Below are 72,089 nucleotides of genomic sequence, written 5' to 3'. Positions count from 1 at the left end.
AGTTGCACTTGATATGGTCCTTCCCAGCAGGGTTGCAACATCTGGCAGGGTATATCTTCCTCACCCACACCCACTCGCCAGGTATCAGGTCGTGTCTTCCCTCTACTGGAGGTCTCCAAGCGTCCAGCACCTATTCACCAGCCCCATGCTTTTAACAACCTACAAAACTACAATAGAGAATTAGCAAATTCAACAATCCATTAGCCAAATTCATCCCTCCAGGAAGTTTCGTTGATTGGCCTGTGATGATATCAAACAGGCTCTATTACACAGTTCTGTTTGATCCAGCCCGCATCCCATGGCGTTCCTTCAGTCTGAGGTCTAGTCGATCTTTTAGAGTTCTGTTCCTTCATTCCACTGTTCCAGCAGACTGAGGGTGATCTCAGTCCATTTACCCCGAATAATGCAGCCACAGCCTGTCCCTTGATCATAATACAAGCGGTAGGGCAGTGCCCACCGAGGGCTTATCTCCATCATCAAGTGTTTGGTAGACACAGAGGCAGTGACAGCAACCCATTGGGAAAACAGATTATAAGAGCCAAGGTTTCCCTTTACAATTGTAAAATGTAAACATTTGCTACTGCATGAAAGGTTTCTCAGGAGCAGGCCTTTTGAGCTGTAGCACCTGCACCTGATCTGTAGTTGAGATCCTTTGATAAGCATCACATTGAGATGCCACATAAGTGGCTACTGCTTCAAACACAGTCCCCACCCAGGTTTGGGTAACCGGCACACCATTTGACTCGCACACAGGTGTCCGACAGAGTGCATTTGTCGAGCTACAAAGGGCATTAGGCTGTGAGGGCATGCAGGGCGACCAGTGTGCTGGCAGCACCACACACTTTTCTAACCATGTCCTTTTCTCTGCTTTAGAGGCCTCAGCCTGAATATCCTTTAGCTGTCCCCTTTTCACCAACAGAGGTTTCACAGGGGTCTCAGACTCCTGTTCTACCAGGACTGCGCACCTGACAGCTACATCTGCAAAGTTGTTCCCTTGAGTTACTGGAAACATTTCTTTATTATGTGATTTACACTTTACCACAGCTACTTCAGTCAGCAGCTGCAAAGCTTCTAACAGTTCAGAGACAAACCCCATCATTCTTAACTGGAGTCCCTGCCATGTTGGGGAAATCCCTATTCCTTCTCTGCCATCCAAAATAGTGGCATACACCAAATTTATATATACAGTCTATATAAATTGCTACAATTTTCCATTTAGCATAATTACAAGTTTCAATTAAATCTTTTCATTCGGTCTGCTAGTTCTACACCAGATTATTCACAGTTTATACAGCCAGGCAGGTAGCCTGCACAACACATAAACACGGCCCCTTGGCCACCGCATCAAGGGGTCCTGAATAATAATAACCCACCAGACGATGCCTATCTCCATGCTCCTGCACCAGCACAACGGCTCACAACCCATTTCTTTCACTTACAGACAGATTACATACAGATGATCCGTCTGAGGGAATCCAGTCCAGGGCCAGTGCCTGCAAGAAAGCTTGTTTCAAAACATCAAAAACGGTTTCTGCTGCAGGGGTCAAGGCAATTTTGTCTTTAGACTGCACTACCCCCCTTAAACCAATACGTCACTAGACAAGCTCGTTCTGAGAAGGCATTCACCCTGGTTTTATCATGTAGTTGGTTTTATACTCCTTTTTTTTCCTCTCAAGATCCAATACTTGGAGTAGCCCAGACTTATGGATTCCCTCATTAGGTAAAACAATCACAACATCACATAACTCTATTGAGTTAGTTTACATAAATGCTATTTCATGCAGTAATTCCTTATAAAATGCTGCAGTCTGGGCCTAAAATAGGTCTGGGGTGTCCCCCACCCACATCAGTAGTTGAAACTGTACATATTTTCCCAAGCAGACTGTGACAGCTTATATTTGCTTTAAACACAACCCTTGCACCCCTTCTCCTGTAGCCTCCTGTTACCCGTTAAAAAACTTTATATCACATCTTTATGCTGTTTTAGTCTATAAACAGGACAGCTGTGCTCCTGTGTCCCCCAGTTACTGCACACTGTAAGATTATTTCACTTTTATTTAAATCCTGAGATAAATTTAGGAAGGCTACAGAGGGGTTTACTAGATTAAAACTGTTAGTTCACGCACGGTTCTCGTTTCAGCTTCTGACATGTTCTTTAATTGTGAAATCAAGCCTCTTTCTTCCAATTTCTCCAAAAAACACATTTTTTTTAGTAACTGCACACCAGCTTATTAGTAGTTTTGTCTTTGGGGTTTTATATCTCGGTATAACATTAAAGTCGCACAATAATTTCGACAAACTGGCGGCTCCCTTTTCTCCTCCTTGGGAGTCTTTTTACCTCCAATTTGCAGCGCTCGCACTTCTGCATGCATACTTCGCGAGTTATTAAATCAAATCTGTCTCCGCTGTCCGTAATATCAGGAAAGCATAATTGTACATTCTTGGCAACATCAGGTTTCAACCCACTCAAGTAAATTTGTTTTAATACTGTGGAAGTATCTTCATTCACTTCCTTCTCATCGGCTAACCCCGAGTATACTATCCATAAAGCTATAAACCTTTCTGTAAAATCTGAAACTTCCTCACTTCCTTCTGCTGACATGCTGTTACTTTTCTCTAATCAGTTTTCGGTGGGTAATGCTCTTTCAAAAATCTCCACACTAATTCCAACCCTTCTCCCAGATTCTCTCTTAAGGCGTTCTATTTCTTCTTTTGCTGTTTCTTTTTCTGCATATATAACTTCGTTTCGTTCAGCCATTGCTTTTAGCTTTTCCATCAGGAATTTTTGCGTCTCATCTATGATATTCTGTTGAATTCTCAAATGTTCCTCTAAATATTTTTATCCAAATTTTCATACACTTTTCTACATTCCTGTTCAGCCTAAATTCCGTCTGACAGTCAATATTTCTTTTAAGTTTCACTTTGGATTAATCAAACTTTTTTTTCCTTCACACCAAACCATTTTCACATCTCCCACGCGCCCCGCCGAACCCCCCAGTCGAGACAAACTGACGAACTATCACAATTCGGGAAAACGGACCAGGTTCCAAATCCTGGCTTTAAACACACAGTTGAATCGAGTTACAATTTTCGGCTCTTCTGCGAGTACAGTTCTAGTTACTACCTTCAGCCGTACTGCAGTCATGTACCAGGATGCAACACCTGGATTGTTTCGCACGGGCAGGGCGAGACGCTATTCCTTCAGCAATCCCTTTTTTTCTACCCCACCTTCACAAAACAGGCATCTAAAAACACATGCACCATTAACTCATTTTTCTGTTGTACTTGCTTCAGCACCACAGCAACATGGAGAGGACAAGGGACTTTTTAGAAAAGAGGAGTCCTTACCTCTTTTTAGAAGCGGCCGCCTAACTTTTCCTCTCCATGTCCGTGTGGTTTAATTTAGATGGATACTTCTCCATCATTTGGGTCACGTATCCGCCAATCTGCCTCCTCCTTTTTAGAGGACGTTGTAAACCTTTAGGAACAATATAATCTAGCAACAAGGTTATGTCACTGTAATTAGGCTTAAGACAATCAAGAACAAGGCTTGCCTTTCTTCGAAATTCTTTACGGTCATCAGGCAATTTAGGAAAAGACGTAACTAATGCAAATAATTCACTAGGAGACCAATGTCATTGTACATATGTTGGAGTTCCTTCTGGACCTGTAAAACTGCACATTGGCATTTCACGAACAAGTGAAAAGGCTTTGGCTCCAGACCGCTTTCTAGTTTCGGTGGAGACTTTTTCTTTTTAGAAGGCATGGCCATGACTTTAGCTGCAGCTTGCTGTTCTTTAGTTTCAAGACTAGTCTTTTTTGAAGCTTCCCATTATTTCTGAGATTCCTCTTTCCATTACATATGATTTCCAATTCACTTTCTTTCCTTTCTTCTCCTTCTCTTCTAAGTTTCCCCTTCTTCAGGAAACTTCTTTTTCCTAATTCAACTTTCCTCTGTCCATTCTGATTCACTTACAAAGATCCTTCATAGTTATGGGCCCCTAATTATCATATATAAATTATGTGCAAGTTCCCTTACACCTATTACCCTAGCTTTACAGTTCATGAACATAAAACATTTTTTTTACTCTAACCCAGGCTATAATTGTTTCTCTGAATTTGTCGTACATGTACTTTTGCTGGACTGCTCGGTCCCATTTTCATCTTTGAATTTTAATTTCCCATTTTTACCGATCGGTGCCTTACTTAGAACCTTATCACATCAACTACTCCGCAGAGCAAAAACCACACATCTGTGTTAAGATAAGTTCTTTATATGAGTCCCAGACTCATCAAACCCGCGTGAGAACACCCCAGTGGCTCGCTTCTCAAACTATTAATTTTTAAGGATCACTTACTGGCGTCAGACAGCTGCCAATTCTCCAGACGCGTCTCTGGAAGGATAAACAATTTATCCTCCGAGGTTCGTCCAATTTTGCTAAAATTGTCAGGGTCCGGATGGAGTTTCAGCAGCCGTTCGCGTTCAGGTTTGTGATCCCGGACGAGCCCCCAAATTGTCATGGAACTATCAAGGAAGTCACAAGAGAGAGTTCTCACCTGAGTAAGGTCTTTATTTCAATATTGCAAGCCCTGCTGCCACTTCGCAAAGTGCAACCAGAGACTCAATTTGTTACAAGCAGTACAGGGTTTTTAAAAGACGTTGCGCTGTAAAAAAGCTCAGCGCTTTGTCCCTTCTAAAAGTTCCCCTTTCCCTAAGAGAAAACAGATTACATCAAAAAGCGTGAGAAGAAGCACTAGATTTATTATTCAAAGCTAATCAGTTACTTTCAGCTAATTCTAACTACCCAGAAAGCATATATTGTTTTGGTACATTGTCTTCTAAAGTTACCTAAACAGTGTACTTTGTTGATGCACTGTTTTCTAAAATTCTGCACGTACTGTAGCACAGCATTTACATCCGTGAAATATATTATCTTAAAGCACCAATATATTTTTTGCAATGCTCTCTACATTTTAAGAATCAATTTACTTATTAGATTTCCACTTCAAGACTTGTTCGGCTGGCGTTCTGGGAGTCGCGTTTTTCAGAATTGTATTGAGATCGTTTTCCACAGAGCACAGATGTCAAAGCACAGCAGCAGCTCTCCACACTGATCCTCTATAGCGCCCTTTCTCCCGCAGCTCCGTCCTCATTGGAAGGAAGCAAGAGTGAAAGGCTGAAGTGAAATACAGATGCAGCCATTCAAAATGAGCGTTAAAAACCCGCGGTACATTAATCGACACACAGCGCACCGCAGGGCACCGTAGGGCACCGCGGTAAGTGATTTGCTGGCCAAAATGACCGACAGGGGCACTCGTGGTGCATTGGTTGGTAGTGAAAAGATTTAATCATTTAATGTCTTTACTGTGCACGTTTCAACCCGCTTAGTTTTGAATATTTATATGGAATTTTACCACTAAAGGGAAATTTTAGTAGCTGAGCATAAAAAGAAGAGGAGCATAATGCATCTGAAGGTCATAAACGATATTAATTTAGGAACATAAACATTACTATATGTACATAAACTGTACTGTGTATGGCTGGTCTTGATAGATTAAAGAAAAAATACACACCAGTCTTCCATTTCTCCCTAAACATTTTAAGCATGAAAGTTTTATGAAACGGTACCCAAATATGTGATTGCTGTATAGAATGAATTTTTATTTTTAAAAATTATTTTACACGAAAATTAAGCTGTTTACATCTTCCGCCTGAGAACAGTCACCCGTTGCTACCCAACGCAGAAACACAGCCACTAACTAGCAAAGAGATGACATTAGCTAGCCAATATGATGAAGAAATAAATGATTATTTTGTTTATTTCTTTTGCACATTTATTTGAACATTTCCATCGATTGTACAAGCACTTGGAAACTGTCCAATCCCTAGTTCATCAAGCATTTACCAGTCTGGCGCCGGTCTGTGTCTTCTAGGATATAATGCCAGCGAACTCTTGTTTTTATGTCCACTATAACTACGCTGGGCAAACGTTCCAAGGTCAAATTCTTCCAGCACGGGGGTACCTTTAAAGCGGAGACGACGGCACTGAAATTTTTTGGCGCGCCTTCTCTTTAAAGCCCTGGCCAAATATGAAGACAGTACGTACAGTTATAATTCAAACGGAATTAAAAACTACGCATCCCAGTTACCATGGTGGTGCTTGTGATCATTGCGTTTAACCAACGAAACAGGGCGAAAAATCAGTCACATGACTTTGGGGCAGAGTTTCGAAAGCTTAACCTATCAGCAACAAAGCGAAATTTACACGATAGGCTACCTCAAACTGTCAGTTACACGACTGTGTATGTCGCTTAAGCCACTCCTATTTGGCATTTTAGTTATGGAGGCGAGAAGACGCCCCCCCCCCCTCTCTGGGTGTCTGATTTGCCGCCATCTTTAACTGTTCGGTGTCCGAATCGGAGTAGCTACGCGTACGAAATAAAGTTAATCCCAACTACAAAACATATATTTTTGTGGTAAGAGGGCGGAAAACATCAGTATTTACTGCTATTAATTACTGTACGATTTATAGTTGAAATCTGAGCCTAGATATAAAGTTAGATATAAAGTTAAAATCTCGACAAAGCAATGTAGGAAATATTGAGAAAATAAATCCTTTCTGACATCTAAAATCAGTTTCGATCAAGGTCTCTAAAACGAACAAGAAAAAGAGGATTTTCGGAGGGCAATTACGCTGTGTTTATATAGAATAAGTGATTTATGAGCAATCTAATTTCTTGTTCGTTTAAAACAGTGAAATGTCAGCTGCAAAAGATCGCACCAGAAACAGCACCAGCAAATAAGGATTTTGAAGTTGACTCGAAATCTGATAGGTAACCAGTGCAAGGACTTGAAAACAGGTATAATGCATCCCTGATAGGATTCTTGCTGTCATATTCTGAACATATTGAAGATTGCTCAGTGTGGATTTAATTTCCCCAGTGAACAGGATGTGCATTTATTAATTCTAGAAAAAAAGCCTTTCTTGATTTCTCTAGTTCTTAGTTTCTCTAGTTGCCTTTAAAATAAACTATTATTCCACAATGCAGAGTATTACATGGCCAGTATTTACACATGATATTTGTGATTTAAAGAAATTAACACAAGCAGCTTTTGGAGATTTAAGTGTTGGCTGAGTTATTGCAGGATAAAAGACTAGAGATGTTGGCAAGAAGAAGATAGTTTGGGGAAAGCTGAGGAATACACTTATAACAAGAACACTTCCTAATGGGGTTAGGCATACTTTTGATGAAGATGATGAAGTTAACAGACTATATGTTTACATAGATACTGAAATAAGGATTGTATTTTAGATTATGTGTAGTTGCTGGCATTGAACTGTGTGTTGGATGCACATGAATTGAAGGAATGGGCAAACATAGCTGATGCGGATCCACAGAGCCAGCATATTAAGATGTTTATAATTAGAGGCAATTTGTTTAAATAACTAGGTATGGATACTGATGTGCAAGAGAGGTGGAAAGGCTGTTTCCTTAAGCCAGCACTATAAGATATTTTATTCTCAGTGAGATGCTGCCATTTCATAGTGGGTTTCTAACACTGTGTATAGTTCCATCCACACAGTGCCTTTACTTCCATCCATTTCTAATCTCTTTATCCAGTACAGAGGATTTGGAGCCTATCCCAGTAAGCAACGGACACAAGGCAGAATACACCCTGGACATAGCGCCAGTCCATCACAGGACAGACAGACACAAACACACACACACCAGGGCCAGTTTTCCCATAAACCAATTAACTTACCAGTATGTTTTGGAGTGCGAGAGGGAGTCATATCACACATATGGAGAAAAACCATGTAACCCAGAGAGAACACGTAAACCCCACACACACAGGATGGCAGGAATTGAACCTAGGACCCCAGTGCTGTAAGATAGCAATGCTAACCACTTCGCCACCATTATAAATGGATGGATATCTTAGTTATCTTTCTAGTTCACAGGTTTGCATGCATAATTTAATTTTGAAAGCCACTGAGACATCAGGTACTACTGTTGTATTTATGAAAAAGAAACAAAACAAAAAACATACTAACAACTCTGCCATCCTACTCCTTAGTTAATACATTTTATAATTCATAAACAGTTTACATTGTTAGCAAAATATTTTGAATTATATTTAACCTTATTTTTTCTTTAGTTTTGTATTTAACTTATTATATGATAGTCAGACTTAATGCATATTTGAACAATGAAAATATATTTTTACAAGATGCGGGGGAAAGTGCAACAGCTTATTACAGTGCTAAATTTAATATTATTGATTGCTAATAGTTTATGCTAACACCTAACTTACTTAATTAGATGTATTTAAAACAGTGAACTAAGTGTAACATACTATTTAGAAATATAATCGAAAATAGTTTTGTGGTGTTTGTATGGATGAAACGTTTCTAAAATGTATAACGTAACAAAATTAAAGATGATTAAAATCTGTAACCTTTCCACTTGTAATGTCATTAGACAGAACAATACGTTTCTGGTTTGTTTTAATTAGCTAGTATTAGTTAGTAGTTAGTAGTTTTAATTTAATTAGTATTGCAATTCGCACTGATTCCCTTGCGAAGATATGGACTTAAGAATATTTGTGCCTGGTCAAAAAATGGCATTAAGCACTTAAAATTAATATGGTTAATAATAGTAAACTGTAACATGCTGTAACAAGATCAGTTAAACTGCGAAGAAAATGCTTTCAGAGAAAATGTTTCAGGTGTGAAGAACATAGATCTCCAATGCAATTTCAACCAAACCTGTTCCCACACACCCTGCCCCCACTACCATTAGAATATACACAAAGCACTGAAATCTTTCGAGCTAATGATCAGGTGACCCGAGAGAGAGCGAGAGAAACACCAAGGGGTGCGGAACCAGGGAACTATTTACATGGAAAACGGGCGATCTCCCCAGACTGTCCGCCCGTTTCACTGTTACCTGGATACCTCTTTATTTAGAACTCACTAACACTGATTTTTAGTTTAGAAGGATTCAAGTAGGGTTTTAGATGAAAGGCAGCGACCTTAATCAAGCCCAAATCATAATTGAACCCATTCAGAGCCTACATTACATTTTAGCGTTTCATTCTGAGCAGAAGACCCTCACACCTGAAGAAGGCTTGCGTTTTCTCTCTTCTCTTTTAAGCATGTGTACAATGTGTAATACAATTACAATGTGTAATTACAATGCTGTAATACAATTTGAATCGTATGAGGGTGGGGGGGGAGGGGGAGGTGTCTTTCGCTGGAAATCTTGCCTGCTTCTACTTTACGAGTACAACCCCCTCTCTGCCGGAGTGCTGGCTGTGACGAATTAAACCGGTTTCACAGGTTTCAATCACAGACCATGTGACATGGGAGTCAGGAAACTAACACACAGCGCCACCGGATTTGATAACGCTATAAAAACGCTATAAAATAATGTGACTAGGCACAGAACAAGTTTACAGCACAGTACAATAATAAATGCTGACCATGACTTTAGAAGCATAAATTGCCTTACACTCAATTTAAACACAAGCTGTCTTTAGCCCTCTAAGCTTGTTCATACAGAAATGTAGAGATCCAGGCTCAGAACTGAAGTGGAAATCCAATAAGTAAATTGATTCTTAAAAATGTAGAGAGCTTTGAAAAAAATATATTGGTGCTTTTAGATAATATATTTCAAGGATGTAATTGCTGTGCTACAGTGCGTGCAGAATTTTAGAAAACAGTTCGTCAACAAAGTACACTGTTTAGGTTAGTTTAGAAGACAATGTACCAAAACAATATATGCTGTCTGGGTCATTAGAATTAGCTGAAAGTAACTGATAAGCTTTGAATAACAAATCTAGTTTTTCTTCTCTCGCTCTATGATGTAATCTGTTTTCTCTTAGAGAAAGGGGAAGTTTTAGAAGGGACCAAGTGCTGAACTTTTTTACAGCGCAACGTCTTATAAAAACCCTGTACTGCTTGTAACACATTGAGTCTCTGGTTGCACTTTGCGAAGTGGCAGCAGGGCTCCCAATATTGCAATATTGAAATAAAGACCTTACTCAGGTGAGAACTCTCTCTTGTGGCTTCCTTGATAGTTATATTTCCATGACAATTTGGGGGCTCGTCCGGGATCACAAACCTGAACGCGAACGGCTGCTGAAACTCCATCCGGACCCGGACAATTTTAGCAAATTGGACGAACCTCGGAGGATAAACTGTTTATCCTTCCAGAGACGCGTCTGGAGAATTGGCAGCTGTCTGACGTCAGTAAGTGATCCTTTAAAATTAATAGTTTGAGAAGCGAGCCACAGGGGTGTTCTCACGCGGGTTTGATGAGTCCAGGACTCATATAAAGAACTTATCTTAACACAGACGTGTGGTTTTTGCTCTGCGGAGTAGTTAATGTGATAAGGTTCTAAGTAAGGCACCGATCGGTAAAAATGGGAAATTAAAATTCAAAGACGAAAATGGGACCGAGCAGTCCAGCAAAAGTACATGTACGACAAATTGGGAGAAACAATTATAGCCTGGGTTAGAGTAAAAAAAAAATAATTATGTTCATGAACTGTAAAGCTAGGGTAATAGGTGTAAGGGAACTTGCACATAATTTATATATGATAATTAGGGGCCCATAACTATGAAGGATCTTTGTAAGTGAATCAGAATGGACAGAGGAAAGTTGAATTAGGAAAAAGAAGTTTCCTGAAGAAGGGGAATCTTAGAAGAGAAGGAGAAGAAAGGAAAGAAAATGAATTGGAAAACTTATTTAATGGAAAGAGGAATCACAGAAATAATGGGAAGCTTAAAAAAAGACTAGTCTTGAAACTAAAGAACAGCAAGCTGCAGCTAAAGTCATGGCCATGCGTACTCAAAAGAAAAAGTCTCCACCGAAATTAGAAAGCGGTCCGGAGCCACTTGTTTGTGAAATGCCAATGTGCACTTTTCCAGGTCCAAAAGGAACTCCAGCATATGTACAGTACATTGACATTGGTCTCCTGGTGAATTATTTGCATTAGTTAAGTCTTTTCCTAAATTGCCTGATGATCGTAAAGAATTTAGAAGAAAGGCAAGCGCCTTAGGTAAGCCTAATTACAGTGACATAACCTTGTTGCTAGATCATATTGTTCCTAAAGGTTTACAACGTCCTCTAAAAAGGAGGAGGCAGATTGGCGGATACGTGACCCAAATGATGAAGAAGTATCCATCTAAATTAAACCACACGGACATGGAGAGGAAAAGTTAGGCGGCCGCTTCTAAAAAGAGGTAAGGACTCCTCTTTTCTAAAAAGTCCCTTGTCCTCTCCATGTTGCTGTGGTGGGTTCAGGGTTTTCCTGAAGCTGAAGCGAGTACAACAGAAAAATGAGTTAATGGTGTATGTGTCTTAGATGCCTGTTTTGTGAAGGTGGGGTAGAAAAGGAGGGATTGCTGAAGGAATAGCATCTCGCCCTGCCCGTGCGAAAAAATCCAGGTGTTGCATCCTGGTACACGACTGCAGTACGGCTGAAGGTAGTAACTAGAACTGTACTCGCAGAAGAGCCGAAAATGGTAACTCGATTCAACTGTGTGTTTAAAGCCAGGATTTGGAACCTGGTCCGTGTTCCCGTATTGTGATAGTTTGTCAGTTTGTCTCGACTGGGGGATTCCACGGGGCGCGTGGGAGACGTGAAAATGGTTAGGTGTGAAGGGAAAAAAAAAGTTTGATTAATCCAAAGTGAAATTTAAAAGAAATATTGACTGTCAGACGGAATTTAGGCTGAACAGGAATGTAGAAAAGTGTATGAACCTTTGGATAAAAATATTTAGAGGAATATTTGAGAATTCAACAGAATATCATAGATGAGACGGAAAAATCCCTGATGGAAAAGCTAAAAGCAATGGCTGAACGAAACGAAGTTGTATATGTAGAAAAAGAAAAAGCAAAAGAAGAAATAGAACGCCTTGAGAGAGAATCTGGGAGAAGGGTGGGAATTAGTGTGGAGATTTTTGAAAGAGAATTACCTACCGAAAACTGGTTAGAGAAAAGTAACAGCATGTCAGCAGAAGGAAGTGAGGATGTTTTCAGATTTTACAGAAAGGTTTATAGCTTTGTGGATAGTATACTCGGGGTTAGCCGTTGAAAAGGAAGTGAATGAAGATACTTCCACAGTAATAAAACAAATTTACTTGAGTGGGTTAAAACCTGATGTTGCCAAGAATGTACAACTATGCTTTCCTGATATTACGGACAGCGGAGACAGATTTGATTTAATAACTCGCGAAGCATGCATGCAGAAGTGCGAGCGCTGCAAATGGGAGGTAAAAAGACTCCCAAGGAGGAGAAAAGGGAGCCGCCAGTTTGTCGAAATTATTGTGCGACTTTCATGTTATACAGAGATATAAAACCCCAAAGACAAAACTACTAATAAGCTGGTGTGCAGTTACTAAAAAAAAATGTGTTTTTTGGAGAAATTGGAAGAAAGAGGCTTGATTTCACAATTAAAGACCATGTCAGAAGCTGAAACGAGAGCCGTGTGTGAACTAACAGTTTTAATCTAGTAAACCCATCTGTAGCCTTCCTAAATTTATCTCAGGATTGAAATAATCTTACAGTGTGCAGTAACTGGGGGACACAGGAGCACAGCTGTCCTGTTTTTAGACTAAAACAGCATAAAGATGTGATATAAAGTTTTCTAACGGGTAACAGGAGGCTACAGGAGAAGGGGTGCAAGGGTTGTGTTTAAAGCAAATATAAGCTGTCACAGTCTGCTTGGGAAAAGATGTACAGTTTCAACTACTGATGTGGGTGGGGGACACCCCAGACCTATTTTAGGCCCAGACTGCAGCATTTTATAAGGAATTACTGCATGAAATAGCATTTATGTAAACTAACTCAATAGAGTTATGTGATATTGTGATTGTTTTACCTAATGAGGGAATCCATAAGGCCGGGCTGCTCCAAGTATTGGATCTTGAGAGGAAAAAAAAGGAGTATAAAACCAACTACATGATAAAGCCAGGGTGAATGCCTTCTCAGAACGAGCTTGTCTAGTGACGTATTGGTTTAAGGGGGGTAGTGCAGTCTAAAGACAAAATTGCCTTGACCCCTGCAGCAGAAACCATTTTTGATGTTTTGAAACAAGCTTTCTTGCAGGCACTGGCCCTGGACTGGATTCCCTCAGACGGATCATCTGTATGTAATCTGTATGTAAGTGAAAGAAATGGGTTGTGAGCCGTTGTGCTGGTGCAGGAGCATGGAGATAGGCATCGTCTGGTGGGTTATTATTATTCAGGACCCCTTGATGCGGTGGCCAAGGGGCCGTGTTTATGTGTTGTGCAGGCTACCTGCCTGGCTGTATAAACTGTGAATAATCTGGTGTAGAACTAGCAGACCGAATGAAAAGATTTTATTGAAACTTGTAAATATGCTAAATGGAAAACTGTAGCAATTTATATAGACTGTATATATACATTTGGTGTATGCCACAATTTTGGATGGCAGTGAAGGAATAGGGATTTCCCCAACATGGCAGGGACTCCAGGTAAGAATGCTGGGTTTGTCTCTGAACTGTTAGAAGCTTTGCAGCTACTGACTGAAGTAGCTGTGGTAAAGTGTAAATCACATAATAAAGAAATGTTTCCAGTAACTCGAGGGAACAACTTTGCAGATGTAGCTGTCAGGTGCACAGTCCTGGTAGAACAGGAGTCTGAGACCCCTGTGAGACCTCTGTTGGTGAAAAGGGGACAGCTACAGGATATTCAGGCTGAGGCCTCTAAAGCAGAGAAAAGGACATGGTTAGAAAAGTGTGTGGTGCTGCCAGCACACTGGATGCCCTGCATGCCCTCACAGCCTAATGCCCTTTGTAGCTCGACAAATGCACTCTGTTGGACACCTGGGTGCGAGTCAAATGGTGTGCTGGTTACCCAAACCTGGGTGGTGACCGTGTTTGAAGCAGTAGCCACTTATGTGGTATCTCAATGTGATGCTTATCAAAGGAACTCAACTACAGTTCAGGTGCAGGTGCTACAGCTCATACGGCCTGCTCCTGAGAAACCTTTCATGCAGTAGCAAATGTTTACAATTTACATTTGTAAAGGGAAACCTTGGCTCTTATAATCTGTTTTCCCAGTGGGTTGCTGTCACTGCCTCTGTGTCTACCAAACACTTGATGATGGAGATAAGCCCTCGGTGGGCACTGACCTACCGCTTGTATTATGATCAAGGGACAGGCTGTGGCTGGATTATTCGGGGTGAGATGGACTGAGATCACCCTCAGTCTGCTGGAACAGTGGAATGAGGGAACAGAACTCTAAAAGATCGACTAGACATCAGACTGAAGGAGCGCCATGGGATGCGGGCTGGATCAAACAGAACTGTGTAATAGAGCCTGTTTGATATCATCACAGGCCAATCAACGAAACTTCCTAGAGGGATGAATTTGGCTAATGGATTGTTGAATTTGCTAATTCTCTATTGTAGTATTGTAGGTTGTTAATTGAAGTGGTGCATGGGGCTGGTGAACAGGTGCTGGACACTTGGAGACCTCCAGTAGAGGGAAGACACGACCTGATACCTGGCGAGTGGGTGTGGTGAGGAAGATATACCCTGCCAGATGTTGCAACCCTGCTGGGAAGGACCATATCAAGTGCAACTGACTACCGACTCTGCCATCTGAGTGACAGGATGAGATCGCTGGATCTACGCATTGCGCCGACACCGAACCACTGCACCAGAGACTGAGTGAACATTAATTATTATATTGTCACTGTTTCTGTGTTTGTTGAGCTTCCTGAGGGGGGGCGACAGTGTACCTGTTAAGTGTAAGGAGCTTTACTTTACATAAAATGGGGATATGGAATCAATACTTTATCAGTCAGCCACAAATAATAACCAGAGCTCATGTTGGGATTGTATTGCTATAAAAGATGCTCATGGGAGTAATCCCTTTTGATAGAGGTGATTATTTAGGTTTATTGGCATGGGTAAATAGCCCTGCTTTCAGTCTGAGTGTAACTCAGATGTATTAGAATGGAAATAACTGTATGCTCCTCGCTATAATCACAGTTTTAGGCCATTCTCTATTAGGGTGATAGACAGCTGTTTAGGTGACCCAGCTGTTGACCAATCTTGTAAAAAAAAAACCCTAAGAAAAATGCTGGGCTCCAGCCCACAGGGATTTACCTGTGCTGTAGGAACTAATGCATGAATAAGGAGACTGGATTCTGGTGAAAGACAGGAAAAAGAGGTGGTGTTCGCTCAGGTGGAGGGGGCCGTGCCAGGTGTCCTGAATTCATGCTTCCCACTGTAAAAAGGTCACAAACGAACTGAGCAAATAGCAGGAGTGATGTCTCCACAGGGATAGATGGGGATCACATGCTTGGGACTGATGTGCACAGCCTTTTTCCTTTTTATGTGGAAGCCTGTCACCCAGAAGCCCAGAAAGAGGAGGAATCTAAACGCAAAGCCTCTTTGTATACAAACTGGCTGAATGAAACTGATAATGAGGGGGATATGAGTAATTTGTGGTACAAATTTATAAATCATACTGTAAAGTTAAAGAAATTTAATGCATCTTGTTATGTATGTGCTTTAATGCCTCATTCTACAGCCTCACCCATTTCTCTCCTGGTTAGAATCACTGTTTGGGCCAGGGGGAATGTTTTTCTTTAAGTTACTAACACCGACTATAGGGGCTGTGATACTTGTCTTTCTGTTTTTGTGTTGCTGTACAAAATATATTATTCCAATGCTTTGAAATATGGTAATGAATATGTTTGCGCATCAGTATGTTCTGATAAGAACGCAAGAATCCGAAGTATGGGAGCCTCCTGGGAGTCCATATGAAGAATCTAACTTTTAATCATTTTCAAGAATAAAAAGAAGGGGATTGAAGTGGAAATCTAATAAGTAAATTGATTCTTAAAAATGTAGAGAGCTTTGAAAAAATATATTGGTGCTTTTAGATAATGTATTTCAAGGATGTAAATGCTGTGCTACAGTGCGTGCAGAATTTTAGAAAACAGTTCGTCAACAAAGTACACTGTTTAGGTTAGTTTAGAAGACAATGTACCAAAACAATATATGCTGTCTGGGTCATTAGAATTAGCTGAAAGTAACTGATTAGCTTTGAATAACAAATCTAGTTTTTCTTCTCTCGCTCTATGATGTAATCTGTTTTCTCTTAGAGAAAGGGGAAGTTTTAGAAGGGCTCCCAATATTGCAATATTGAAATAAAGACCTTACTCAGGTGAGAACTCTCTTTTGTGGCTTCCTTGATAGTTATATTTCCATGACAGAACACACAGCTTCATTACCGAATACATATGCAGGACAACTAGAGAAGACGTTTTACAGAGGAAGGATTTTTTAGAAACATCCCATCAGTGACATCACTGAAGTCAACTCCTAGGTACTGTAACTGTCGTGTGGATAGTTTCACAAGAATCAGACAAAGGTTTAAGCATCGCTTGTTCTAGATAAAACTGCAAAAAAAAAACAACAACCCATAATGTACTTCTTTGCGGCTCTGTTTGCCCAAATCATATATTCACAACGTGAAATTTAGAAAATCATATTACGTAACCAAAATCCGCAATATGGAAACAGAACCTGTGTAATTGTTGATAGATGATGTACTCGTAACATTTTTACAAGACGAACTACAACATTTAAAAAATTACTTGTATGTACTTGATATCTCTAATCAATCCACGGCGACATTGTTAAAGCAGAGTCCCAGTAAAAATAAACTAAAACGCCCTGGGCATACCGTTTCGCGCTTCTTATTAGTTGCTCAAAAGTAATTTGACCGTATGAAATGCATAATATAAACCTAGAAACATACACGTGAGCAGTATTTACATACTGTAGTATCGGTGTTAAGACATACCTCTCAAATACTGTAAATCAAGTTAAAAATATCTCAAGACCGATTCTGGTCATAATGAAACCAATGTTTCGTGTATGTTTTCTTTGAAGTACCGAGACCAGCCATATACTGTATGTTTATGTTCCAAAATTAATATCGTTTATGCCCTTCACACGCGTTGCAGTATGCTCCTATTCTTTTTATGCTCAGCTACTAAGATTTCCCTTCAGTGGTAAAATTAGATATGAATATTCAATACTTAAACGGGCACAGTTAAGACATTAAATATACATATACATACTGTATACAGTACAGTTTTCCATACAGTAATATGTTTATGTTCCTAAATCAATCTCTTTTATGAGCATGTGAAAGGCATGGTGAATCGATTCTCAAAAATTACTGTACTTTGCATGATTGGAAACAAATGCGTGATTGCAAAATGCTGTGGTGTTACTTTTACAAAGACGGTCAATGAAAAAAAGAATGTTGACCAGGGCAATACTTTGAGTTTACACTTACAGCTTGTCCAAGGTCATTCATTATTAATACTTTTAGTAATATCTTCGTTAAAGACTTTGATGGCCACAGCTCAAACATGAGAGGTTGAGTTTATTAGCTCCACCTTGCCGAAATTCCGGATACTATTATTTTGCTTGTCATATTATAGGAGAATTTACGGTAACTAGCGGTATTTACCAGTAACTCGCGGTATTTAATGGTAACTTGCGGTAGACTGCGTATAGCGTACCGGAAAATAATGCGGTATCGCCCACACATTTTGAATGGCTGCATCTGTATGTCCCCCAGCTCTGAGCCCATTGGGCCTGCTGGTGTGACCAGAGCTGCAGCGTCGCCATGCTGGTGGGGGTCAGTTCGGCTTTTCTGTTGGAATGAACAGGGGGGTTACATGATGGTGCTGTCTGTGGTCTGGCTGTCCTGCTGGTCTGGATGAGGGGTGCGTAGTGTGGTGAGGTTCTTGTCCCATCCTGCTCTTGATCCAGGTTGGAGGGTTGCACCGATTCTGAGTCTTGTTAGCTGGTATGGATGGGTTTGGGGGTGTTGATACCAGATTGGTCCGGGGGGGGGGGTGCAGGTGTCTCGGGGGCATTCTTGTTTTTCTGTGAGTTCAGGTTGATTCTGTTGGTTTTGCCACGAATCTCCCTCACGCAGGCAAGCGCTCCCGCATTCCTACGAGCTCTCCCCGTACCAAACGTGCACGTGTCAATCAGTCCTCTGCTTAAACCCTCATCTGCCCCCCGGTCATTGCTCACGATTGAGATTCTCTCCCGGAGCTTACGTACTAACTACACCTTTGCCTTACTACGACTTCTCCCCTGGACCTTAACCCCGCTTTTCCGACTACCGCTTTAGCCACTCGATTTTGTACCTTCGCCTGTTTTACGCTTTCTCGGATCCTGACCCCAGCCTGTCTCTTCGTTTACGCCTCTGCCTTCTGAATCCACACCGACGCAACTTCTACACCTTCCCTGACTCCAACCCCTGCCAGTCCCTCGACTACACTTTCGCCTGTCGATTCTGTGCCTACGCCTGTGCTACATGTGGAAGACTGAGTCAAAAGGTCAGGACAGTGACTATGCGTGGGAAAGGTTTTCTGTTCGCACCTAAGACCACTGTCTTAGGTGCAAACTAAAGCCTGTGATTCCTCACACCCATTCAACCAGAGAAAATTGAAACAGATTGTAGGATGTCAAATGGCACCCCCCTGTCCTGTTTGTTTGACTTCTGACACTGCCCCTTTCCCTGTATGTTCCTTTGATATGTTAAAGTATTGCCTACTTTTAATGTATAAAAAAGGAAAGTATAACTTCAGTATAAAGTATGAAGTCCAGTGAGCATGTCTTGAGTGCTAGGGGAAACCCTTTCTCTGTGATATGCTCCCCTTCAGCTGATTGTATTAAAGATCTCTGTTGACAATCTCCCAACCTGAGTGAAGACTGAGTTTTCTTCGACATACGCCTTCCCGGACTCGGACCCCTGCCTGTTTACTCCGACTACGCCTGCGTCTCGCGCCAACCCTACCAAGGGCACCGCATTGGATCCCTATCCTCAGCAGTCAGCCCCTGCATGACAGGTTCTAAATGTGTCTTGGTTACATCCGTTTGTGTGTATAGATGAAAAAGCTATTGAAGAGCACCCCAACACCCCCCACCCATCTCGGTGGAAGTTGCCATGTTCAAAAAATCCTAAAAAGAAAATTAAAGTTTCACACAACAAAGCATGACTTTGAAAAGTCAGGAGGCCTGGCTAAATTTCCCCATTGGCCCTTACCAATCATGGCCTCCTAATAATCCCCCTCTTTGAATTGGCTACATTTCTCTTCTCTTCTCCTCACTGATAGTGGTGAGTGTTCTGGCGCACTATGGCTGCCGTCGCATCATCTAGGTGGATGCTGCACATTGGTGGTGGTGGAGGGGAGTCCCCATTACCTGTAAAGCACTTTGAGTGGAGTGTCCAGAAAAGCGCTATATAAGGGTAAGCAATTATTATTATTATTATTATTATTATTATTATTATTATTATTATTAATGAGCACAACACTTGATTACAGTAAAAAAATCATTAAAAAATAAAGAAATGTTCCACAACTCAAAGCAAGGTTGTATAAGGTTAGGGGACCTGTCTGATGTGTAAAACACCTGGTTGCAGCACTGTGGCTGTTGTGCTTGAAGAGCTATTGACTCGTGAATACCACCCCCCTATCCCCATGTACCGGCTGTCTAATGGTGCCATATTGAAAAAATCATTACAAAATAAATAAAGGGGCCACAGCCACAGCAAGGTTGTATAAGGTTAGGGGGCCTGTCTGGTGTGTAAAACATATGGTTTCAGCAGTGTGGCTGTTGTATTTGAATTGCTATTGAGCCATGAAGAAGACCCACCTATCCCAATGTATTACCTGAAGTGTTACCTTCAGAAAATCATAAAAAATAAATAAAGGGGCCACAGCCACAGCAAGGTTGTATAAGGTTAGGGGGCCTGTCTGGTGTGTAAAACATATGGTTTCAGCAGTGTGGCTGTTGTATTTGAATTGCTATTGAGCCATGAAGAAGACCCACCTATCCCAATGTATTACCTGAAGTGTTACCTTCAGAAAATCATAAAAAATAAAGAAAGGGGTCACAGCCACAGCAAGGTTGTATGAGGTTAGGGGGCCTGTCTGGTGTGTAAAACATATGGTTTAAGCAGTGTGGCTGTTGTATTTGAATTGCTATTGTAGCGGCAATGCTTGTTAATAAGACAGAATTAAGCGTTGGTATGCTGTCCTAAAGGAGGCCCCATCTCACCCTCCATCTCTGTGGTGCAGCCACAGAGAAAGTATTCATGCAGGCTAATTTAAGATGTTTTCTTTTGATAAGGAACAAGCTCCCAGACGGGGATGCACTTAGCTAAGCCTGGCTATCATGATCAATGGTCATCCATTGGCGCCTATCAGTTTTTATAATCAGTTATTATATCTCATCTTGATCAACCAATCAGGGACTGGCAGGGCGTGGTAATACCATGTGGGTCTCCAATGCCCGCCAAACTCTCAACCAATCAGCACACATCTGGGTCTTGGTCAAAAAGGGAGCGCAAGCTCAGATCGGGGCTCTCCTTGGCCATTTTCGTGCATCCTCAGAGACAATCACGTGACAACTGCTGTTGTCTGCAAAAGGACTTGGACTTTGTTCTAAGCGCGAGGCCGAGGATCCCGTACGTACTCAGAATTCTACCAACGTGAATGCTCTGCTTGATCAACGGCAGCCTACAGTTGGACTCTCGTCGACAACCTGAATAGCTTATTCAGAAGCAGCGCTGGACCGGGAACAAACCAGCTTCTTCCCAGGCAAAAGAGTGACTTGTGAGGACTCGCGGTCACACTCTGTGCATAGAGACTTTCTACTAGCCAGCCGGACTGCTGGTAGATCCCCTCGGAGCAACGACTGCCCTGTGCGCCGCAGTCAGATTTCTCTGCCCGTCCTACTCCTAGCTGCACCTTGACTGGTTGGCCGGTAGCCAGAGAACGCCGACACAACGCCCATTGGACAACCGCTGCAACAGAGGCTGCAACAGAGACTGTCAGCTGGTTTGGTGTTCGTGCCAGGAGATTCCAAATCAATACACAGTGGATAAGTAAACCCCATGTTCTACATTGCGTCTCGAGAATTCAATTGTACCTCAACACAAGTTGTTATCAATTTAATTCATGAGTAATGTATTTACTTCCGAGTTTAGAGTAACAGTGGGTAATAACACTGATTAGCGATTTGATAACCGAACGATATATATTGACATATATTCTCTGTTGTGTATCTCTTTGTGTTTGCATCTCTTCGAGATCATATACCTTGTATATTGATAACCCTCACAGTAAGGTCTGCCGCTCGTATCCAGGCAGACTAGTATATCTTTGGTGCACAATTTATATTAATAAATGTATCTCGTGTATTGAACCCGTGTGTGTGCGTTGTTAGTTGTTCTGACGATTGATTTTCTAAAAGCTACAACGAACAACCTCGTGATTAGTGTTACAATTAATAATTGTCTCAGTAAACCCATCAAACCACTACACTATTGAGCCATGAAGAAGACCCACCTGTCCCAGTGTATTACCTGTAGTGTTACTTTCAGAAAATCATAAAAAAATAAAGAAAGAGGCCACAGCCACAGCAAGGTTGTATGAGGTTAGGGGCCCTGTCTGGTGTGTAAAACATATGGTTTCAGCAGTGTGGCTGTTGTATTTGAATTACTATTGAGCCATGAAAAAGACCCACCTATCCCAGTGTATACCTGTAGTGTTATCTTCAGAAAATCATAAAAAATAAAGGTTCCACAACCCAAAACAAAGCTGGGAAAAGTCAGAAGACCTGCTTAGTGTGCAAAACACTTACTTGCAGCATTGTGGGTGCTGTGATTTAAATGCTGTTGGTTTGTGAACAGAATACCCCTATCCCAGTGCATTGTGCCATATTAAATAAAAGCACGAGAAAAAGAGATTCAGAACGCAAAGCTGTGTCAGTGTTCTGTGTAAAAAATCGGTTTGAACATCATGGGAGCTGTTTTTAATAAGCTGCTGAGTAAAGAATATTTTAATCTTCCTGCTGTCAGTAGTATTGTCAATATAGTTGACCCTTACCTGAATGAAAACGGCGTAAAGGAAGGGTTTCATAAATCAAACAAAGCTTTATTTCTGTGCTTACAGTCTGGGTAATTGGAGACTGCACTGTTCTGCTTCCTATGGTCATATACAGGTTATTCGCACGAAGCCGTATTGAACAGTATTTCTCGCGTTGTGAACATCTGTACACAGCGGTCCTCCGGGTTCCAGTAAGTGCGTAATTACGCATCGATGAAAAACCGGAGGTTTAAAAAAAGATAATTAGCCCACTGATAGTTTGATGTAGAGGCTGTGGAAATATCCACAGGTCTTGGTCTTTAAAATGCATTTGGTTTGACGGCGTTCTGTGCTTCCATTGGGAAGATATGGACAAAAGAATATTCGTGCTCGGTCAAAAAAATGTCATAAAAACGAAAAAGTAAAGGCTGAGAAAGCATTCACAATGTATTTTATACACAAAGGAAGTATTCTCGCAACTCTAAGAGGTTTCGTGGTTTATTTTTTTTTAATTGTTGAATCATATTTAAATGTTAAACAACTGAAGAGCATATTGCTGTAGACCAGGATGGCCGAGTGGTTAAGGCGTTGGACTTAAGATCCAATGGACAAATGTCCACGTGGGTTCAATCCCCACTCCTGGTAGTTTTGTAATAAGTTTTAAGTGACAGAACACTTTGATGATTTACACTCTATTTAAATATGAATTTACTAAATTTCAGTTCAGTTCTCTTCACTCCCACTCCCTGGCATAACTGAGCTCTCACTATCGCATACTGAAGGCTTTACATGCATTAGCTGTGATACAGCTCCCAATAAAGACGGAATCAAACAGTTTGTTCTGTCTCTCATGGTGATCCTCTTCTCGATCCAAATTAAATGTTTAATATGATGCCTCGAGAAAAAAAAAGGAGTGAATTTCCGCCTGTAATGATTGATGCCCCATCAAACATTTTGTAACATCCCCGGAAGATTATACAGTAGAATCCTGGTTTGTGGCTTAAATTCAAGGTAAACAAGACTAAGGAAACGAGTTGGAAACTTGATGTCGAACTGGAATTTAAGTACCCGGAATATTTCACTACATTGGGCAATATGTGCCAGAGAGGAGCACCTTAAATCCCTTCGATAGCTCAGTTGGTAGTGTGGCTGACTGTATTAGAAACAGTTAGGAATCCTTAAGTCACTGTTTCGACTCCAGCTCGAAGAAAGGTGCTTTTGTGAACTTTAATCAAATAGTTAAAATAGCGAATCTTTTTCACTCAGACGTTGATCTAAAGCTCAATAAACGATGAAGCAGAGGCTCTTGTTCCGAATTCAGCTAACATCTGGTTGTCTTGTTTTGGCAAATATCTTATCTTTGAATTAAGGGACTACGCTGTCTGATATTAATTCAAAAGTAGATACAAATGTCACTGTTTTCAAAGGATAGGTACTTAATTGGCTTTATGATTTGGTATTGATTTTGTATCATTATATTATTACGTTTGTGCTTTCTGTATTTTTTATCGTATTGTGAACTTATTTTTTAAACAAATGCTTACAAAGGCAAACACAGCACACATCTGTTTATACCAGCGGTGAATTGTACATTTTTATGAAGTACAATCTACTGTATTTTTAGAAAAAAATGGCATACTGTGCACGATATGTTGCAGAAACACAACCTGATATTTTCATAATTATTATTTTAATCATTTGACAAGTATGAGGTCCCGGATCCAAATCTTCAGTTCTGATTTTTTTTAAAGTGATATCTTCTCTTCCTCTCGTGGAAATCACAAGATGTGAGCAAATGTTTTTTGTTCTTTTTTTTTCACGTTGCGATCCAAAGAGCCTCAGACGCACAGTCTGACAGTAACCAAACCAGAATGGATTCTGCTGGGAGCCGGACTGAGCTCATTCTCACTCCCTGTGCTGAAAACAGAATTATCTCTTCCCCGAACATCGTCTACAGCTGCTAGATATTGCTCTGTGTCCTACTGCTCCAGCAATTCCTTTGACCAAAGACAGATCACTTGTGCGCTTTTAAACTTTTTGCCGCTACAGGCTCTTTGATGGCTCATGCTGATCGTCCTGTGGATCCAAAAGAAAATATTAAAGCTGATACTGATTTTTTCGATTGTAATTTGCATCTAGCTGCAACGTCCCTGGAAAAGATAATTTATTAGTTGCGTGCAATTGGAATCTTTTACTTTACGTATGGTAGTGGAAATAGTTTTAAAAATGTTTTCTAAAGAAGATTGTATTGCCAGGACCTGCCTTTAGCGCTCAGTAGCGATGACGCTGTTGATATAGATGGAGAAGAAATGTAAGATTAATTGATGATCTAAGCTAAAATATCCCTAACACGCCTCCTGTAACAGTGTTTGTATTCATAGCAAGTAATATTTTTTTTCAAACCCGAACGTTGCTTTTGCATTAAGTGTTATATAACCATTAGCGGTTTTGGTAGCTTCTGAAGAGCGCACTTTTCCAAACTGAAGCCTATAAGAACATTATTCAAGATGCACCATGGCCCAGAACGTGCATCGGGACAAGGATTAACATCAATTGAAAGTACTCCCAAATAAAAGACTTGACGGAAAAATTGAAAGAGTAGGCAAGTATTAAAACAAAACCATAACTTTTCGACTTCCAGTCACTTTCCTGGTTCAGGCTATGTAAAATAACATAATCAGTGGAGTCATGCCGAGGTTGTGAGTTCAAGCCTCACCTGGAGCAGCCTGGTTTTCTGTCTTGACAGGTAAACAGTGTTTTGTGTTATTTGCTAAATGGAGAGAGGATTCTGTGTTAATTGTGCTCCTCCTGGGAGAGGTCAAGATGAGAAGTTCATGAGGCTGGTGGTAAATATCCTGTCCAGGAATATCGGGGCTGTAGGGGGTCAGATCTATAGATGTAGTAAACACATCAGTGGAGACGGTGTGTCTGCTCTCTGTGAGAGAGCCGGGCAGAAAGAATAATCTGTGGTCTGGGAAGAAGAGACCCTCGTTGGAAGAGCGGCGCTCCTCACAGGAGAGAATGAAAAAAATCTTTTTCAGGGACGCTGATTGTTCTCTTTGGGGGAATTAAAAGCACTTGCAGCCAGTGACCTCGTGGCGCAATGGTAGCGCGTCTGACTCCAGATCAGAAGGTTGCGTGTTCAAATCACGTCGAGGTCAGCTGATGTGTTAGCAAGTGCTGTGCTGTGCCGAACCCGGAAACTACCCCACGCAGTTGAGTTTTATCTGTACACCACTTAGGTAATCTGAATGAAATAACAGAGCAGTACAGAACACCCAGTCAGGAGCTTATGCAGCGAATCATCTTTAACACGACAAGAGAAAAGGCACCCTGCACAAAAAGCCTGATTTAAATCACACAACCCTGGTAGAAGTCGAATCGACAATCTTATAAACCGAAATCAGACGCGTTATCCATTAAACCACTAGCCCGTCACGTAAATGAATTGCACCATGGTGAGTTCTGCGCCGCTACTAGTAATACCCCCACCCCCATCTTAAATTTTAAGTGAGAAACGTATTTTCTACATTTTTGTCAGTTTTAAAACTAGGAGTATACGGCACTCTGCACAGTGTACGAAGTAAATTACTTTCGCAGTAATTAATTAATTTATTATATTTATTAATAAAATAATAATATAAATTTACTTCGTACACTATGCAGAGTGCCGTATACTCCTAGTTGCGGCACACATGATATATACAGTAAAAAGCCTCAGGCAGTGTTAGATGTGTTTTCGACGTTATATATGCGTTTATTAATGTCGTCGATTTTACGGTTGCAATTCGACATTGATTATACGTCGCGGCGACGTATATATACGTATAGCTGTATTTTCGCCGTGAATATACGTATATTCGACGAATCACTGCCCACTGGGAATAGGTTTATTCCATGCTGAAAAGAGAAGAGAGAAATCATAACGTTTCAGCTGTGAAACCTTTTTCAGGTTTGTTTTCTCTCTTCTCTTTTCAGCATGCAATAAACGTACAGTATTACTTGTTCCTTTGCAGATACGAATGCTGACGTAGCTACATACCTGAATATATTAAACGTTTCATCTATATGATCAACATAATGTTCTCCTGAATAACTACTCGAAAGAAGCCGCAGCTCAGGTGTTCGAGAGATTTGAAATCGGATCGGTGGATTTAGAGTCCAGACTGCGAACCGACAGCTGACACATGTCTTTTACAGAACCGTTTTGATTTTCTCTACTTTGTCCCCGTAACGTCATTGTCCTGCTCGCAGCCGAGCCCGACACACGGTACCGTCTGGTTTCTGTCGCTGGGCGGGTCTGTGTGGGTTCTAATGCCCCAGTATTATGACGGGGACACTGGACTGTAAACAGGTGCCGTCCTTTGGCTGAGACGTAAAACCGAGGTCCTGACTCTATAGTCATTAAAAATCCCAGGCCGTCTCTCGAAAGAGTAGGGTAGTAGTGTAATCCCGGCATCCTGGCCAAATTTCCCATTGACCCTTACCAGTCATGGCCTCCTAATAATCCCCATCTCTGAACTGGCTTCATCACTCTGCTCTCCTCCCCACTAATAGCTGATGTGTGGTGAGCGTTCTGGCGCACTATGGCTGCCATTGCATCATCCAGGTGGGGCTGCACATTGGTGGTGGTGGAGGGGAGTCCCCATTACCTGTAAAACGCTTTGAGTGGAGTGTCCAGAAAAGCGCTATATACATTTAATATTATTATTATTATGTAAAATGCAATACAAATATCATGTTTGATAAATGTAAAAACTGATAAAGCTAATGCTTTTTTCAGGGCTATATCTACTTTAAAAAAAAAAGAGAAGTCTGTCGCGATTGTGAAATTTGGAGAACATGCACCAGTGGGTGCCTTCACATCTCTAGCTTCAGTCTCGCCTGTAGCTGCAAGAAGGTTAAAAGCGCACAAGTGATCTGTCTGGCGATAAACCTTTCCTCGATCCTTTGCGGACTTGTAAAACTGTTCATGATCAGAATAAAAAACGCTCACGCTAATACACAAGCACCCGTGTCTCGCCAAAGCTGACAAATAAACAGACGGAAAAGCCGCACTGCACGTGTGAACAGGGGAATGAGCGAGCGAGCGGGGATAGGTCGCCTCCTGAGCTTGAAAGCTTACAGCACCTGGTATTCCCAGGCGGTCTCCCATCCAAGTACTAACCAGGCCCATCCCTGTTTAGCTTCTGAGATCAGACAAGATCAGGCGTGCTCAAGGGGGTGTGGCCGTAAGGGAGAGCAAGGCTCGCTGGCACCCTTCTTAAAAAGAGGACAGCTCCGTCACCTCTTTTACGACGCTGCTTTTTTTCCCTTGCGTTTTTCTCTTCTTCCCACGTTCTCTCTCTTCACTGCCTTCGTCCCCGCTCAATTTCACTTCAGCCTTTCACTCTTGCTTCCTTCCAATGAGGACGGAGCTGCGGGAGAAAGGGCGCTATAGAGGATCGCTGTGGAGAGCTGCTGCTGTGCTTTGACATCTGAGCTCTGTGGAAAATGATCTCAATACAATTCTGAAAAACGCGACTCCCCGAACGCCAGCCGAACAAGTCTCCACAGCCGAAGCGCTGTGTCTCTTTTCAGCTGGCGATAAACCTTTCCTCGATCCTTTGCGGACTTGTAAAACTGTTCATGATCAGAATAAAAAACGCTCACGCTAATACACAAGCACCCGTGTCTCGCCAAAGCTGACAAAGAAACAGACGGACAAGCCGCACTGCACGTGTGAACAGGGGAACGAGCGAGCAAGCGGGGATAGGGCGCCTCCTACGCTTAAAAGCTTACAGCACCTGGTATTCCAAGGACGTCTCTCATCCAAGTACTAACCAGGCCCATCCCTGTTTAGCTTCCGAGATCAAGTGTGCTCAAGGGGGTGTGGCCGTAAGCAAGAGCGGGGGTCGCTGGCACCCTTCTTATAGAGAGGGCAGCTCCGTCACCTCTTTTACGACGCTGCTTTTTTTCCCTTGCGTTTTTCTCTTCTTCCCACGTTCTCTCTCTTCACTGCCTTCGTCCCCGCTCTATTTCACTTCAACCTTTCACTCTTGCTTCCTTCCAATGAGGACGGAGCTGCGGGAGAAAGGGCGCTATAGAGGATCGCTGTGGAGAGCTGCTGCTGTGCTTTGACATCTGAGCTCTGTGGAAAACGATCTCAATACAATTCTGAAAAACGCAACTCCCAGAACGCCGGCCGAACAAGTCTTGAAGTCTAATAAGTAAATTGATTCTTAAAATGTAGAGAGCTTTGCAAAAAATATATTGGTGCTTTAAGATAATATATTTTAAGGATGTAAATGCTGTGCTACAGTACGCGCAGAATTTTAGAAAACAGTGCATCAACAAAGTACACTGTTTAGGTTACTTTAGAAGACAATGTACCAAAACAATATATGCTGTCTGGGTCGTTAGAATTAGCTGAAAGTAACTGATTAGCTTTGAATAACAAATCTAGTGCTTCTTCTCTCGCTTTTTGATGTAATCTGTTTTCTCTTAGGGAAAGGGGAACTTTTAGAAGGGACAAAGCGCTGAGCTTTTTTACAGCGCAACGTCTTTTAAAAACCCTGTACTGCTTGTAACAAATTGAGTCTCTGGTTGCACTTTGCGAAGTGGCAGCAGGGCTTGCAATATTGAAATAAAGACCTTACTCAGGTGAGAACTCTCTCTTGTGGCTTCCTTGATAGTTCCATGACAATTTGGGGGCTCGTCCGGGATCAGAAACCTGAACGCGAACGGCTGCTGAAACTCCATCCGGACCCTGACAATTTTAGCAAAATTGGACGAACCTCGGAGGATAAATTGTTTATCCTTCCAGAGATGCGTCTGGAGAATTGGCAGCTGTCTGACGCCAGTAAGTGATCCTTAAAAATTAATAGTTTGAGAAGCGAGCCACAGGGGTGTTCTCACGCGGGTTTGATGAGTCTGGGACTCATATAAAGAACTTATCTTAACACAGACGTGTGGTTTTTGCTCTGCGGAGTAGTTGATGTGATAAGGTTCTAAGTAAGGCACCGATCGGTAAAAATGGGAAATTAAAATTCAAAGATGAAAATGGGACCGAGCAGTCCAGCAAAAGTACATGTACGACAAATTCAGAGAAACAATTATAGCCTGGGTTAGAGTAAAAAAAATGTTTTATGTTCATGAACTGTAAAGCTAGGGTAATAGGTGTAAGGGAACTTGCACATAATTTATATATGATAATTAGGGGCCCATAACTATGAAGGATCTTTGTAAGTGAATCAGAATGGACAGAGGAAAGTTGAATTAGGAAAAAGAAGTTTCCTGAAGAAGGGGAAACTTAGAAGAGAAGGAGAAGAAAGGAAAGAAAGTGAATTGGAAAACTTATGTAATGGAAAGAGGAATCACAGAAATAATGGGAAGCTTCAAAAAAGACTAGTCTTGAAACTAAAGAACAGCAAGCTGCAGCTAAAGTCATGGCCATGCCTTCTAAAAAGAAAAAGTCTCCACCGAAACTAGAAAGCGGTCCAGAGCCAAAGCTTTTTCACTTGTTCGTGAAATGCCAATGTGCACTTTTACAGGTCCAGAAGGAACTCCAGCATATGTACATTGACATTGGTCTCCTAGTGAATTATTTGCATTAGTTAAGTCTTTTCCTAAATTGCCTGATGACTGTAAAGAATTTCGAAGAAAGGCAAGCCTTGTTCTTGATTGTCTTAAGCCTAATTACAGTGACATAACCTTGTTGCTAGATTATATTGTTCCTAAAGGTTTACAACATCCTCTAAAAAGGAGGAGGCAGATTGGCGGATACGTGACCCAAATGATGAAGAAGTATCCATCTAAATTAAACCACACGGACATGGAGAGGAAAAGTTAGGCGGCCGCTTCTAAAAAGAGGTAAGGACTCCTCTTTTCTAAAAAGTCCCTTGTCCTCTCCATGTTGCTGTGGTGCTGAAGCAAGTACAACAGAAAAATGAGTTAATGGTGTATGTGTTTTTAGATGCCTGTTTTGTGAAGGTGGGGTAGAAAAAAAGGGATTGCTGAAGGAATAGCGTCTCGCCCTGCCCGTGCGAAACAATCCAGGTGTTGCATCCTGGTACACGACTGCAGTACGGCTGAAGGTAGTAACTAGAACTGTACTCGCAGAAGAGCCGAAAATGGTAACTCGATTCAACTGTGTGTTTAAAGCCAGGATTTGGAACCTGGTCCGTGTTCCTGAATTGTGATAGTTCGTCAGTTTGTCTCGACTGGGGGGTTCCGCGGGGCGCGTGGGAGACGTGAAAATGGTTTGGTGTGAAGAAAAAAAAAGGTTTGATTAATCCAAAGTGAAACTTAAAAGAAATATGTCAGACAGAATTTAGGCTGAACAGGAATGTAGAAAAGTGTATGAACATTTGGATAAAAATAAACAATATTTAGAGGAATATTTGAGAATTCAACAGAATATCATAGATGAGACGCAAAAATCCCTGATGGAAAAGCTAAAAGCAATGGCTGAACGAAACGAAGTTATATATGCAGAAAAAGAAACAGCAAAAGAAGAAATAGAACGCCTTAAGAGAGAATCTAGGAGAAGGGTGGGAATTAGTGTGGAGATTTTTGAAAGAGCATTACCCACCGAAAACTGATTAGAGAAAAGTAACAGCATGTCAGCAGAAGGAAGTGAGGATGTTTCAGATTTTACAGAAAGGTTTATAGCTTTATGGATAGTATACTCGGGGTTAGCCGATGAGAAGGAAGTGAATGAAGATACTTCCACAGTAATAAAACAAATTTACTTGAGTGGGTTAAAACCTGATGTTGCCAAGAATGTACAACTATGCTTTCCTGATATTACGGACAGCGGAGACAGATTTGATTTAATAACTCGCGAAGCATGCATGCAGAAGTGCGAGCGCTGCAAATGGGAGGTAAAAAGACTCCCAAGGAGGAAAAAAGGGAGCCGCCAGTTTGTCTAAATTATTGTGCGACTTTAATGTTATACCGAGATATAAAACCCCAAAGACAGATCTAGTAAACCCCTCTGTAGCCTTCCTAAATTTATCTCAGGATTTAAATAAAAGTGAAATAATCTTACAGTGTGCAGTAACTGGGGGACACAGGAGCACAGCTGTCCTGTTTTTAGACTAAAACAGCATAAAGATGTGATATAAAGTTTTCTAACGGGTCACAGGAGGCTACAGGAGAAGGGGTGCAAGGGTTGTGTTTAAAGCAAATATAAGCTGTCACAGTCTGCTTGGGAAAAGATGTACAGTTTCAACTACTGATGTGGGTGGGGGACACCCCAGACCTATTTTAGGCCCAGACTGCAGCATTTTATAAGGAATTACTGCATGAAATAGCATTTATGTAAACTAACTCAATAGAGTTATGTGATATTGTGATTGTTTTACCGAATGAGGGAATCCATAAGGCCGGGCTACTCCAAGTATTGGATCTAAAGAGGAAAAAAAGGAGTATAAAACCAACTACATGATAAAGCCAGGGTGAATGCCTTCTCAGAACGAGCTTGTCCAGTGACGTATTGGTTTAAGGGGGGTAGTGCAGTCTAAAGACAAAATTGCCTTGACCCCTGCAGCAGAAACCGTTTTTGATGTTTTGAAACAATCTTTCTTGCAGACACTGGCCCTGGACTGTATTCCCTCTGTTGTAACAGAAGAAATAAGGTTCTTGATCCCGAGATGAAGTGAAACAGATGAGTTTATTGCATGCAAGGAACAATAAAGCCGAAGTCTTGTTTCCCGCAAGAAACAACAAAACCGAAGTATTGTTCCACGTACTGTTACAAACTTTTGGGTTATATAGTGTTTTCTTCTCCGTTTCTGACGTCACTCGGTCTGATGGTAAAGAGGGGGGTTCATGGTATTTGGCCAGTTTACGATGTTCTGGGCAAATGGTCAGTTTAACATTACACCCAGGGGGGTTCCTAGTTTAACATTACACCCAGGGGGGTTCCTAGCTTGCATCTGCAATCCTTATCAGTTAACCCCCTTTCCTGCCATAAACCCCAGCTTGTGACTTAGAAGTCTAAACCCCCTACAGAAAGGATTAAATTCAAACCCCCGTCTTCACATCTTTCTTCATTCCCCCCTTATAAAATATGGCATACGTCAGTGTAGCCTATTTTTATACATACAATGTCAGGGCAGATCTTTCCTTTCTTGGCGAACAGGTATGTATTGCCATGTCATTGTACGTTCCACGGTTATAGCAAGATGTGATACATGTTTTTGTGAATGTGATGATTACAATTATACATATAAACAATACTACTCCTACAGATAAACACTATAAAAAGGTTCCACCCCAGGCCCCAAACACAGACTTTACCCAAGGCCCAATTCCCCAATTTTCAGTATAATAGTCCTGATATTTCTGTCCCTCATTGTAAATGTGTTGGGCCAGATCTGAGATGTGCTCAGAATTATCAGGAATATATGTGCAGCATTCAGTGCCAATTACTGCACAAGTTCCTCCTTGGGCCGCCAGTACATAATCTAAAGCTAGTCGGGCCTGCATGGCCACTGTTCTGAGGGCTACCATCTCATCATTAACAGCCTTCAGACTAGATGAGGTAGACTTTGCTAATTCTTCTAAAGTCGAGGCCATTTCAATTAACTCTCGACTCAGAAAGTTCATGCCGGCTTGTGGAAATATTATACCTAAATAATATTCCCAATCAGCCAATTTTCTTTGTGGTCTGTGGTTAGGTCCGAAGGGGCTGTGGATTTGAACATGGATATGAGGAACCACATATCCTAAATAACATGAGCCAGACCACTGGGCTGGCAACCATGGGTAGGCTCGTTTTCCACAAATGAAAGATGTTCCGTTTGGCGCTCCCCATGCCTCTGAAAATAAGAAGCTTATACCGAATTGTGGGGTGTGCCGATCCCATCCTGGAATTTGGAAGGTAGAGGTGGATATATTTGCAGCGATGGTAAGGTTGCACCAATTAGTGTGCTGAAAACATACGTTTCCCCTCACGTTCCTTATTGAGAGTCAGGTATGGTGGTGTATGGCTTCTGTTATATTTAGGAGCATAAGAGCCTGTGAAACTCGTGGGCTCTAAGCCTCGCTCCTGTAGATATTGTAATGTTTTGCAGGTTAAAGTCGTGTTATGGCAACCCCCATAGTTTGTCATATTAAAATCTCCTAAATTATCCCTCCAAATGATCATGCCTATGACTTCCTCGAGACGCCAAGGAATGGCTCCCATAGGAAGTCCTCCCTGTACATATTTGGGTAATGCGGCACACACCCAGCAGGCACTTTGGTTGGTTTTCTTAGCTGTCAGATAGGAGAGGCCTAAAAAGGAATTAATTCCATGTTCTCCTTTGTGGGAGAGATGATCATTAATTCCTGCGGAACATAGTCCTACAGCAACAATTATTGTTATAAACAGAAATGATTTCATTCTGAGTCTGTAAATGGGGATGAGGCTCGTCGGCAGTGTGGCGCGTGGATCCAGCGATCTTTTCCTTCCACTCGAACCGCAGACTCGGTTGTCAACAGGATCTGGTAGGGTCCGTCCCACCTGGGCTGGAGAACCTGTGAAGGAAATTTCCTGATCCACACCCACTCTCCTGGGATGAGGTTGTGCCCTCCTTCAGGTGGTGGTCCCCACGCCTCCAGGACCTGCTCGCGGGCTCCTTGGGTGGCCTCTGTCAGTTACTTGCAATAATACAAAGGAATGGTTGATCCATCTGAGGAAACCCCAGTCTCAGCACCTGTAAGAGAACTTGTTTCAAATTATTACAGGTGGCTTTTGCTGCGGGAACCAAGGCAATCTTGTCCTTGTACTGCACTCCCCCCCTTAAGCAGATCTGTTAAGAGTTGTGCTCACCCTGTAAAAAACATTGCACCCAGGCCCTGTTAAAATTTCACAATGCTAGACACAAAAGGACCTTATCATAACTGCTTCTATTAGACACTCTAAAGCTGAAGCAACTCAGACTTGTGGGTTTCCTTGTCAGGGGAAGCACTCAGAATACCATCAACATACTGAGTGATCACAGCCAGTTGAAGCCACGTGATACCCTGTTCTGCATAGTCCAACCCAATAGATCTGGGATAAAACCACCCATTAAAATCTGGTACTCAGCAAGTAAAACTTGCTGTCCCAATACTCCTGTGGCCTCCTGCCATCTTCCCATATACATTGCTCTATAGTACACTGTTGAACAGAGGAGTGAAACAAGCAGGACAGTAGTGCTCCAGTATCCCCTAACAGAGAAACCAACACTCCATTAACAGTACATTTTTATCCACTGGACTGGGACAGACTTAGGGAGGCTACAAGGGATTTACAGGATCTAATCGTTAGGTAAACAGATTTTCTCACAAGACGTTATTCTCCCCAGTCTCGATTCTAAACCTACAGCGTTTCAGCATGTCTGGTTTCGAGACATTCGAATAAAACAAAATTGTTTCCACTATTGCAACTAATTGTATAAATTACAATTTATAATAATTTCTAATAATACAAAAACTGTTTAACTACTTTTACGTCCACCTGTACTGTACTTATACGTTTCAGACGCTCTTATATTTTCCAATCTCCTTAAGTTGATTTTCGTCAAGTCTCTTTAGTTACGTCTCTAGCCAGTCCCGCTGGCTAAACACACTCACACCGTCATTTAGTAGACCAAAACTCACAGTTACACACATACATGCCGGCATACAAATTCATAAAACACACATACACATCGAGAATATATTTTTCTCTTCGTAATACAATGTGCTGTATTCTTGTTTTACTTCTACATGAATCATTTTAATTCCTGAAGCGCACTCCAGGTTCGCTGCATTTCTAATTTCGGGTGCGGTACTTTAGCCCACCGGTCAATATCTTACGGTTTTGGATTTGATCGTATGGGGGAAATCAGGGAAGGTAGGTGCGATTGCAGACCCCCCTCGACGGGGTGCGAGACAGTGTTAGAGTGGCGCTGTCATCAACGGCGCCAGCCCCTGCTACATCAAGTCCTTTCCCACTTCGAGTGAGAGTACAGATCTGCGGGCGCCCTCCCTCTAACAGGGGAGACCCTGATCCGTCTTTATCACACTCATACCAAGTGTTATCCCAATCAGACCCCCCTTCTCCATATGGCCACTGAGGGAATTGATCCCAATTATTTTCGTTTCCTGCCTGTTTGTTCCCCTGTGGGAGAGCAGGATATAACTTAGTCGCTGGCTGCAGCACATTAACCAGTGCAGCGTGACCAGGAGTTAATTCCTAATTCGTTTCTCATTCTCCTGTACTGCCTCTTTTAGCTTTTTTTTTTTCCTATACTCTTTCGTAGCGAGTAAAGTATATTTTCTTCCGGGTTTTATTTTCCCCGTAAACACACTTTTAAGTCACATCCCAATTTCTTTTTTTTTTCTCATGTATCTGCCACCACTGGTGCCGGCCGTGCACCAGGGTGGGAGCTACATGCTTGTGCTTTTGCCAATCAATACTCATATATGCTTTCTTTACAGGCGTCTTCGCCCCAAATTCCCTCTGACAAACTCAGCTTTTTCCATATTTTTCTCCTTCTTTTCCGTCAACTTACACTTTTCCGATATTTAAACGGACCCTTCCACCACTTTCTCAAACCATCAGTTAGCGCACATGTTCGGTCTCTTTAAGATTTACTTTTGTCGTGTGTGAGGTAACAGCTCATTCAGTAGGGGGATGTTTTCACTTGGAAAAACCTGTGCATTCCTGCACTCATTCAGCTAAGGGCGTCTGTTACCTCCAGATCTAAATGCCTCTCCGAGACTTTAGAGAGGACTTACACCGCACTGTTCACAGGTAAGAAACGAGACCTCGAAAACCCCCTTTCTTGATCAGTAATTCACCATCCCCAGAACGCCAGCATCGCTGCTTTTGCCCCGGGGTGGACTTACGCACTGAGCTCAATCAGGGCGATTCTCGGGTCTCAACGTCCCCCAAATCCTGCCACTAAATGCCCCGCTCCCCACTATGAGGTGCGCCCATGCCAGTGTCGCGCGTGTGTATATGTATTTCACAAACAAGGAAAACACCAAAAACATACATACATATATCTCTTCTACTCCTGTTTCCTTTAAAACAAAAAAAAAAACACGCCACGCCAATCTGTGCACGATCAAGGCGTAGCTAATCTCAGGACCCCGGGCGTAATTAAAGCCCACACCAATCCTGGATTATACGTGCATTTAATGCACCACTCAGCTCCAGAACCCCGGGCGCAATTAAGGCCCACACCGATCCCGAGCCACAGAACTCCGGGTGCAATTAAGACCCACACCAGTTCTGACCTTCAGAACTCCGGGTGCAACTAAGACCCACACCAGTCCTGAACTACGTGCATTTAATGCACCACTTGCTCTAGAACCCCGGGCGCAATTAAGGCCCACACCGATTCAGAGCCTCAGAACTCCGGGTGCAATTAAGACCCAAACCAGTTCTGACCTTCAGAACTCCGGGTGCAATTAAGACCCACACCAGTCCTGACTTCACGGTAAGGGTCCAAAACCCGTTCAAAACTCCACGCGCAATTAAGGCATACACCAGCTTCGAACGCCTGTACACAATACCGCGGAACCCCTGCCAGACCAAATTCTGGGCTTACAGCAAACAACCCATTACATACACCGGTGCCTTCCCCGGGCCAGAGGAATTCAGAAACTCACGTTTACTCCGTCATCTCGGGCGATTCTCGCAGGGAGCAGAGATTTCCCAATCGGTCAGAGAGAGTCGGGACTTTTAAATAAAAGAGGAGTCCTTACCTCTTAGTTATGTGCGCGCTGACCGTCTCTCCTGCCGATGGGAAGTTCTGCGCCTTCTGGAGCATCCTGTCGACTACGCCAAATTTGTTGTAACAGAAGAAATAAGGTTCTTGATCCCGAGATGAAGTGAAACAGATGAGTTTATTGCATGCAAGGAACAATAAAGCCGAAGTCTTGTTTCCCGCAAGAAACAACAAAACCGAAGTATTGTTCCACGTACTGTTACAAACTTTTGGGTTATATAGTGTTTTCTTCTCCGTTTCTGACGTCACTCGGTCTGATGGTAAAGAGGGGGGTTCATGGTATTTGGCCAGTTTACGATGTTCTGGGCAAATGGTCAGTTTAACATTACACCCAGGGGGGTTCCTAGTTTAACATTACACCCAGGGGGGTTCCTAGCTTGCATCTGCAATCCTTATCAGTTAACCCCCTTTCCTGCCATAAACCCCAGCTTGTGACTTAGAAGTCTAAACCCCCTACAGAAAGGATTAAATTCAAACCCCCGTCTTCACATCTTTCTTCACCTCAGACTGATCATCTGTATGTAATCTGTCTGTAAGTGAAAGAAATGGGTTGTGAGCCATTGTGCTGGTGCAGGAGCATGGAGATAGGCATCGTCTGGTGGGTTATTATTATTCAGGACCCCTTGATGCGGTGGCCAAGGGGCCGTGTTTATGTGTTGTGCAGGCTACCTGCCTGGCTGTATAAACTGTGAATAATCTGGTGTAGAACTAGCAGACCGAATGAAAATATTTAATTGAAACTTGTAAATATGCTAAATGGAAAATTGTAGCAATTTATATAGACTGTATATATACATTTGGTGTATGCCACAATTTTGGATGGCAGTGAAGGAATAGGGATTTCCCCAACATGGAAGGGACTCCAGTCAAGAATGCTGGGTTTGTCTCTGAACTGTTAGAAGCTTTGCAGCTACTGACTGAAGTAGCTGTGGTAAAGTATAAATCACATAATAAAGAAATGTTTCCAGTAACTCGAGGGAACAACTTTGCAGATGTAGCTGTCAGGTGCACAGTCCTGGTAGAACAGGAGTCTGAGACCCCTGTGAGACCTCTGTTGGTGAAAAGGGGACAGCTACAGGATATTCAGGCTGAGGCCTCTAAAGCAGAGAAAAGGACATGGTTAGAAAAGAGTGTGGTGCTGCCAGCACACTGGACGCTCTGCATGCCCTCACAGCCTAATGCCCTTTGTAGCTCGACTAATGCACTCTGTCGGACACCTGGGTGTGAGTCAAATGGTGTGCCGGTTACCCAAACCTGGGTGGGGACCGTGTTTGAAGCAGTAGCCACTTATGTGGTATCTCAATGTGATGCTTATCAAAGGAACTCAACTACAGTTCAGGTGCAGGTGCTACAGCTCAAAAGGCCTGCTCCTGAGAAACCTTTCATGCAGTAGCAAATGTTTACAACATTGGCTCTTATAATCTGTTTTCCCAGTGAGTTGCTGTCACTGCCTCAGTGTCTACCAAACACTTGATGATGGAGATAAGCCCTTGGTGGGCACTGCCCTACCGCATGTATTATGATCAAGGGACAGGCTGTGGCTGGATTATTCGGGGTGAGATGGACTGAGATCACCCTCAGTCTGCTGGAACAGTGGAATGAAGGAACAGAAAAGATTGACTAGACATCAGACTGAAGGAACACCATGGGATGCGGGCTGGATCAAACAGAACTGTGTAATAGAGCCTGTTTGATATCATCACAGGCCAATCAACGAAACTTCCTGGAGGAATGAATTTGGCTAATGGATTGTTGAATTTGCTAATTCTTTATTGTAGTATTGTAGGTTGTTAATTGAAGTGGTGCACGGGGCTGGTGAACAGGTGCTGGACGCTTGGAGACCTCCAGTAGAGGGAAGACACGACCTGATACCTGGCGAGTGGGTTTGGGTGAGGAAGATATACCCTGCCAGATATTGCAACCCTGCTGGGAAGGACCATATCAAGTGCAACTGACTACCGACTCTGCCATCTGAGTGACAGGATGAGATCGCTGGATCTACGCATTGCGCTGACACCGAACCACTGCACCAGAGACTGAGTGAACATTATTATATTGTTACTGTTTCTGTGTTTGTTGAGCTTCCTGAGGGGGGGTGACAGTGTACCTGTTAAGTGTAAGGAGTTTTACTTTTATAAATGCGGATATGGAATCAATACTTTATCAGTCAGCCACAAATAATAATCAGAGCTCCTGTTGGGATTGTATTGCTATAAAAGATGCTCATGGGAGTAATCCCCCTTGATAGAGGTGATTATTTAGGTTTATTGGCATGGGTAAATAGCCCTGCTTTTAGTCTGAGTGTAACTCAGATGTATTAGAATGGAAATAACTGTATGCTCCTCGCTATAATCACAGTTTTAGGCCATTCTCTATTAGGGTGATAGACAGCTGTTTAGGTGAGCAAAGACTAAACAGTACTTGTATTCTAGACAATTATTAGTAAATTAATGACTTAGCAAAGCACATCTATGATGAAGAAAAATATATATCATAATTAGAATCCAGATGATTGGGGCATTGGTGCGTGGCTACAGTCTGTGCTAGGAACCTGGAGAGGGTCTCTGGTTCAATACATATTTGTGTGTCTGGTATTATTCGTTATAATCATACTGTTAATATCCTGCTTGAAAAACATGTGGACTAAAGCTGCTGCTTCTGTGCTAATTGTACGCCCTGAAGGGATCATGAAGGTCAAAAAATGATTTCATGGGAAAGGTTCTCTTATCTAGTGGCAGAACCTGATGGGTAGAACAATATAGTTTTAAGGGGGGGTTACCCTTGGGACTGATTCCCCTAGATGCACATTATTATTATGATTTGTTTGTTCATAATAAGATGTTTTGCAGGAACGGACCAAAGAGAAATTTTACAACTTCAGCTAGAATTGTTCTGCAAAACGGCACAGCTGAGGCAGTGGAACAATGTGTAGATTTTTCTAATTACTCTTCTGGTGAAAGACTTCAGGAAAAAGAAGTGGTGTTCACTCAGGTGGAGGGGGCCGTACCAAGGCTGCTGACCACTGCGACTGCTGTGAAAGTCACGGAAAGGGTGCCCTGAATTCATGCTTCCCACTGTAAAAAGGTCATAAACGAACTGAGCAAAGCGCAGGAGTGATGTCTCCACAGGGATAGATGGGGATCACATGCTTGGGACTGATGTGCCCAGCCTTTTTCCTTTTTATGTGGAAGCCTGTCACCACCCAGAAAGAGGAAGAATCTAAATGCGAAGCCTCTTTGTATACAAACTGGCTGAATGAAACTGATAATGAGGGGGATATGAGTAATTTGTGGTATAAACTTATAAATCATACTGTAAAGTTAAAGAAATGTAATGCATCTTGTTATGTATGTGCTTTAATGCCTCATTCTACAGCCTCACCCATTTCTCTCCTGGTTAGAATCACTGTTTGGGCCAGGGGGAATGTTTTTCTTTAAGTTACTAACACCGATTATAGTAGCTGTGATACTTGTCTTCCTGTTTTTGTGTTGCTGTACGACATATATTATTCCAATGCTTTGAAATATGGTAATGAATATGTTTGCACATCAGTATGTTCTGATAAGAACGCAAGAATCCGAAGTATGGGAGCCTCCTGGGAGTCCATATTGTAACACCCTCGCCTGGTGGTGAGGAGGAAGCGCCCCTAGGCGCTCGTAGTACCGCTGGGCATGCTGGGAGTGGTAGCCGGGGAGAGTCTGAGGGTCAGCAGGATGACCAGCGGCTGACCCTACCTGTGTAAATAATGTCCTAGTAATTCTTGTGCTCTGTGTAGTCCTGTAAAAGTATAGTGTGTTGTTAGGTAATTACCACCCTAAATATGTGTACGTGTTCCGTCAGTCTCCTCATGTGTGTGTAAATCTTGTGTTTGGTTTTGTGTGGTTGTAAACGAATAAAGCTAATGCTTGTTTGTTAATCGCGTCTCCACTTGTCCTTGTTCTGAAAAGAACCTGCAAACGCTACATTGGTGTCAGAAGTGGGCAGAATGGACAACTCGTGGCAGACACTACCTGATTCTGTTAAGCGCCGGCTGACGCTGGAAGAAACAGGACCCATCGGCAGCGCACATAGGGAGCCTGAGCAACTCCTGGGTGCGACAGGTGGCCACAGCCCTTACCAGGGCTATTCAATAGTGGTTCTGCCGGTAGAATTGGGGCGACTGGCCGCTACTCCTGGTCAGCGGGCACCCCAGATAGAGGATACTCTCCCTGCCGGAGCCGATCAGCGATTCCCACACCCATCGGCGCGGGTGCGACCAGATCGCTACAATGGGGAAGCGCCGTGGGAAATCTACGAGGCGCAGTTCCAGCTCGCGGCCCGGACGAATGGCTGGAGCCGGGCGGAGATGGAAGGAGTGGCCTGCCAGGTGCTCCTGGACGTCCCGGAGGAGGACAGAGGTAAATACACGGCGCTGGAGGCGGCTCTCCAGCTGCGTTTCGGTGTAGAGGAGGCGCCGGACTTGATGCGGGAAAGGCTGGCCCTGCGGCGGCGCCGACCAGGAGAGCGACTGGGCCCTGTTGCCGCTGATGTTGCGTTCCTCGCCCGCCGAGGATACCCAACTTTCCCCCGGGAGGCGCAGCGGGAGATGGCTCTCCAGGCCTTTCTCAAGGCCCTCTCACCCGAGGAGCTGCAGCTCCACGTGCAGCTGGCCGCGCCAACATCGCTGGAGCAGGCCTTGGCCCTTGCTACACGGGCTGAGGCCGTGTTTGGGGTGACTGGAAGTGCCAGCAGACGCAGTTCGCCCTGCCGGCTGACCGAGACGGCGACAGAGGAATCCAGCGAAGGGGAAGAGGAGCCAGCCCGGGCAGCGACCCCCGCGGAACAGCCCCGCACGCTGATTTGCAACCGCTGCGGGAAGAGGGGACACCGAGCCCGGTTCTGCCGGGCACCCGAACCTCGCACTCCCCGATCGGCGTCGGGAAACGGGAATGGGGCGGCTCAGCGTGGGGAAGGCCGCCCCTCGAACACCTCAACCCCCGCTCCGAAGAGCGCTGTTAAGACTGGCGCCCCTCACGCCACCGTGGGGCGAGTCGGCTGTAGCCGGGGCCTGTACCTCCACAGCAAAATCGAGGACCAACCCTGCCTGGCCCTACTCGACACCGGTTCATCGGTAACCCTACTCCGGCCGGGCGTCCTCCCCGACACTGAGGGCACCAACCCCTCAGGATGGGAGGCCTCCAGCCTGCGGCTAAGGACCGTAACGGGACAGCTCGCTGCAGTCAGGGGGAAACAGGTGCTTGCCTTCCGTCTAGGTGCAGCGACGGTGCGCCACCCCTGCTACCTCGCACCCATCCAGGAGGACTGCATTCTGGGGCTGGACGTACTGCAGCGAGTGGGGGCCAGTTTGGACTTGGGCAGGCAGGAGTTGGTGTGGCAGGGAGAGTGACTTCACCTGGTGGAGGGCAGGGCCGTCGAAGGCCGAGGGACGCAGGCTTGCCAGAGTCGGGGGAAAAAGAGGCAGTGGCAGCGGCGGAGGCAGTGTCCCGACCCAGCGTGCTGGAAGCCGACGCGTGCTGTGATTCCTTTACGGAGCAGAAATTACAACCGAGGAGCCGAGAGATCATTTACGCATTTTGCGTCTGAATGGAAAACACAAACGACCATGACTTGGTCGGAATGACTTGCCTTTGACGCTTTTCAAATCGTTCTTTGTGCATGACGGCTGTGCCGCCTAGCAGATACAAATGGGTTGTACAACTTTGAACTAGCAAATGGAAGAGGGCTAAGCCCCCTCTCTTTTAGCCCAGGTTCGATCTGTCTCCCAGAATCACCAGGGCGCACACACACACACACACACACACACACACACACACACACACACACACACACACACACACACACACACACACACACACACACACACACACACACACACCCACCAGTACCGTTGAAGTGCTCTGCTTCATTTCTAAGGGCAACTCAACATTCACTCCTACCCCGAGAAAAGAAAAGACCCTGTCCGCACAGCTGAAATAGCTCAGTTGGGAGAATGTTAGACTGAAGATCTAAAGGTCCCTGGTTTAATCCTGGGTTTTGGCATTTTGTTTCATCGCACCCTTTGCTCCTCTCTCCAGCGCCCCCTGCCTAAAGTGACGCTTCCCTTTCTCAGCCCGAAACGCAAGCGAGACACCAGCAGCAGACCCTGGAGGTTTCCATAGTGTAGCGGTTCCGTTACACCCTGCTACACTACGATGCCTGGATGTTTGCGAATTTGCTCCCTTGTGTTGGCTTGTCCCGCACTGGACAAACATGTATCAGCTTGTTCCCTTCTCCCACCCCTCTCTGTGTACAGTACAGCCTCCTGTCCTAACTGGAGAACCTCATCCAGCAGTGTTTGTAGACTCCTGTCCTGAGTGGAGGAGCTCACCCAGCTGTGTCTGGAGAGACGCCAGGGTATCAACTTGTTCCCCTCCCCCACCCCCTTCTGTGTAAAGTAGCGCCTCCTGTCCTGACTGGAGGATCTCACCCAGCTGTGTTTGGAGAGACGCCAGGGTATCAACTTGTTCCCCTCCCCCACCACCCTCTGTGTACAGTAGAGCCTCCTGTCCTGACTGGAGGAGCTCATCCAGCTGTGTCTGGAGAGGAGCCAGAGTATCAGCTTGTTCCACACCCCCACCGCTCTCTGTGTATAATAGTGCCTCCTGCCCTGACTGGAGGAGCTCATCCAGCTGTGCCTGGAGAGAAGCCAGGGTATCAACTTGTTCCCCCCTCCCACCCCTCTCTGTGTACAGAAGAGCCTCCTGTCCTTACTGGAGGAGCTCACCCAGCTGTGTCTGGAGAGAAGCCAGGGTATTGGCTTAATCCACACCCCCACCTCCACCCTTCTCTGTGTACAGTAGAGCCACCTGTCCTAATTGGAGGAGCTTGTAGGCAGGGTATCGACTTTAACAACAAGGCTGGGCAGTTTGTTCCCTTGTCCCAACCCTCTCTGTGTACAGTAGTGCCTTCTGTCCTGACTGGAGGAGCTCATCCAACTGTGTCTGGAGAGAAGCCAGGGTATCGGCTTAATCCACACCCCCACCCCTCTCTGTGTACAGTAGAGCCTACTGTCCTTACTGGAGGAGCTTGTAGGCATCCTCTCACGAGGCACCAATAAATGTAGGTGTCTTGTGCATTTACCGGGACAATTATTAATTGTAGCAGTATGTCACAAAATGATTCTTTGATGGTTATTAGAAGACCGACCCAGCGGGATAACTCAGCAACGCACACACACATGGATACTAATACACAGAAATACATTTATTATTACATAAAATGTGCATATCAACATAATAGATCTTATAGTGAGGGTTAGCAGAATACAAAAGGTATATATTCAATCACGAAGACTTACAAACCAAGAGGGACATACTTTCTGTATATCATTCATTTAGATCATTTTGTAAATGAACTTTGTTACAACTTGTATAATAGATACTCAAAAGCAAGTACATGATTCATAGGAATTCAATTGATATCAACTCAGAGTGAGGTAACAATTGAATTCTTGAGCTGTAATGCAGAATGTTGAATACTAGTCCGCTCTGTGGGGATTCAGATGTCCTGCCGAGGCAAAGAAGCAGAGGCAGGCTGTTGCTGCGTCCAATCGGCACTCTTTGGCCCAGTGCCAGGCAGTGCTGGTTCGACGTGAGAGAAGGAGAAGGAGGAGAGAGATTTCTGTTGCGGTGCGCTGCTGATGCTCTCTGAAGACTGGTTAGTTAGTGTTGGCTTAAACTAACGAGAGTTTGCACACAGAAAAGTGACTGCAGATCCGAGAAAGTCACAATCTTTAGACAGGAAGAAGACTGGTTCGTTCCCGATGTAGCGCGAGTCCTGAATATATTCAGCTGTCCACAGCTCTGACTGTAGTTCACTCGTTGATCAGGTGAGCGTTCGCGGTGGGTTCACGAGGCTTGCTGCTGGGCTAACCTCGGGTGGATCCTTTGGTTACGTGCGGGCAACATCCGTTCTCGACTCTTAGAACAAGGAAAAGTCCTGGCACTCAGACACATTGGCCGTTATGTGACTGTCTGAGCTGAGTCTGAGGATGTCCAGGAGGAGCTGGAGTTTTACCTGGAGGAACTACGGTCGCTCATTGGTTGAAAGTTCCATGGGCATTCGAGAATCATTTTGTGACTTACTGCTACAATTAACAATTGGCCCAGTAAATGCACAAACCCCTACATTTATTGGTGCCTCGTGAGAGGATGCCTACATTTATTGGTGCCCAGTGTGAGTAACCATGCACTCTGACCTTGGGGTTGTAAACCACTTGGGATGAGACTCTCCCTTGGAATCTCCCAGACAGTGAGATTACCGTGGTTCAACAACGACATTCGCAATAAAATAAAAGATAGATCCATCGCATTCAAATCGGGGGACAAAGAGCTGTACAAGAAATCACGGTATGCATTACAGGAAGCCATAAAACGCGCCAAACGGAGCTACAGAGTGCGGCTTGAAACGCAGTGCGCTGACACCCGGAGGCTGTGGCAGGGATTACAGTCAATCACAGGCTACAAGGGCTGCAGCCAGGAGATTGACACGAACAACGCATCCCTGCCTGACGAGCTGAACCACTTCTATGCCCGCTTTGACGCTCTGAACACGGGCAATGCTGAGAAGACCCCAAGTGTGCAGGGCGAGTTTGTTCTGAAACTCTCAGAGCAGGACATGCAGAAGACTCTGAGCAGGGTGAAAATCTGTAAGGCTGCAGGGCCTGATGGGATACCACCTCGAGTCCTAAGGACATGTGCAGCCCAGCTGACCACAGTGTTTACGGACATCTTTAACTCCTCTCTGTCACAGTCCATGGTCCCCACCTGCTTTAAAAAAACCACTATTGTTCCAACCCCCAAAAAGACAAAAGTGACATGCCTGAATGATTACCGCCCAGTAGCATTAACATCTGTGGTGATGAAATGCCTGGAGAAGCTGGTGTTGTCACACATCAACTCCTCCATCACAGAGTCCCTGGACCCCTTGCAGTTCGCCTACCAGAACAACAGATCAGTGGATGATGCTGTCTTCCTGGCTCTGCATACAGCCTTGGAACACCTGGACACTAAGAACTCATATGTGAGAATGCTCTTTGTGGACTACAGTTCAGCATTCAATTCCATCATACCCAGTCAACTGGTGACAAAGCTCAGGGGATTAGGTCTGTGCAACTCTGTCTGCAACTGGCTGCTGGACTTTCTTATCGAGAAACCACAGGTGGTGCGGATAGGCAATAAAACATCAACTCCACTCACCCTGAGCACTGGAACCCCACAAGGCTGCTGTCTGAGTCCAAGGTTGTACTCCCTATTTACTCATGACTGCGCAGCAAGACACAGCAACAACCGCATCATTAAGTTTGCCGATGACACCACTATAATAGGACTGACCAGTGATGATGACAAGTCCACTTACAGGGATGAAGTTGTACAGCTGCTTAGGTGGTGTCATAGCAATAACCTGGACTTGAACATAAAGAAAACGAAAGAGCTAATAGTGGACTTTCGGAGACACAGGCCATACACTCACAGCCCACTCAGTATTGATGGAACGGAAGTGGAAACAGTCACCAGCTTTAGGTTTTTGGGAATTCACATCTCTAAAGATCTAACCTGGACTGTGAACACTGACTCTATCATGAAGAAGGCTCAGCAGCGCCTTTATTTCTTGAGGTGCCTCAAGCGATGCGGGATGCCAATACATGTGTTGGTGAACTTCTACCGCTGCACCATCGAGAGCGTCCTCACCAACGGGATCACTGTGTGGTATGGTAACACCTCTTCGCAAGAAAGAAAGGCACTGCAGAGAATGGTCAATATGGCCCAGAAGATCATCGGCTGTGGTCTCACCGATATTAAACAGCTCTATGAGGACCGCTGCCGTGGTAGAATTCTGGCCATCACAGAGGACAGTCACCACCCCGGGCATGAGCTCTTCACCCCACTGCCCTCAGGCAAGAGATATAAGAGCATACGGACACTTACCACTAGATTCTTCAATAGCTTCTATCCACAAGCAGTGAGACTGGCGAACACATTTAGCCATCCCCCTCGGACCACACCTACACCATCACCATCTACCTCTTTATGATTTCTTATCTATTGCACATCTCCAGTCATTGTTTACATGTCTGTATTGTTTACATTCAAACTGTCTACATGTTTACTTGTACATTGTCTATTGTTTGTTTGTACATTGTCTTGATGCACTGTTTGCACTTTGTCTTGTTTTTTACACTTGTTTTACAATCAAGAGACTTTCTGTAAGTAAGAATTCCATTGTACCAGTACCGGTTACATATGGCAATAAAGTTCAAGTTCAAGTTCAAAACACACCAGCAAGTCCACCTCTGAATGGCTTAAGAAAAACAAAATGAAGACTTTGGAGTGGCCTAGTCAAAGTCCTGACCTGAATCCGATTGAGATGTTGTGGCATGACCTTAAAAAAGCGGTTAAGGCTCGAAAACCCTCCAATGTGGCTGAATTACAACAATTCTGCAAAGATGAGTGGGCCAAAATTCCTCCACAGCTTTGTAAAAGACTCATTGCCAGTTATCGCAAACGCTTGATTGCAGTTGTTGCTTCTAAGGGTGGCCCAACCAGTTATTAGGTTTAACTAAATGTTATCCACAACTTCAAACACCTGTGAGAAACGGGCAACTGCAGTGTTACGCCTGCTGGCTCCACAGATAATCCTTTTTTGAAGTTTAAGGAGAGGATTTCTTCAATTCAATTAAACGTTTCAGAAATGCTGAACTATTGATGTGTTTCACACGCAGCACTGGCTCTCCTTTGCTTACAAATATTTTTTTTTACACCAATTTACTCAACTACGATTTTTGCTGAGCATTTTGTTTGCTTGCTTCCTATTGTATACTGTGCTGATTTCTGTATTGTTCAATTTCCCTGTTGATTTTAGTTTCTTGTTTTCTAAGACAATCAGACCAGCTGTTCTGACCTTACCCTGCACTGGAGCCACTCTTTTCTTTCCAAAGGCGTGGAGAGAGATACTACTGCAGGTAACACCCCATGAGAAACATCATGAGTTTCTGGAAAAGCTCTCTACCTGCCCGCTCCCCACACCGACGTGTGTGATCAGGGATTTAAAGGGACATTCTGAAGTGTAGAAACATTTTCTCGTTACATACTTTTTCTGTGCAGTTAGTTCTCCTTCAACTCCACCCGACAACAGAGGTCATTTTTAATACAGGAGTAAAGGCACACTGCACATCTGCAAAACATCACGTTAAGGTTTAGGGAGAGCGACATCAGTGATTGGAAGGTACAGATGCAGCCATTCAAAGTGCGCGGTACAGACACGTACCGGAGGTAATTGGCTAAGGCGTCGGGCATTGTGACGCGCAATGACGCAAAATACCGTGGTACGTGATTGGTTGACCAACAGGGGCACTCGTGGTCCTTTGGTCGATCGTAGAAAGATTTACAGTAAATGTCTTTACTGTGCCCGTTTTAGCATTGTATATTCATATGGAATTTTACCACTGAAGGGAAATCTTAGTTCCTGAGCATAAGAAGAATAGGAGCATACTGGAACGCGTGTGAAGGCCATAAACGATATTAATTTTGGAACATAAACATACAGTAGATGGCTGGTCTCTGTACTTTAAATAAAAAATACACACCAGTATTCCGTTTCTCCCTAAACATTTTAAGCTTCGAAGTCTTTAACTAATGTGATACTGGAGTCAACAAGCATACTTTTAGAATTTGATTAAAAGGGAATATAATATGGAATCGCGTATCTAAAGAAATTAATAACGATATAATTATATTCATGTACCGCAACACAAGAATAGTACACGCTGTACATTGTCTGTTGATAATGTTTCTGTAGTACTTTTTCAGCACTCCACATGTGACCTTGCTGGTGGCACTGTGGGTTAGGCTCCTGACTCCTACCTCACATGCCGTGTGTTTGAATCCTGCTGGAGTCATTATTTTTTTTTCAACAAACATTTCTTTGAAAAAATAAAACATTTCCCTGGGTCAGAGATTAAATAAAACCTCACTCGCACCAAACAAATTTATATTTCTAAATATCACAACATGATCGAATTTAAGTCATTTTAATAACAATGAATAGTCACCTATGCGTTACAATATAAACATTTATATTGATTTAAATCGCGTTTTGATTTAAATCGCAAACGTGGGTTTAAATATATGTGTTTTTTGATTCACAATCAGACAAATGCAACATAAATTGATATCTTTGTCGTCTAAGTATCTTAATAAACTTTCAGCATAGCTTTCTCCCCGTTTAGATGTATTTTTCTTGGGATCTTGGGATCAAACATGGAAAGATTAGATTGTAATCATTTTTATTTTTTAAATACATTTTAGAAAAGTGTAATCTATACTAAAAAGTTGTACACCACCTGCTATAAAGATATATATTGTAATACTTTCGGGTTCGGATAGGACAGACACAAGAACTCAGACTTGCGGAGTTAAAGCAAGTTAAAGCCTTGATTTTATATATCACCTTTAAAAGTGGCATCTCAAAGCAAAGTAAATACCCAACACTGATTGTACCGATCTGTCATGCTAATAAAGCACCTTGAATTGAATTGAGAGAGAGAGAGAAGGGGAGGGTGAGCAAGCGAGAGAGCACAGCCAGGACAGACAGGCAAATAAGATACACTCCACAGACATTCACAACAGCGACATATCATAAAACATTTGCACATATAGTTAAATTATTATTTGTTTTTCAGGAAGTTAAAAAAAAACACTTGAATTACTTATCCAGTCTCTCGAAATAAAATTATTTTTCAAGCAATGCAACTAACGTCGGGCAATGTGTTTTTTTTAATCCAACATTGACAGCCACATCTTAAATCTTGTCAGTCAGCTCTTTTTTCTCTATTTGAAAAGTGGCAATTCAAACAACCTGGGATAACAAGTGGTCTCAAAGTCACAGAGCTCACAGAGCTTTCACAACAGATGACAATTCCCTTAGTCCTTCCTTAGTCTTCCTGAAATTGTCAGATTATGAGTGAACAAAAGCATTTTATTAAAAATTTTATAAAAATTATTTTTGTAATCGCGTATCTAAGGAAATAGCAGTATAACCTTGTTCATGCAGTGGCATGTTACATTATTAATTTGGGTGTCTCCTCTTGCCAGAAAGCTCTAAATTGCATTTTGAGTGCGGTTTTTGACTTTTTTTAAATTGCAACCCATAAATAAAGCTGATACTGTTTAGACTTTTAATTATTTTAAACTGTATTACAGCAGCACAGTGCAACGTAAATTGCAAAAATGCACTTGGAATCTGTCCAAGCCCTGCTTTGTCAGGCATTTTCTTTTACTGTAACGGACATAAAAACTCCCTTGCTTTTAACAGAGCGTTTCATAATTTCTAACTACGAAAATTATTTAAACTGCTACACTTATCATTCAACCAGAGCTCGAAATATCACAAGGATCCTCAAGAGCACAGCAAAGACTGTATTAAAAGTATACTAGTGACAAACTAGTATACTTTAGATCTTTTTTTCTGATACGGGGAAAATCTGATCATGTTTCTCTATAACAATAAAAAAACATTATTTTACATATCACCTTTATGTGATATCACCTTAAGGACAGCACATACAAGTGTTAATTGCACAATGGACCGCGCAAATAAATTTAAAATAGTCTTCTTTAGGTGTGAGGGCAGGAGTGGATCGCAGAAGGCATAATCAGCAAATTAGGAAAAAAAAGAACAGGACAGGTGAGACGTGTATCCAGAGAGCGGGTGATCAGAAAAAGGAACAGCTGTTATGCCCAGGTTTTACGCTCTCTCTGCTGAATGAATAAAAGCATTTTATTAAAAACGCGTTTGCTTTTGTCTGGGTATTTACTTTGTAATCTGTGGTTTCCATCTACTGTATTGCTTTGAGATGCCACTTTTAAAGGTGATATGTAAAATAAAGTTTTTTATTATTGTTATAGATAAACATGATCAGATTTTCCCTGGTTCAGAAAAAAGACGATTAAAATCTGTAATCTTTCCACTTGTATGTCATCGTAAATTACAAGAAGTTTCTGCTTTGTGTAAGGATGGTATCAAAAAGTAATCTAACTGGTGAGAAAGCTGTGCTGCTCAAAGCGCTTTACAGGATAAAAACAATAACAACAATAGTGTTAGGCTGGGCAAACGATTTTTTTATAGAAATACAAAATGAGATATAATGATGTGTTCCGGCTAAGACATTAACAAGTACAACCCCCCTCTCTGCGGGAGTGCTGGCTGTGACAAATTAAACCGGTTTCACAGGTATTTTCAAAGTAGAAGGGGGCAAGTTTTCCAGCGAAAGACACCCCCCCCCTCCAAAAGTACATTACTTACTAGTTAAGAAAGCTAGGCTCCTCAATGAAATCGCTTTAACATGCTAATGCGTTGGTGTAACAGTCCGGGTGTGGCAAGCTTCTAATGTCAACCCGACTATGGCAAAAGGAACCCTTCTTTCATTGGAAGACAATGAACATATTCTAGCCCTAAATGAATTAATAGCAAACATGGTTTACATAAAATACATTTTTCCAAGAAAGTTTAGCCTTTGTCACTAATGAAACCACTAAATAAAGACATAAATATAGAAATCTTAAGATTTAAAAAATACATGACTTTGCTAAACTTTATTTAAAAATAAAAACGATTACAAACGCCAGCGGAGAGAGAGAACAGGGGAGGGATGTTGGTTATGCATAAGGGGTGGGGCTATGGAAATGAGGTCTATTTAGGAATGTGGAGTTACATGTTCTGGTTGTTTGTGAATTATCGTTGTTGAGTATAGAGTGTTGAGGTATTGATTTTGTTGAAAATTGAGGTGGATTTTGTTTATGATAAACAGGATAAACTGGGATGGGAGAAAGGTTTGGTTTTGCATAAGGGGCGGGATAATGATAATTGGAGGACTTTGCGAGAGTAAAATGGTTTGATTATTTGATTTTGTATTGTGGTTGTTATCTATGTTTTTGGTTGGTATTATGTTTATATGGTTGTTTTTGTTGGTTGGTTGTTATTATGGTTATTAATAATACGATCTATAGTTGAAATCAGAGCCTAAATAAAAAGAAAAAGCAAGTGATTAGGTTTATGAGCAATCTAATTACTTATTCGTTTAAAACGCTATATAAAATAAAGTTTATTATTAATTTGCTGGACAGAGCGGTGAACATTATTATGCATAAGACAAAGATAACGATCCTGATCAGTTTAGAAATCTGTGTACGCTGTAAGGTTTTTACTTCTTAAACTTTTAAAATACACGTTTTGAATAGAAAGAAATCCTCTTCCTGGTACAGTATGTATAGCAAACCAGCACGTCTTTTTTCTCCAATCAGAGGGGTGTCAGATGGTGTCAGCCAATCACCGTTCTGCGTTGGGTAGCAACGGGTGACTGTTCTCAGGCGGAAGATGTAAACAGCTTAATGTTCGTGTTTTAAATATTTTTTTTAAATTCAATTAAACGGGCACAGTTAAGACATTAAATATACATATACATACTGTATACAGTACAGTTTGCATACGGTAATATGTTTATGTTACGCGATTAAAAAATAAATAAATAAAAATGAAAAGTCCAGCACCAGCTGGATTTGAACACACAACCTGCTAGTTGGTAGTCACGCACCTAGACCAGTAGGCTACAAGACAGCTCGCATGAACAGGCAGGCGAAACAGCCCTACACAACCCTGCCGCAGAACACGGATATAATCATACCGTTATTAAATTTTTGAGATACGCGATTCCATATTATATTCCCTTTTAATCAAATTCTAAAAGTATGCTTGTTGACTCCGGTATCACGTTAGTTAAGACTTCGAAGCTTACAATGTTTAGGGAGAAATGGAATACTGGTGTGTATTTTTTTTAAAGTACCGAGACCAGCTATATACTGTATGTTTACGTTCCAAAATTAATATCGTTTATGGCCTTCACACGCGTTACAATATGCTCCTATTCTTTTTAAGCTCAGCTACTAAGATTTCCCTTCAGTGGTAAAATTCAATATCTACAATGGGCACAGTAAAGACGTTTACAGTAAGTCTTTCTAAGACAGACCAACGGATCACGAGTGCCCCTGTCGGTCAACCAATCACGCACCGCGGTACCCCGTGTCATCTTACCTGCGGTATGTGTCTGTACCGCACACTTTGAATGGCTGCATCTGTATGTAGCTTGCTTGCATGATGCCGGGAACAGCATAGCTGCTCGTTGCCATATGGTCTAGCAGTTAGGGTTCCTGGTTTTCACCCAGGCGGCCCGGGTTTGACTCGGTTTTGCCTCCTGCTTTCCAAAAGATCAGCACCGTGTACGAAAGAGCCGCATTAAAACTACTCGAACGTGCAAAATGTGCGAGAAGAGGGGGCGCTTGTTTCCAACCGAAACTTCTCGCGTGTGAGACGAGCTGATCATCGCTGTGGGAGGGTTACTCTGGTAGACAGGGCTGACCTTCGGCAATAGGATTTATAGTCTCCAAGATGATATTTGCACTTTCTGGAGAGGCGATTTTCTCCACTTCAGTAGCCCGATTTCGTCGATTGCGTGGAGAGGGCTGTAGAATGTGGCGCCGCCTTTCCTGCTCCGTCCATGACAGGCGTGCTGGTCTCTGGAGAGAGAGCACGGTCCATCAGCGCACTCCAATAAAGGCACTGGAAGCAGCTGAATCGCATTGGCAAAGCTCAACGCTGGGCACATCTTACCACCGTTTCCGTAGTGTAGTGGTTATCACGTTCGCCTCACACGCGAAAGGTCCCCGGTTCGAAACCGGGCGGAAACAGACACCTTTTGTCACCAGGCACAAAAGGGGATTGGGGATTCGCCTAGCGCTGTGTGGCGGGATCTGCACAGTGCATGTCACAGCGCATCCTGCTTTCACTTCAATGCGCGTCCTGATGTACCCCAGTCTCCCGCGTGACAGGTGGGGACAGGTGACAGGTCCTATACTAACGAGGAAGACATCGCTCTCTCCGACCCCCGGCATCGTGTCCCGACCCAGCGTGCTGGAAGCCGACGCGTGCTGTGATCCCTTTACAGAGCAGAAATGACAACCGAGGAGCCGAGAGATCATTTCAGCATTTCGCGTCTGAACGGAAAACACAAACGACCAACTCGGAATGACTTGCCTTTGACGCTTTTCAAAGCGTTCTTTGTGCACGACGACTGCGCCGCCTAGCAGATACAAATGGGTTGTACAACTTTGAACTAGCAAATGGAAGAGGGCTAAGCCCCCTCTCTTTTAGCCCAGGTTCGATCTGTCTCCCAGAATCACCAGGGCGCACACACACACACCCGTGCCGTTGAAGTGCTCTGCTTCATTTCTAAGGGCAACTCAACATTCACTCCTACCCCGAGTGCAGAAAAGACAGCATCCACAGCAACAACAGCTCAGGTCTCTGCACAGGAGCTAAGCTGCCCTCATCTCCTCTGCTCTGCAGCTCCTGCGGAGTGGAGTCCTGCCTGGAGCCGTGTTTGCAGGCGGCGGCTCCCCGCGCCCTGTCTGTGCGTCGTGTCCAAGAGCTCCTGGGAGGAAGAGAGAGCCCTCCCACTCGGGGGCTTTTCCACGGTCTGTGTGAGGAGGGGCGGGTGTGTCCAGTAGCTTATCGAGCGGAAGCCTGGGGCGGCGGAGAGCTGTGATCGTGCAGACCTTGAGGTGTCACCTCTTTGTCTGCTTTCCCGCCCCCCCTCCGCCCAAGCTCTGCTCCAAAGTAGCCCGGCAACCCCTCACACCTGCACGTGTCACAACCTAAGGTGCGGTCATGAGACACCCATGGGGTGTCGTTCTGTTCTTGCTAATTGTTTCCTGCCCGTCGCAGGCAGGAGTCCATGCGAGGAAGATGCGCTGGACAGAGCTCTGAGGGCGCAGCTGGGTGGCTTTCCTTCTGAGTGACGTTCCTGCAACACTCTCCCGCTACTCTTGGTGCGCTCATGCCACAACACAGGAAGGCTGGAGCAGGTGGCTGTGGGTTTTGTGCACAGCCGAAATAGCTCAGTTGGGAGAGCGTTAGACTGAAGATCTAAAGGTCCCTGGTTCAATCCCGGGTTTCGGCATTTTGTTTCATCGCGCCCTTTGTTCCTCTCTCCAGCGCCCCCTGCCTAAAGTGACGCGTCCCTTTCTCAGCCCGAAACGCAAGCGAGACACCAGCAGCGATCCCTGCAGGTTTCCGTAGTGAAGCGGCTATCACGTTCGCTTATCATGCGAAAGGTCCCCGGTTCGAGACCGGGCGGAAACAGCCTCGTTTTGCACACTCCTGTACTTCACAGAGGTCTTGAGCGACCGGTCATTTGTTCCCAATGTATTTCCGGTGCCTTCGTGCACTCTTGTACCAAACGCACGTTCCTTCTGTACGCGGAGCCGATCATTTGCAATTGGGCTGTGCCGACAGACCAGGACGAGCTCTGTCGGCTCAAAAGCAGCGCAGGACCTGCAAGAACAACAGAAAGATTAGCATCCAGCGGGGGCCTCTTAGTGAGCCCAAGAGCTCATCAAGAATCGGCTCCAGCAACAGGGCTGGGCGCATTGTTCCATTCTCCGACCACTCTTGGTGTAAACAAGTCCCTCTTGGTCTCTGCTTGAATTGCACTTTCCTGCGTTTGCTTTGGTGTAAATGGCTTCCCCTGCATGGGCGAATGTGAAGAAGATGCTTAGTAAGTAATTGAAGAAAACCGAGAAGAGGTCGGAGTGGCCTCTGTCGTTCATCAACGATCCAGTCAGGCAGTACTCTTCTGTAAAGCGCCGTTCGTTCACATCGATTGACTTTTTTTTGCCTTCATTCGTGCAAGTAGTAAAAGCAGACGCCCCTTTAGGGAGCCTGTCAGCACCCGTTGTTTTCCCCTTCTGTAAGCTCTCCATAGCCTCTCAGCTCTTCTACTGTCAAATCCCCCTCAAGTACTTCCCTATCTTCTACACTCAAAACGTTTTCTAGCTTTGAGGTAAAAAAATGAATTTCTTCATCCTTTACCTCTGTAGAGCTTCTCTGTCCTGTCCCTAGTTTCTGGTCTGCTGTCCTTCCTGTCCCTCTCTTTCCCTCGGGCTATATATTTCCGGGTCTTGCACTCTGTCCTCGCTCAGCATTGACGTTCGGATGTCCTGAGACCCGCCTAGCACCAGGGCGCCCCACGTCCGCTCCCTGAGGGCATAGGTTTCTATACGGCATTCCTGAACTCTTTGCACTAATGAGCCCGGGCCTTTTTCCCGTCTCGCCGCTACGCATATGGGTCTTTTTCCGCACTCCTGCTCCCCACGGTTAGTCCCTTTGGACGTCCGTGACAAGAAGGCCTCGATGCAGGAGAGGATAGCACTCAGCTCTGTACTCTCTCTTCCCTCCTCATCAACTACACTTTCCATGACAGACTTGGAGCCTACCACTTTCCTGAAAAAGAAGCGAGTACACTTCTCATTTTCTTCCAAGAACTGACCTCTGCTTCTTAACAGCACTCCTCGACTGCTTTCTTCGACTATGCTCCGGATGTCCTTTTTTAAAAGGGTGATATCCTCAAGCACATTGAAGCCACTGTGCAGCATCGTGTAGAGACGCTGCAGCTGCCTCTGTTTCCTGGCTAGCACTCCTCTCCGTCTGGCAGCAGCCTTCCTTCCCTCAGCCATGAAAAAGGCCTTTGTCCTCACCTTCACCTCCTCCCACCACTCCCCTACTGACCCGTACAGACACTGCAAGGACAGCCACTGTGATAGTTTCTCCTTGTAGCGGGATACTAGAGCTCTCTCCTCTCCCCTCCCCCTTTCTCTTGCTCCACCTCCTTGGCCTCTTGGCTGGGAGTAGGTACTCTTGGCCTGCCCGCGGTGCTTGCTTTCTTCCTCGAGACTCGGAAGCGCTATCCGCTCCCTCTCTCTCTCTTTCTGCCTCCTTGGCCTCTTGGCTGGGAGTAGGTACTCGTGGCCTGCCCGCGGTGCTTACTTTCTTCCTCGAGACTCGGAAGCACTCTCTCTCTCTCCTCCTGCGCCTGCACCTAGCTGGGCTTTGCCCACAAGGACAAAGTCCAGGGCTCCCTCGCTGCTCCTTTAGCAGCTAAACCCTCCTCTCCACAGGACCTTGCTCTCTCTCTTTCTCTCCTTTTTTCTTTTTTCTCCTTTCCAGATGGCAGACAAGAAGACACTGATCCGGTTCCACTGGACCAAGAAAACAGAGACGATGCCAACTGCGAAATCCTTTTTCATTACCTTCCTGAGAGGGATCCTGCAGTTGGTGGCCGGAGATCTCTACTGCCTGCAAGACAACAAGGCAGAGAGATACATGGAGGCCTACATGGCCACGGTCACCTCATATAGGGGTGTAACCCCGGTGTCCTGGCCGAATTTCCAATTGGCCCTTACCAATCATGGCCTCCTAATAATCCCCTTCTATGAATTGGCTACATTACTCTGCTCTCCTCCCCACTGATAGCTGATGTGTGGTGAGCGTTCTGGCGCACTATGGCTGCCGTCGCATCATCCAGGTGGATGCTGCACATTGCTGGTGGTGGAGGGGAGTCCCCATTACCTGTAAAGCGCTTTGAGGGGAGTGTCCAGAAAAGCGCTATATAAGTGTAAGCAATTATTATTATTATTATTATATGAAAAGGCAACGAAAATGATCAGAGAAAAAGGTAAGCACCCCGGTTTCTCTGATTTCAGGCCGGAGCCTATGAGGAAGACAAACCAGAGGACCATCACAGTCCTCACATACAACCCCTACGTACCAATGGAACTGGTAACAGCGTTCCTAGGGAGGTATGTAACTGTGGTGGGCAAACCGATGGAGATCAGGGACAGTTGTGGCGTCTGGTACGGCAAACGCCAGTACCGAGTCCTCCTGAAAGAGGACCTAGAGGGCGTCGACGGTTTCCAGCACCCCCCGGCCCGCTTCAACATCGGAGCCGACAGGGGGTACCTTTACTACCCCAGGATGCCGGATTTCTGCAAGAAGTGCAGACAGTCCGGCCACAAGGAGAACACGTGTGACATCGTCAGATGTCACAACTGTAACAAAGAGGGGCACCTGGCAAAAACCTGCCGGGCAGCCAAAAAGTGCGACGGATGCGGTGCCGAGGGAAACCTCCTTCACCAATGCAATCAATCTCCGTTCCGCCGTTGTTATTTATTACATGGAGTGTTAATATGTGTGAGATGTTCCTTTTGAGATGTTTTTTTTGCAGAATAAAGTATATTTTGTAGAACAAAAAACATCTTATGACAAGGTTTACAATTTATCTGTTGAACTACATTCTCATAGGTGTGGTCACATTCCAGGTCATTTGTTTACGTTTTTGTTTCTGGAGCAACTGTTAGATGAAATGTGCTAATATGTAACCTAACTCCAGTGTGAATAACTAGAAGAGGGGAGCAGCTCCATTCCAGACCAAGGGAGCTTTGAGATTGGCTGGACCAGATCTCTCATTTGCATATCTGATTTGGAAATATAACACTAAACCCCCTTCTTGCATGGATTTAACTTGCACCCAAGAGTCCCCTACTGTGTATTGCTACTTATTTTTTATGATAAGTGGTGATTACCAGTTGACAGGTTTTATTTGTTGAATTATAAATGGTTTTGTATTATCATCCTGAATGGCCTGTCCTGCCTGTTTGGTAGGGTATTTGTTTTCATTTCATTTACCAAATTGAATTTTTGCTCTTTTAGTATTTGTCTAGAAGGCTTTCTGAAGTCAGGAAGCCCATTTATTTGGTGAAAAAAGATTCTGTATTAATATTAATATTTCTCATACAACATAAATAGGGTCTTCTATGAATAAAAAGATCTTGCACTTGGAAATCTTGAGCAGTTTTGATTCCTAATATTTGACCTTAGGTGTGGGAACGGGTCTTTTTTGCAATTTGATTTCCAATTGATCAGCACAGTATAGAAAATAGACCCATAAAGCAACCTCAGCAGTGACAAATGTCACTGGGTCACTTGGGTTTATACGTCGGGGTCCGGTAGTGAAGCTCCGCTCCTGTTTAGCCTCCGAAGCCGTACAGGGTGCGGCCCTGGCGCTTCAGCGCGTACACCACGTCCATGGCAGTGACGGTCTTCCTCTTGCCGTGCTTGGCGTGCTCTGTGTAGGTGACGTTCTCCAGGAACACCTTCAGCACCCCGCGGGTCTCCTCGTAGTTCAGCCTGGAGATCCGCTTCACTCCCTAATGGCGAGCCAGGCTGCGGATGGCGGGTTTGGTGATTCCCTGGATGTTGTCACGGAGAACCTTATGGTGACGCTTAGCGCCTCCTTTCCCGAGTCCCTTTCCTCCTTTGCCTCTTCCAGAAATCTTCTAGTTATCAGCTGTGAACACGACACACACTGCTCATCTTTGATGTATAATAGACATCTTTCTTTGATTTCTATTATACATCAAAGAAAGATTTTTATAGGTGTGGAAACTAGTAAATAAAGCTAATGATTTGTTTTAGAAATGTATTATTAAAATATACAATTATTCACACCTTAACAATATGTAGTTCAAATTATACATTATATACAATATTGTATTCAAATGTCTAATCATTATAAAAAACACAACTAGTAAACTTCAGTTACAAATTCTAGTAACATGGCAATATATATATATTAATGACAAACACAAACTATTTACATGAACACGCTAATATTTAACTCAAAACCACATTTCGATTCAAATAAAAATTTTTAAAATTTACAACTTCTTTATTTATTTGAAAATATTATTAATGTAGCACAAACGCTACTTTCTAATAAAGACAGAAAGAAACTGTTTGTTTTGTGTCTACTGGTGATCCTCCTCTCGATACTTATCAAATGTTTAATATGATCCCTCGAGAAAAAAAAGGAATCAATTTCCGCCTGGAATGATTGATGCCACATCAAACATTTTGTAATATCCCTGGAAGTTTATACAGTAAAATCCTGGTTCGTGGCTTAAATTCAAGGTAAATGAGACTAAGGAAACGAGTTGGAAACTTGATGTCGAAGTGGGATTTAAATCCCGTTTCACATTTTACTTCATTGGGCAGTATGTGCCAGAAAGCAATGCCACAGCATCTCTTCGATAGCTCAGTTGGTAGAGTGGAGGAGTGTAGTGGAGTCAACAGGGAATCCTTAGGTCGCTGGTTTGATTCCGGCTCGAAGGAAGGTGCTTTTCATGTAATTTAATCAAAGAGTTAAAAAAACGAATCTGTTTTATTCAGACATTGATCAAAAGCTCAATAATCGACTAAGCAAAGGCTCCTGTTCCGAATTCAGCCCACGTCTGATTGTCTTTTTTTTGCCAAGATCTGATCTTTGAATTAAGGGACTACACTGTCTGTTTTGTAATTCAAAAATACATACAAATGTCAAGTTTTTTGTAGATATAAAGGTGTTCTCTGTTTTCAAAGGATAGTTACTTAATTGGCATAATGATTTGGTATTGATTTTGTATCGTTGTATTATAAAGTTTGTGCTTTCTGTGTTTTTATCGTATTGTGAACTTATTTTTTAAACAAATGCTTACAAAGGCAAACACGGCACACATCTGTTTATACCAGCGGTGAAAAGTACAAGCTACTGTGCACTTCTGGGAGTATAACAGGTTCGATATAAAGTGGCAAAAATATAAAAGGGGAAAATACCCCAGACTGCGTGTAAAGCCCTCGTTGTGACTGTTTTAGATAAAAATGGCGTACTGTGCACGAAATTTTGCAGAAACACAATCTGATATTTTGATAACTATTATTTTAATAATTTTATAAGTATGAGGCCCCGGATCCAAATCTTCAGTTCTGATTTTTTTAAGTGATATCTTTCCTTCCTGTCGTGGAAGTCACACGATGTGAGCAATTGTTTTTTTTTACGTTACGATCCAAAGAGCCTCAGACGCACTGTAACCAAACCAGGATGGATTCTGCTGGGAGCCGGACTGAGCTCATTCTCACTCCCTGTGCTGAAAACAGAATTAGCTCTTCCCCGAACATCGTCTACAGCTGCTGGATTGTGCTCTGCATCTTACTGCTCCAGCAGTTACTTTGACGAAAGACAAATCACTTGTGCGCTTTTAACCTTCTCGCAGCTACGGGCGAGACTGACGCTCACGATATGAAGGCACCCGCTGGTATACCCTCTCTAACTTTCAGTCGCGATATAGCCCTGAAAAAAGCATTAGCTTTAACAGTTTTATATTAATCTATTTTGAATCAAAGTTTGATATTTTGTTTTATTTTTTATTGCATTTTACATAATAATAATAATCATTATTGCTTACACTTATATAGCGCTGTTCTGGATACTCCACTCAATGCGCTTTACTGGTAATGGGGACTCCCCGCCACCACCACCATTCTCCTGAATGATCACAGAGAGCCAAGACCTTGGTTTTACGTCTCAGCCGAAGGACGGCACCTGTTTACAGTTTAGCGTCCCCGTCATTGTACTGGGGTATCAGGACCCGCATGGACCGCAGGGTGAGCGCCCAGCGACAGAAACCAGACGTGTGTCGGGCTCGGCTGCGAGCAGGACAATGACGTCACGGGGACAAAGTAGAGGAAATCAAAACGGTTCTATAAAAGACCTGTGTCAGCTGTTGGTTTGCAGTCTGGACTCTAAATCCTCCGATCCGATTTTAAATCTCTCTAATACCTGAGCTGCGGCTTCTTCCGAGTATTTATTCGTATACTTATTATGTGTAAGTGTATAGATGAAACCTTTCATAGTGTAACGCTCAGGCCGACAGGCACTGTGTAAGAGCCGGTGTACCTGAGCAGGTGACGTCACTGCCCTTCCCTGTGATAGCAGGACCACAGCCCGTGGGTTGTGGGGAGACCTCTCTTTAGCGCACCGGGCTGGGTCGCTGCAGAGAGACATGGGACTCCCGGGTTCGAGCCCCCGACGATTGGGGGCCGACCTAATGCGGCGACGGCGCCCGCCTGAGCCCTTGTTGCGTTACAATATATTGTTCAGTTTAAATCAAAATGCTTTACTAATACAAGAGAGAAGTATAGTATGAAGGATGTGACAAATGTATGATGCGGGATTTTAGCGCAACACACAAGCCCTTTGTCTTTTTTAGTGATTTTTAAACAGACGTAGAAAACGCGTTTTTTTTAACACTATAATAGCAGGGTCAGTGGCGTAATGAATAACGCGTTAGGCCTCGTGTCAGAAAATTATAGGTTCGACTGCCATCTGGCTTGCTGAGTTTATACCACTTACATTCTTTTATATAAATGAACTGCACCTGAAAGCTATAGAAAACACTTTGGGTAAGTTGTCTGCAGCCTCCTGCGTCGACAACTTACCCAAAACACTGTACTGTCTGGAGATCAGCTCCAGCTCTGAACTCAATTGCAATTAAAAACCATGCGTAACAAAACTGGAGAACAGCTGAACTTGTGCTCAGTTCGGTGATGAGGGTTCAGAACTGTCGTTGTTGTAATTAGCACGAACTGCACAGGCTCTGAATCAGACCATGTCAATTAGTCTGATCAGTGTAGGACACGTTAATGTAGAATTATTAATAGGTTTATTAGTTAGTTAGTTCAGGTTTACCCACCTGAACTAATGTAGAATTATTACTTGGTCTGTCTCTTGTTTGTATATAAATGAATGTCTCTGACAACTTAATGTTAGTTTTACGATGTAGGTCAGGCGTTGACATATGCACGAGTATACGAAATGTCTCACTCCTGGTTCAACTCATGTTCTATAGGAGATTGGCGATTCCTCCTGTTTCTCATACAACCATATCAGAACAGAAGCCCGTGTCACCCAGCTGTGATTCAAGATTGACTCGCATCTTTATCCCTTTTTTGTTCATGATCATTATTTTCTTTAGTTATGATCAATATTGAACTTTTTTTAAATGAAATGACAATAATCAAACATGCAGGCAGATTTTTGAAAAGTATTCGGAATTGACAGGGTGCCCCTTTGGAACAGTCGTCAGAAAATGTGAGAAAATGAAAGTTATGTAAGCTCTCACACAAAGCATTGAAGATTGGAATCTGAGTGTAAAAAAGCTACCTGTCTCCCAATGATAGGCAGGGATACACACCATGACTCGAATAGACTCAGCGAACTTTAACACCTATGATATTACGAGTGCTTTGCACGTGTCGAATTTCAAGAAGGAACTACTACAACAGTTTGGACATAATTCAATACCACCGGCAAAGTCCAATGCCGGCAACTTCTGAGAAAATAATGTCCACTCATGGAATTTGGTCTTTGAATGGCTGGCGGGAAAATTCATTTATACTCTTTTTGCACCCTCAGCTGAAACATGTTAAAATAACGCAGATTTGTTGGAGAACCTGACAAGAATTATTGGGTTAGTACTGTATGTATTCTTGTATATTTACTTTAATTTTAATATAAATGTAAACATGCATGCTGTATAAGCTATTGTAATTTTAAAATATGTTAGCTGAGGATGCGAGGGGGGCTATTATACCTTGTGAAACACGCAAGGAACCGTAAAAAAGGCTGATATTTGAATAAAATTGGCGATCACAAGAAAACCACAATTTATGTGGTATTATCATCAATATCCTTCAAAATCGACGTTCAAATGAAGGATTTGAAGAAACTATGAAAAAAGCAATAGTAGCAGCAGAGGATTTTGATTTTTGCTCTTCAAGTCAGTAGATCGACGTAGAGTTGCGCCCCTACGAACAGCACAAAGGATGAAACCCACCTCCTTCGTTATTGCTATGTTTGTGCCGGTGAAAGTAGCGTTTGTGCTATTGAAAGCATCTCGGAAGATGAAGGTGCAGTCACCTCCACATGTCATGATATCATTAGATCCGACGACAAGAGCTGAAGCCCCCGGCATTTTCCAAGCCAGGAATGTGAGGAAGATAGGCAGGGAGGAAGGTAGCGTGGCCGAGCGGTCTAAGGCGCTGGATTTAGGCTCCAGTCTCTCTGGGGGCGTGGGTTCGAATCCCACCGCTGCCAAATGTTAGTGTTTTAAGACCTGCAATACGATCAGTAAAAGCGCTTTTTGTTAGGCTGCGGGAGGTGTTTAGAGATAGACTTTCTAAAAGACAGGCTTAACATCAAGGCAGAAAAAATATTTTGTTTTCTCAACAGAAATTCTCTTTGGCACGTTCAGCTTTATGTAGGGAACAACATCTGCCGAGATCACTTTTGAGGCAGTGCACATGATAGTGTACCGGCAAGTAATTTTAATATTGGCTATGGTGGTGAGCTGATTTTGTCTGTGAAACTTTTAATTCTTCACGCCGAATCGTTGGCAGGGGTAAAGCTTATTAAATCTTTGAACATAGCGCTCCATTAGAAGTACTTTGTTCGTGATCAAAAGAGATCAGAGGATTAACTTCATGAATTCACATAGCATACCTTACAGGAAAGATTTAAAAGGGGAATTGATTGTGCTTCCTGATGTTGTTCCTGTGGTTTCTTTGGATACAGAGGTGAATGTTCTTTGACGTTCTGCTAGAGTATCCACTGGGTGAGCTTTATCAATTAGCTCGGATAGGTCATCAGTGCTCCGCCTCCGGAAAATAATCAGCACTGTCGTTTTTTCCTGTGCTGTCTTTTAAAACATATAAGATCACGAGTTTACAGATTTCTCCAAATAACAACTATACATTTTAACCCAGCGGTTAGCATTCCTTCAATCCAATAGTTTTACTCCTGGTAAAAAGCAGCGAAATATATAGAGAGATGATATTCAAATTTTTCAACATTCTTATTGGATTACCTGTATGGATATTTCGCTCAGAATTCCTAATATGATTTTGAGTTCAGTTTTGCTTTACTACTTTCAGAGTCTTTTATTGACCTTGCTGAAGCAGAGAAGTGACATAATCACAAATGCGACCTACCTGTGCTGCTGTTTTTGGTTAATAATGATTAAAAAAAAACAGCTCCTTGCATTAAGAGCAAGAGCAACCAACACACTCGCTGGTTGTGTTTGGTATTTTCCGGGGTGCTCTTCCTCAGCTGCAAAGTTATTTGGTGAGCAAAGACCTCTGAGAAGTAGTCTGAATCCGTCAACAACACAGGAATTCTAAGATCGCACTGCTGTCTTGTGTACAGAGATCTGCTTTTTCCTTATAGAGTTTTTTGGTATTTAAGAACACGTATCCTACCTTGAATGCTAGTTTCAAAAGATATGTTACCGGATCACAGATTTTCTTGAAAAGATTTGGGGATGCACTTACCGGGATTCAAACCCGGCTCAATAATTTAGAAGGCACCTATACCACCAACGCACTTCTGAGAAACACCGACACATTTCCGCAATCCTCCCTCTCACCTACAAAGTTATGAAGAGACAGACGTCCAATGAAAACTAATTTGATTCACTCAAGGCTCCGTTCTTTTATTGTGATGTCATTTTAATTAATGTTAGCTGTGATAAGGTGTTGTTTCTGTCTCTTAAAGTTTAAGTCTGCTCCTTTCTTCCTGGTTTAGAAATAACATGTTTCATGATTGTTTACAAACACCACTATCAATTATTTGTCCTGCTCTAACGCCTGTGTGCGTTGACAAGGCATCTCCAAAGGACATATTAAATAACATGATCCTTCCTGTTACCATTCCTTCTACAATATTTGCAGACAGGACTTCATCACTCGAGTTGTACAAAACAAGTCGGTCCATGAAAATCATCTGTACTGCTGTTGTTCTATGCGTAGTTTAATCAAGGTAGTCGAGTGAGGAGGTAAAAAAGCACTCCCCGTCGATAAATCAATCATCGTCGCCCGTGTGACTGGATATAAAAATAACGGATTCATTTTAACCAATCTCTGGAAGCTTCGATGCGGTTATTTTTCCTTCCTTATTTCTTCATTCCTATGAATTTACTCTGTAGTAGAGGAAACACAAAAGTGGGAAACTGCAGGCATCCTTCGTTAGTGGTGGATTGTGTTCAGAGAGCATCAGCACATCTCAGTTCCGTTAATAAGTCTGTCGGGGATATACCTCAGTGGTAGAGCGCATGCTTCGCATGTATGAGGTCCTAGCATCTCCAGGTGCTTTATATTACTGTGCTCACATTGCACTCTTCTGTTGAATGTGAACTCTTTGCTCATGTTCATAGAGAGCCAAGTTCACACAATTAAACTCAGGCAAACTCGAAGTGCTACGGTGTTGCTCTGCTGTTTCAAATGTACTTCTAAGGCATTTAGTTCTGTTAACTACCAAATGATTTGAACTAATTTTATGTCATATTCAGGAAATCCAGAGGTCTTCAGACGTGTCGTGGCTGTTGAAGAAGACACCTTTTGAATCTCACCCGGGATTTCTTGAGAGATCATTCAGTGAGCAAGTCCTCCCTCTGGACTCCGCACTGAGCTGAAAACTGCGCGAATTCCATTGTACAACCGAGAAAAAAACTGATGGACCAAACAACGACATTTGATGATTGCAAGAAATTCAAGAAACACAACAGTCCGAACACAATTAATTTAAAAGACAAAGCAAAGGATACGACCTGTAAACTCTCTTCGTGTCTTACAGTTTATGATATAAAAAAAAATTACTTTCATAATAATTTCTTGCTGCTGATAGACTATTTATTGAATTTTAACAAATTCACAATTACAAACATTTTGGGTTAAACAGTTACTGACATACTTTAACGAAGAGAAACGTTAGTGCCTTTCGGTGTGTGAGCCAATTTCTCAAAACAATATTTGTTAGTCTCTCTGGAGGCTGCGCAAGGTGTTTAGAGATAGAATTTCTAAAAGGCAGGCTCCCTGAGCTTAACATCAAGGCATAAAAAAATGTTTTTTCTCTACAGAAATGCTCTTTAAATTTCAGCATAGTTACAACTCCCTTTATAAAGGGTGTGCAGACATACAACCAAGGCATTGAAAGTTTTTTTTAATTGTTGTTCCAAAAAATGTTCCATTTGTTTTCGTTCTTAATGTTGTTGATTAAAAGATATTATTAAATGGGAAAAAATCTGAATGTGAAAAAAGGTCAAAATGCTATTGAAAAAATCATTGATGTGAGGAAAGATGAATTGTGGGAGCCCCTTACCTCCCCATGTCATGCTGTATTTCTCACTCATTCTACTGGGAGTGGTGCCGTCGCTTCTGGATAAAGTCTGTCAGTTGACCTTCCAGACGGGTCAGGTACTGTATGACTGCGCGTCGGCACAAGAAGAGACATGTGACTTGCGAGGATCACGACAGTGTCATTCACCATCTAGAGCCCGGGTAGCTCAGTTGGTAGAGCATCAGACTTTTAATCTGAGGGTCCAGGGTTCAAGTCCCTGTTCGGGCGTTTGTGTTTTCCTTAAGTGTATTGTGAATTTAATTATAAATCGTATTTTATCTTCCACTCTTCTAGCTGTACTGTCGATATTTCAAAAGTTAATCACTTGTATTTTCTTTAGTGTTTCCTTTCACGAACCGAAAATGTTCAAGACTATCTTGTCACCACACTCCATGTAGATAATCACAGGAAAAGAAAAGGAAACGCAGTGAGGAGCTCACACAGTGAGTACTCTTGAATACAACAAGAGGAAAGGCACACTGTGGAACATCACGTCCAAGTTTACAGTGACGGCTTCTATTTCCACTGATGAATGAGACAGATTCATGAGGAGATCCTCAGCACAATTAAGCGAACACATCACTATTTCGGTCTGATGTAGAGGCTCCATGTGTGTCAGCAGTACTATAAATTTTAAGTCTTATACACTTTCAGGGGCTGCATCTGAAGGGCTTCATCTAAGAAGACTGTTTTACTTTACCACACGGTTACATTCACCCACCCAATTTATTCTCAGAATACCCAATGGGTCAATAACCCTGTTTTCCCCTGGGAACCACCAGTGTACAGTCCCATTCCATTCAAAAATATAACAAATATATTAAATTAATATATTCAATGAACAATTATATTCAATGAACTGTGTAATAGATAGCTGGAACTGTTTTTAGGGATGGCTGAGTGGTTAAGGTGTTGGACTTAAGCTCAATAAGCAAATGTCTATGTGGATTCAATCCCTGCTCCTGTAATTTGCTTTTGAAGTGACAGAACACTTTGAAGATTTACACTCTATTAAAATATGTATTTACTAAATTTCAGTTCTCCTCACACCCTGGGATAACTGAACTCTCACTATCACATACTTAAAGCTTTACATGCATTAGCTGTGATACAGCTCCTAATAAAGACAGAATGAAACTGTATCAATAATAAATGACATGTTTTAAACAAACGTGTATTGATAAACTTCATTATTAATAAAAGTGGTGTGACGGGAAAGCAAATTAAATATTACAATGATATTCCAAGCAACTGATGTGAGCCGGAACCAAATGTCAAACACTGTGAGCTTTGTAAATTGTTTAAAAATTGTAAGTGAAGTTGAGATAATTAACAATTTGTTGAATCCTGCAGTTACAGATTAAAATGTGAGAAGAATGTCTCTGGGTTTATCTCTGTCCGAGTGCCTGATGTGAATATGCTGAACGCAGTGTCTTTGATTTATGTACTCAAACAACCAAAGAATCCCATTCTTGTCATCCTATGGTTTGTCAAACGTGATTTTTTCAAAGTGGGTGCGATTTCGTTTAGTCTTTCGCTCTTGTACTAGAGCAGTAATGTTTCTAGACTTTGTTTTTAAAAAAGTTGTTCCAGAAATGAACACTTCCATTAAAGTTAAGGCAGACACCTGTTGCTGTCCACAATGACCAACTCTGCATGGCAAGAGAGGAAGAAAAGCACTGTGGTGATTTGAACCCAGAAGCTTATTTACTAGACATGCACATTAACCAGCTAAGCCACAGCACCAACGGAGCACTCTCCTTTTACAGCCTCTTAGACAGACCGCTCTGAGATACCTGTGTTCTGTGTGCGCTGAGCCTGCTCGCTGAGCAAGTGATGAGAAATGGCTTTTATCTGGTAATTTCAAGTCCAAGGAGCTCAATATGCTTTTTATGTTTGACATCTTCAAGGAAAATGGTGAAATTGCAGGTGGAAGAGGAAAATGATCCTTGAGTAGAGGAAAGACGACCATCTTGAGCACTAACTCATGTCAGGAGGCTAACTTCTGGGATGAGGTGGTGGAGTGGTAAGGCGATGGACTACTAATCTATTGTGCTCTGTGGGTGTGAATCCCATCCTTGTGAAGTTCAGCAGTTGACAGATGTGCCTTTTTAAACTGGGTGTGCTTTCGTTTCATCTTTCGCTCCTGTACTACAGTAGTAATATTTCTAGATGTGCATGAACATGGTATAGTAGGCTGACTGTAGGAACACGTGGCCCACAAGCAGTGACAGTATCAGAAGTGTCTGCAGTATGTTGGTTTGTGAGCAGTGATAAAATAAAATGCAGAGGAAGCAGGTGTGCCTGCATTAATAAAGCTCCATTGAGCGGAAAAAGTAACAGAAGAACCGACCTAAATCCAACAGAAAGTTTCTGCAGCTGAAATCACAGGCAAAACTGCCACAGGCTTGAACTCACAACTTCAGCATGACTCCACTATGTACTGAGTACTGACCAACTGCGCCACTGGAGCCACACAATGTGTTTGTTACATATTTTAGATGTATTTATTGGAAGGTTGCAGAAATCGAAAATCACTGATTTCATTATCTGCATGTTTAATATCTAGGAGAGAGAACTCCTTCAGGTTCTACAGCTCTTAAGTGCACTTTAAGAAGTCTTTGCTTTTGTGAGATGGATCTCCAAGGTGCATCTTTTTCTTATTACTAAAGATACCTCTACATTGTAAACTATTTGAAGACCTAGAAAAAGGAACATGGCATTAGTTGAAATAAGCACTGAATGGGTTAAAACCCACGCTCTTTGAATTGCTAAAGTGATGCCTTGTGGAGAATAAATCAACATACTTTATTCGCACAGGTCACTCGGCCACGGACAAGAGCGATCAGCTACCACCAGTATTATTATCATTATTATTATTATTCAACCATTTGGGGAACAATACAGTTGAACAATCCCACTGTTCTTATGGCAAGAAAAATAACATGAGACCACTGTAAGAGGACGAGTGTTGTAATTGTTTGAACAATTGATTTCTATTTTTCCCTCTTATGGGCAACCCTGTGGTATTTCTTTTTCTCTTCGTTGTTGTGCACAGGCTAGTTCTACAGCGATATTTGCCACAGAAATTTCTGCGCAGCTCCGTATTAAATCTGTTCTCAACTGCAACGGACAGAAGACAACTCCAGTAGATAGCTGTGTAGTTGTGTAGGACCACACACGACAGTGATAGTGCGGCTCTTAATGGACTGGTACACAGACCTGAGAGGCAGGCAAAACACTTTTAAAATTCAACAGGCTCACCAAGTCAGAGGAACAGCAATGAACTGAAAAGATCTGTTACAGACGTCTATGTTAACCTCTTTAGAGCTATAAATGCCATTTGTTTAATTTATCTGTAGATTAACACTTCCAAGTAACAGAGGTCCAGTGGCACAGTTGGTCAGTGTGTGGTATGCATGTAGCTGTACACAGTGGAGGTATAATGAGGTTGTGTGTTCAAGCCTTTACTAGAGCATTAAGTCCTTTGAACGTTTTCCACCCATAAAAAGTTCATTCGCCGTAGTAGTTTCACTGTGACTTTGCAGGTAAAATATTCTTTTTGAGAATAAAATTTCATATGCGATAAATAACTGAACTAGAAAATATTGGAAAGAAATTGCTTGTCACACTATTCGCAGCAGGCACTCAGACACAGAAATGTCCAGTCATTAAAGAAAATTCATGAAGAATAGGAGTGACATCATTGCAAAGGCGATATTTTCTGATGTCTGTTTTGGTTAATCATTTGAGTGGTAATTACTTCTGTCATTATTACTAATACTGATAAAAACAGAGGACACAGCTCTCTGGACATTGGTCAGGACTCTAGAAAGTGTTTTTATTTGCAAGCGGCTCTGGAACTCAACACCTGGTGATGGGTCACTTCTGTCAGACACACCAGTGGAACCCAAGCCCACCTACACATACACTGATAGATATATACCTACACTCTCACACACATTTACACTCACAGACACATCACACATTTATACACACAATAAGACACTCACACACTCACATATATACACTCACAGACTCACAGATACACAAATAGACACTATATACGCAAATAGACACCGCATACACTCTTAGGTACAGATACACTATAACTAACACTAATGCAGATACTGCTAATATTACAACAGTAACACTATCACCAAAACTTACACTATCATTGTTACTAACACTGACAAAAACTACTACTAGACTAATAATACTTATAATAACAGTAATACTCTCATGAAAACTAACATGATGATAAGTGTTAATACTCTGACCCTAACACTATAAGTATCACTAATATTACATAAATACTAGCATTAAAACTAAAACTATCAGTAATGCTATCATCATTAATACTCACATAGACAATACACACACTGACAGACATACCCACACATACACTTACAAATATAAAACTACACACTAACAGACATGTTCTCAGTCATGCATTCACAGAAACAAATAGACACTAAGCATACTCATAGACACACACTCATAGACACCAAAGATACATCAAAGATAGATTTTATAGGTGTAGAAACTAGTAAATAAAGTCAATGATTTGTTTTAGAAATTTATTCTTAAAATATACAATTATTCACACCTGAAAAATATGTAGTTCAAATTATACATTGTATACAATATTGTAATAAGCAAATGGCTAATCATCATAAAAAACACAAGTATTAAAGCTACAAATTCTGGTAACATGGCAATATATATATATATAGTAATGACAAACACAAACTAATTACTTGAACACGCTAATATTTAACTCAAAACCACATTTTGATTCAAATATGAGTTTTAAAAATTACAACTTCTATATTTCCACGAAAATATTATTAATATAGCACAAACGCTACTTTCTAATAAAGACAAAAAGAAACAGTTTTGTGTCTCATGTTGATCCTCCTCTCGATCCTAATGAAATGTTTAATATGATCCCTCGAGAAAAAAAGGTGTCAATATCTGCCTGGAATGATTGATGCCCCATCAAACATTTTGTAATATCTCCGGAAGTTCATACTGTAGAAACCTGATTTGTGGCTTAAATTCAAGGTAAACAAGACTAAGGAAACAAGTTAAAAACTTGATGTCAAACTGTGATCTAAATCACCCGAAACATTTCACTATATTCGGCAGCATATGCCCGAAAGAAGTGCCTAATAGCTCAGGTGGTAGGGTGGAGGATTGAAGTAGGAACAGTTACGAATCTTTCTGTCACTGGTTCGTATCTGGCTTGAAGGAAGGTGCTTTTTGTGTACTTTAACGAAAGAGTTAAAATAGCGAATCTTTTTCACTCAGACGTTGATCAAAAGCTCAATAAACCACGAAGCAGAGGCTCTTGTTCCGAATTCTGTCTGATTGTCTTGTTTTGGCCAAGATCTGATCTTTGAATTCAGGGACTACTCTGTCTGCTTTGTA

General features: G+C 42.8%; 1 protein-coding gene, 8 non-coding genes and 1 pseudogene across 9 annotated transcripts; 9 read left to right on the top strand and 1 right to left on the bottom strand.

Annotated features, from left to right (window-relative positions):
- The first annotated feature begins 22,515 nt into the window (after positions 1-22,515).
- On the top strand, positions 22,516-22,598 carry trnal-uaa (transfer RNA leucine (anticodon UAA)). The gene has a single exon. It is a non-coding gene; the product is annotated as a tRNA-Leu (tRNA).
- A 2,444-nt stretch (positions 22,599-25,042) lies between these two features.
- On the top strand, positions 25,043-25,114 carry trnaw-cca (transfer RNA tryptophan (anticodon CCA)). The gene has a single exon. It is a non-coding gene; the product is annotated as a tRNA-Trp (tRNA).
- Positions 25,115-27,071: 1,957 nt separating this feature from the next.
- Positions 27,072-27,190, bottom strand: LOC148663760 (5S ribosomal RNA; annotated as a pseudogene).
- Positions 27,191-40,649: 13,459 nt separating this feature from the next.
- On the top strand, positions 40,650-42,995 carry LOC148663759 (uncharacterized; the record flags this gene model as incomplete). Its single annotated transcript, XM_088632867.1, has 2 exons — positions 40,650-41,705; positions 42,978-42,995. Coding segments are annotated over 2 exons (1,074 nt in total), but the record flags the coding sequence as incomplete, so codon positions are not given.
- Positions 42,996-53,390: 10,395 nt separating this feature from the next.
- Positions 53,391-53,463, top strand: trnav-cac (transfer RNA valine (anticodon CAC)). Its single transcript has one exon. It is a non-coding gene; the product is annotated as a tRNA-Val (tRNA).
- Positions 53,464-54,661: 1,198 nt separating this feature from the next.
- trnaf-gaa (transfer RNA phenylalanine (anticodon GAA)) lies at positions 54,662-54,734 on the top strand. The gene has a single exon. It is a non-coding gene; the product is annotated as a tRNA-Phe (tRNA).
- A 109-nt stretch (positions 54,735-54,843) lies between these two features.
- On the top strand, positions 54,844-54,916 carry trnad-auc (transfer RNA aspartic acid (anticodon AUC)). The gene has a single exon. It is a non-coding gene; the product is annotated as a tRNA-Asp (tRNA).
- A 3,387-nt stretch (positions 54,917-58,303) lies between these two features.
- LOC148663755 (U7 small nuclear RNA) lies at positions 58,304-58,359 on the top strand. Its single transcript, XR_015938941.1, has one exon. It is a non-coding gene; the product is annotated as a U7 small nuclear RNA (small nuclear RNA).
- A 5,140-nt stretch (positions 58,360-63,499) lies between these two features.
- trnal-uag (transfer RNA leucine (anticodon UAG)) lies at positions 63,500-63,581 on the top strand. Its single transcript has one exon. It is a non-coding gene; the product is annotated as a tRNA-Leu (tRNA).
- A 3,230-nt stretch (positions 63,582-66,811) lies between these two features.
- Positions 66,812-66,884, top strand: trnak-uuu (transfer RNA lysine (anticodon UUU)). Its single transcript has one exon. It is a non-coding gene; the product is annotated as a tRNA-Lys (tRNA).
- The last annotated feature ends 5,205 nt before the right edge of the window (positions 66,885-72,089 follow it).

This window comes from Lepisosteus platostomus, chromosome 5 (genome assembly GCF_059453375.1).
Source record: "Lepisosteus platostomus isolate fLepPlt1 chromosome 5, fLepPlt1.hap1, whole genome shotgun sequence".
Lineage (NCBI taxonomy): Eukaryota > Metazoa > Chordata > Actinopteri > Semionotiformes > Lepisosteidae > Lepisosteus > Lepisosteus platostomus.
Note: the sequence above shows the minus strand (reverse complement) of the source record. Positions and strands in the feature narration are given on the sequence as shown.